Consider the following 72,089-nt stretch of genomic DNA (forward strand, 5'->3'; position numbering starts at 1 on the left):
CTGTCCAATCACAGTGGAGGAGGGGCAGGACAAATACAACACCGACCAACCGCCACATTCTGCTTGTACAACGTCAACAGATGATAACAACAAACATAATAACAGAACAAGAGCCAGAGCAAATACTTAAAAGTTGAGACGCTTTGCTTAAATAGCCATTCTGACTAGTAGCCAGACTGTTACTAGTATCTCAGTTTACTTAGGGTTTGTTTCTGTATTTTTACTATATAATGTCTATATAATGTAAAGCGTCTCAACAAAAAAAAAACACTGCGTTGCAAAAAAATGCTCTCAAGCGCTCACAGCAAGGCGTTTTCAGCAGAGCGCCTATAGCGTTTGGTGGACAAGCGGCCATTGGTACCAAAAAAAGCCATGATCTTGTTATTAACATTACATTCTGACTTTTTTAGACATATATAGCAAATGTCTAAAAGGCTACTGTACCTTTAAGACATCTATATACCTCTGTTATGATTGGCTAATCTCTGCATACAAGAATAATTCACACTGTCTCTTTAAAGGCACTTTAGAATCAGAATCTCTTGTGCTTTATCATGGGCACTTTATTAAAAGAGAGTGCATAGATTGAGGATGCTTGCATCAGAAAATTCTAAAATAATATTGCATATCCAGCATGCTTGAAATCTTTAGCACTCAGTATACTTCACTCGCCTTTCAATGAGACATTATGAGGAGAGGGGGAGACTGTTAACTAAAAGGCATTTGATTACAGTCTAAAATGAGCAGCTGTTGAAAACTCCTCCAGCAGAGCGAGCGACAGAAACACTTTCATATAACTCTGCACATCTTTCTTAAAGATTTTTATGCTTGTGCCATGCAGTGCAATGTGTAGAATCTATGAGGTGGGCCTTTTTTAAATTATATAATATGATTAAAGTGATTTTAAAAGGCATTCATTGTTGTATTGAGACAGCATGCATCATTAAATAATTTTGTAGGATTCGTAATCAGGCACTAAATGTTCTTTCAACCAATTCATCACTTTAGGATCCAAGAGGGATATGATTCTGTGGAGGAACATGCATTCAAATCCTCCTCAGAAGATTGTATTAACAAGTTAAGAAATGGAAATAACAAGGTGCGTTCAAATCAATTTGGCCGAAGCAAGATGGCGATGTACCTTTTCTACAAAAAAATACAGCAATATCTTTAACCCTACTTCTACAAGATGATGAATAAAGAATTCTCATCAGGCGAGTATTGCTTTGTTTTTATTATGAAGGTGCTGTAAACTGAATCTTTATATTCTATGGTAATTGTACATTACTATTGTATTTTGTTCATGCAACTTAGCTAGTTTTATTGTTAATGAAAAAAAATTCATTCACTTTATCAAGTTAACCGTCGCCATGTTTTCTCATTGACATGCTCCCAAATTGGAAACATGGGATTTGAAGACAATCCCAAGTTTCTCACTCAAATCACGACTTTGTGGTGCCATTCGTGTGTGTTCAACTCGAAATTACAATCTTTCCAACAATAGAATCTCATTTCACAGATAAACTATCTTTAACCCCTGCATCATCTTTGAAATACTGACTTCAAGTTATTTTTGACTAACTACTTTTTTAAAAGAGTTGCTCTACTGAACTTGAACTTTTTTAGCTTGTAGCTTGATAGGCTAGTTTCGAAGTAGCTTCCTCAAAATGGCTGGAAAAAGAAATAGGGCATGAATAAGAGGACTTTTTAGTTGGCCCTGAAGCAACTTTTATATCAACAACAGATCTGATGTCAGAATTACAACAGCATGACAACACCTTCAAAACAAATCACCATTTGGAAGGTTACATCCATTAGTCATTTAAAGGCATTCAGGATCCTGGTTTACTAGATGTTGCTCTGCTTCCATTTCACATGTCAAACAAGTCAAAATGATGTACTATCAAAGAACCAGCGTTATGTCAGCAAAAACCTCTGCCAAAACTCACGTTGGGAGAAAACAAGGTACGCATCATTGTTGGCCAAAAGAAGAAAAGTCCCCGTTACAGGATTTTATAATAGCTTTTTATTTTATTTTTGATAATAGCTCACAGACTGAATCTCTGCACTCCAGGTGTCATCCAGGTGCCACTTATCAAGGGTGATGGACTGTCTTTTGAGAGCTGATGTGTGAGCTGGCTTCAAGCCCGGTTAGAAGGCCCAGCTGTTTCAATTACTTTGACATGAATCTGCAACAACCAACCCAGGATCACATCCAATAAACACATGAAGGTAATATGATGCCATAAAGAATCGCATGCGCAGGGTAAGATTTGTGTAAGTGTACATAAGATTGCAAGTGTAAATAAAATTTGCATGTGCAAGAGAAGATTTGTAAAGGTGTAAATCACCTTTCAGGTGTAAGAAAAAAATAGTTGCTGCATTTAACGGTTATTCGTAAGTGTACTGCATGTATTGTGAAACTACAGCTTCTTGCTTACACAAAATAAATAGGATCTGTATTCTTCTGACTTCCATTTTTCCGCGCTTACACTTTTGGCAGCTCAGTGGTGTAACAGATACAATATATAACATTTCAATCCAATAATGTTAACACCAGCTCGAAATTCAGTGTTAACTCATATAGTCAGCCTAATGGTGCACAGCTTATTAAGCAATCATGATTTATTTATTTATTTAACATGTATGTGTGCATTAAAAGTACAATTTCGGCAACGAGAATAATGCTGAGCCAAATGAAGATAAAGATGTGTTTTGGCGACTGGCGTGTTTATTGAACCAATCAGATAAGAGTAAAACGAGAGAAGTACTAATACTGTGTTTGACCCCCTTTCGCCTTCAGAACTGCCTTAATTCTACGTGGCATTGATTCAACAAGGTGCTGAAAGCATTCTTTAGAAATGTTGGCCCATATTGATAGGATAGCATCTTGCAGTTGATGGAGATTTGTGGGATGCACATCCAGGGCACGAAGCTCCCGTTCCACCACATCCCAAAGATGCTCTACTGGGTTGAGATCTGGTGACTGTGGGGGCCATTTTAGTACAGTGAACTCATTGTCATGTTCAAGAAACCAATTTGAAATGATTCGAGCTTTGTGACATGGTGCATTATCCTGCTGGAAGTAGCCATCAGAGGATGGGTACATGGTGGTCATAAAGGGATGGACATGGTCAGAAACAATGCTCAGGTAGGCCGTGGCATTTAAACGATGCCCAATTGGCACTAAGGGGCCTAAAGTGTGCCAAGAAAACATCCCCCACACCATTTATACCACCACCACCAGCCTGCACAGTGGTAACAAGGCATGATGGATCCATGTTCTCATTCTGTTTACGCCAAATTCTGACTCTACCATCTGAATGTCTCAACAGAAATCGAGACTCATCAGACCAGGCAACATTTTTCCAGTCTTCAACTGTCCAATTTTGGTGAGCTCGTGCAAATTGTAGCCTCTTTTTCCTATTTGTAGTCGAGATGAGTGGTACCCGGTGGGGTCTTCTGCTGTTGTAGCCCATCCGCCTCAAGGTTGTGCGTGTTGTGGCTTCACAAATGCTTTGCTGCATACCTCGGTTGTAACGAGTGGTTATTTCAGTCAAAGTTGCTCTTCTATCAGCTTGAATCAGTCGGCCCATTCTCCTCTGACCTCTAGCATCAACAAGGCATTTTCGCCCACAGGACTGCCGCATACTGGATGTTTTTCCCATTTCACACCATTCTTTGTAAACCCTAGAAATGGTTGTGCGTGAAAATCCCAATAACTGAGTAGATTGTGAAATACACAGACCGGCCCGTCTGGCACCAACAACCATGCCACGCTCAAAATTGCTTAAATCCCCTTTCTTTCCCATTCTGACATTCAGTTTGGAGTTCAGGAGATTGTCTTGACCAGGAACACACCCCTAAATGCATTGAAGCAACTGCCATGTGATTGGTTGATTAGATAATTGCATTAATGAGAAATTGAACAGGTGTTCCTAATAATCCTTTAGGTGAATGTATATATATATATATATATATATATATATATATATATATATATATATATATATATATATATATATAAAATATTACTTGAGCTCCTACTCAATATGTTCGAATGATTTATGAATGATCATGTGACACTGAAGATTTGAGGAATGGCTGCTGAAATTTTAGCTTCGCCATCACAAGAAAAAATTACATTTGAAAAATATTAAAATGGAAACCAGTTGTTTTAAATTGCAATAATACTTCGCAATATCTGTTTTTACTCTGTTTCTGTTCAAATAAATGCAGTCTTGAGAGACTTCTTTCAAAAATGATCCCAAACTTTTGAACAGTATTGTACCTTTTTAGTTTTGAAATGATACATTGATAATTTATTTATTAATATTAAAGTGGCACTCATAGTCCTCCAAATTTAGCAAGGGTAAAAAAATCTTAAAAAAAAAAACTTTTAAAATGACTGACAGCACTTTAATGAATGGGCACATTTCAGAATGCAATTGAAAATTGTATTCCTTCTCAAAAATATTTCTCCACGAATGCATTTACCTCAAACAAGAGATTGAATGCACACAATAACTTATGCACCTGCTCCCCTCAGACAAATCTGCAGAATAGCCTTGAATAGTAAAAGGGCACCCGCTGCCTTAGCCGAACTGGAAAAGCGCGATCTAATAACACAGTCTAATCTCATTTCCATCTATATTGAATTGCATTTACGATATGCAGAGCTCAATGGGTGTTAGCCATTATACCAATGGATGAGCTGATCCATCCTGCAGAAAGTAACATGGGAAGAAGAGTGGCCTTCCCTAACAGTGTCATCTCGTTCTATGTGCGAAATGGATGGCGGTCAGGTGTTAAATTGGCCAAGAGCAGAGTACTTCCACCTCAGTTCGTCTGGAAAGTGGGCTGTGCACTTTTGGCCGAGTTAAAGGCACACTATGCAAGATGTGTACCTTAATATAACAGCTTCGAAATCATTTTGATGGTAAACGAACTTGTAGTAGGGCGAATCATTACGATAGCAAAGCAGGGGGGAGAGGGGGAGAGCAATGCAAGTTTAAGAGGTGGCGCCCCGACAAATCTCGCGAGAATCACGACTTGCTTTACGGCACGATGTCACATACATCAACAACATATGAAGCAGCCTCTATGGAAGACACTAGCACGCATTTCAGACGTGAATCATGGCAGAGTCGATGAAGAAAACGAAGAAAGCGCGGTCGGAAGAGTGCAGAGACGGCTCTGCGTGAGTGGTATTTACGACAGTAACGTTAAATACAAGTACTCCACAGCGACTCTAGGGGTCGCTGTTTGAGAAAAATGGAAACTGCATAGTGTGCCTTTTACATCTCACCACTACAATTTTCACCCTGCATCTCCTCTTGATATTGTGAACCGGAGAGTGAGATTTGGAACCACAGAATGGTGGATTTCTAATATTAAAAGAATAGTATGCCCCCAAAATGATTGTTTTGTCATCATTGACTCACCCTCATGTTATTCCAACCCAGTATCATCTTCTTTCTTCAGTGAAAAACAAAACGTTATTGGAAGACTACACTTTCCATACAAAGAAAGTGGGCTGTGATTTATTCTACCGAGCTCTAAAAATGGCAAAAGCACTATAAAAGTACCATAAAACACTGTAATATTTATCAATATATCAAGAACAGCCCAATATTCAAGTCGCAAAGTTTCAGTGAAAATGGTTCCCTCTGCAGTAGCTATCAAATTTCATTTATGGATGCATTTTTCAACCTTGCCATTTTGTGATTGGTCACGGAAGAGAGCATCAGTCAGTGACATAAAACCTGGTGCAATGTGTCAAAGAATGACATTAAATTAACGCAGGCTGTTGAATGGCTTCAAAAGACTTGTAATACAGTGTCTCTGGACTGATTTCTATTGCCTAATTGCCTAATGTCTGCACAATGTCTGTACTTTCTTCTGCACTGAAAGATTTTTTCACCAAGACAAAAACATTTTTGGTCCTTTTTTGGAGCATGGCAGAAAAAGAACAGCTTTGACATTTCACCAAATATTTCATTCTGTGTTTCACAAAATACTTTTTCGGGTGAACAATTCCTTATTTACCAACATTTGGAATATGACATTGTCCTCCACACATTCTTGAGATCAAACATCCCTTCCTGCTTACTGTAATTTCAGTCAAACTTGAGAGTACATTTTCAAGGTTAAACCGCCTCACACGGAGGTAAACAGCCCACTGAGACTTCAAAGGATATTACTGATTGTAGGTTTCCAAGGCTGAATCCAATTCAGCAACTGTATAATAAAGTTCCAAGCCAGGAGTGACAGAACGATGGAACTGTAAACTTTGTTCATAAATAAAATACATTTAAATAACTCAATAAATGTAGACAGACACATGCGACTGGCTGCACAGTCCCGCTCGGCACTCAAAATGAACTATTCAGTATCCAACAAATTCACATTTTTCGTTCAACGCCACTCAAAAGTAATCTCAAAGATTCATAGCTTCCCCATTGCCATGCCTAAATGAGTCAAGAGAGACCACTCTAGCATCTCTCCTTGAACAAACGCCCAAGAAAGTTCTTAATCAGGCTGAAGAGTAAGGAACAAGGGACCCATACTCATTACCTCAGACTGTGTAAACAGGGCATAGCAGCGGTTAATGAGAGCCTGTAAAACGGTGGCGATGGGGTGTCTAAATAAAGACATCTGAGCTGCTTTTGTAGCTCTCAGGCAGACACCTTGCATGACGCCAGTGAGCTCTGGACGTTTAATTGCTGAGTCATAGACACCTCCTGGAATAACTCATGACATCATTGGAGGGTGGAGTATGGGAGGGACATGCGTACGGATGGCATACAGGAAAGCTCAGAGCGGTGGGTGTAGTTTTTTGGCTTTTAGATTAGAAAAACAGTGGAACAAATGGTTGCAAATCATTCACCTCATCTGAAAGAATATCCACGTCATGGCCATCCAGCTCAACTGCCACTCGCAACGCCAAGGTCATGGGTTCGATTCCCTGGGAACACACATACTGAACTGTCAGTATAAACAGATTATATCTGCTTTTGCACTGCAAAACAAACACGCCAACAAAGAGACTGAAAGCAGAGATGATGAATAATACAGCACATTTGTCCCACCGCTCAGCTCTTGCTTTCAACATTAATCTTTTACGGTTGTGGCGAGGATTTCAAACAATAAACCAGCAGGTGTTTGAAGATGTCATGCTGATGGAAAAAAGTCATATAAATCTTATGAAATGCTAACAGATATAGTATACAATAAACATGAGGTCTTCGGTAATTGCATTGTTAGACTTGATTTATTTTCCCTGTTCTTACATGAAAATGGTATTAAATAAAAAGGGCCAGGTACAAAAGAACACAACAAACCCAACATGAAAACATTTGGCACATTTGTTAGATGTTAACAAGCACTAGAATGTATGTATAAATGTACTGTATATATTACCTAAGTGCTAAAGTATTTCTATACATGAAACACAGGTTTAAGTAGACATGATATGATTAATCAGTTGAATAAGAGTAGTATTTCATTTACAAGTAATTTCATATTAAAAAAATCATTCAAAACAAAGGAATGTTTCATAAAGTGGCAAAAATCACAAGTGCATTATGTCTATAGTGTTCATACAGAAAAATCACTATTATGCAATGTTATTAACCAAACCATTTAGATCCAAGCGCATGAAATACTCATCATTAAGCCAAGTCATTTGTTCAAGCAGGACCACAGTGGTCCTTTTCATGTACGGATCCATTAAACTGCTGGCTAGACCTAAAGGGTTCACATCTTTCAAGTGTCCTCAATACGCATCCTTTTGACGGCTTTCATTAAAAAGAAAAAGAAAGGGACGAAAAGAGCCCTACTATACTCATTAGTGTCCATTACCAAGATCCCTCCAGCACCCGAGTGCAATATCAGACTCATAACCTCAACCCGAGACCTAAAAATAATTAATAACTTTTACATTTTGCCATTCGCAAAAGAACCTCACCAAATTGGAGCTCTCTTCTCTTATCTTTTATAACCTGCTACTTAAAGTCTCAAACTGGGATACATGGAACGGGAGATATCAATGTAAACAAATACAAATCATAAAATAAATAACAATCGTATTATTTCAGTAGATTTGAACAAGTACATGTTAATTTACATGTTAACGGTTTTGTGTATTGTTTCTGTACCACAAGCGCCATCAAATATTCTGCGCCTATCTGCCAGTAGCAACACTAAAATATAGTCCCACCCCAAAATCATGCCATTGGTTGATGCAAGTTAGCTATGTAGGGCTGGTCGGGATGCTCAAACAAACAGAGCAATGTTTTTATATTATTCTGTGCTCTAAGAGCAATTTAGTGCAGAAAGGTCTGGAGGGCCACTAACACCAGTACATTTTTATTAGTCACCACATGAACAGGGATGGTGGAGATAGTTTCTACGACTACGGAGTCATGAAAATGACCCCTGCAACCTGAGTATAAGTGCCTTACACAAAGTTCATTACTCATAACTCGCTCCTTACAAAGGCAACCCTCTGAATATCAACCTTGAGCTTGAAAAAAAACTAAATAAAAGTGATAGTTGTAAAAAAATTTTTTTAAGTCCATCACCATTTACTAACCTGTTGTTTCAAACTTGTTAGATATTCTATTTTCTATTTCTATTGCAGAACTATTTTCTATACAATGAAAGTGGATAGTGACCAGAAAAATATGAGAAGAATAATTTAATTTCAATGCTTTGCGTTTGCTCACAAAAGTTTGCGTTTCCGCTAGAAACTTTGAGTTAACTTGAAAAACTGTTTGCGCTTCCCTGAAAAAAGTGAGCGAACACAAAGTGTTTCAGGGGGAACACAAAAGTTTCATGAGTGAACACAAAAGCATAGAAATATAATTATTTTTACCATATCATATTTTTTTCCATCACCAGGGAAATCACCACGCTCCTACTAGTGTCCCACAAGAAAAAAAGTCAAACAGATTTGGAAAGACATAAGGGTAAATAACTTATGTCAGAATCATTTCTGGGTGAACCATATCTTAAAATAAATTCAAAGCTTAATATGCCAATAAAGTGACAAATCCAATGGTAAATCTGTCTGGAGTAATAAACTCTTTTTCAAAATCTCATACACTTGATGTCTAAAAATAAAAATCACAGAATAAATATTTTAAAAATTACTAATAATCTTTAGCCTGGTTAAAACCAGACCATTCTCAGTAGTAACTGAGTTACGGTCTGGCAAAGCTTCATTAATAACTCATTTCCAAAGGGGCGTCACCAACGGACGTCGCTCAAATGCCTCTGGGCGCAATTGGATAGACCTAAAACGAATCAGAGCGATCGTCATCGTGTAAAGCCATATGCTGCGTCCCAATTCGCCTAAGTTACACTACGCCATAAAAGTATGTACTCTTTTTGTGAAGAAAAGGTATTTACTTTTGAATGTGTAGCAAAAAAGTAGGCATGCTTTGGGACATACTACTTCGTCATCTTTATCGGACGGATCTGTCGCGTGCATCCGGTCACGTAAACTGCCCTGTCAATCATCTTGTCACAGTTAAAATCCTCTATTAAATCTAATTTAATTTCCTACCGTTTCGGAGAGAAATGTAGTAGCACGTTCATCTGCCAGTGGGTCTTACATGTTGACTGTCCTCATGTGTTTGCAATTTGAATATAATAATGCATTTAAAAGTTGCGCTTCACCAACGGACATCGCTCAAATGCCTCTGGGAGCAATTGGATAGACCTAAAACCAATCAGAGCGATCGTCATCGTGTAAAGCCCGCCCCAACGTTTCTGATTGGTGCCGCGATTTCGACGGATTAGCAATGGGCTTGAATGAGCTCTTTGCCAGACTACTTGCAGAGCAAATCTAAATTTGCCGGAAGTTGTCTGGGTTTTCCCAGGCTAAATAATCTTGATTTCACACTAGAATTTAAAATCTAAAAAAAAAAAAAAAAAAAAAAAAAACTGCCATCATCTCCTATTTATTCTCTAGATGACAGGAACCATTTTGTTCAATTGAATCAGACAAGATCACGGCTTTAGAACTGTCACTGGCAACCAACTGCAGTGTCTCTCAGACTTTCCAATGAAGAGTTTCATTTCCTAATAGAGAGAGCCCTGGCCTTAGCTTGAAGACGTTTCAAAAGCCTGCCAGGTGTAATATGATAGAAAGCACTCAGACTGACAGTGGTCCACCTGCTGATGCACACAAATGAGAATCCCTGCGTACTGCTAAAACGAAAGGGTCACAAAAGCACGTCTCTAAGAGCAACTTCCATTTAATGTCACAGAATAATTTAAGGCGTTATAGAAGAGTAGGACGACACAATGAGGAATCTGTAATTAATCCAAAATTGATTCATAATGCTATAATTCAATTTGTAATGAATCTAATCTAGTGTTTGAGAGAGCTGCCACAAATCGCTCAGTAAAATCATACGGTACATTTTTCTTGTGTATCTCAAACTGGGGATTTCTAGAGGAACGTATGAATGTACAATATCCCTTAGATATATATATATTTTTTTATCTGATAAGCAATCAATTCCCTTCCAATCTGTGGGCATTAAAACGTTTTAAAGGAATAGTTCACCCAACAATGAAAACCCTGTCATTCCAAACTTCCTTTCTTCAGTGAAACACAAAATGAGAAACGTGCATTTCCGTATTATGAAATTGAGTGGATTTGTAAGGAGGGCGAGCAAATGTGCAATTTAATTGAAAAACACCCTTAGAAATGACGGGAAAATGGAAAACATTTCAAATTTCATTCTAAAACTATCACAAAAAAAACAACAACATACAAGTTAAATAGTTCAAAACGTTGAACTATGAAAACTATCCTGAGTCAATCTCGGTCCAAACCACCAAACCACCCCTGTCCAGAATATTATTAGTTCAGCATTTTTGCATTAGGTAAATTAACAGTGTGTTTGACACACTTGACAACGTCCAAGATCAGGAGAGCTTAAACGGCAGCCAACGCGGATTTGGTCATCATTAACGGCACATGTGAGGGTCCCGCACCCTCAACAGCCTCTTCACCAATCAAACCCTGTCTATGCAGATTCAGAATGGAGTCCGCGATGATGCGGGCGGTCTTCTTCTGGTAGCCTCCTGATGTCACCATAAGGATGGGTATTCCTCGTCGCCGGGCTGCCCTGAAGATGATCTCATCTCTCTTTACGATACCCTGAAAGAGGGGGAAAATATTTTGTCAAAGTGTTTAATATGTTTTCATGTGTAATCAGTCATTTTAGCAAATGATCAATTTGAAATTAATTAAAAATTAAAAGAACATTTATTATGTGAGGAGAATTTGAATTGGTCCAATTAGCTAAGCTAATATTTTATCTCTCTCTTCAGAGTTAGGTATAATAAGGTTGACTGGCCTATTTTCTACTTTCAGAGTGGCAACAAACCCTGCCCAGACAGATGGATTTTTATACTGTTGACAAGTTTTTAAGCAAAATATAAAATAAAATAAAAACAATAATGATGTTTTAGTTTACAACAAGAAAGAAATATACAAAAAATAATTTGGCAATAGTGTAAGAATTTTTTTTTGTGCATTAATATAAATTCCTTGAAAACAAGTCTTCGTAAGACTACAATAAGGTTCCATTCAGGGGCGGACTGGGACCAAAAAGGGGCCCTGGACTTTCTGGCCCACAGCAGCCCACCACATCCCACATCATAATACATTGGCTCATTAATGTGCATAATAATATTTTACACCACTTATAGCATAAAAATATAACACAATACAAAAATAAATGCTATTTAAACATTTATTTTAAGCAACACAACATATATTAGGTCATATTTGTAAAACAAAAGGAAACAGACAGAAAAACATTAAGACATACAACATTATTAATATAAAACTATCAAGACAGCAAATAAGCTAGTCAGGGGGTATCATCTTAGTGCAGTGTAAGATACGCTACTCAGCAGAGTAGGCTGCACCACTCAGCTGTACAACTCCTGAATCCAGATTGAAACTATTTTGCATTAACACGAATCCTCATAGCATACTATTAGGCTATCATGTGACATTAAACTGATGCTTTTTTTTTTTTTTTACGTGTAACTTTTCAGCTCCACCTTTTCTTTTCCATTCCTTCGGATGAGACGTAAAACCGAGGTCCTGACTCTCTGTGGTCATTAAAAATCCCAGGATGTCTTTCGAAAGAGTAGGGGTGTAACCCCGGCATCCTGGCCAAATTTGCCCAGTTGCCTCTGTCCATCATGGCCTCCTAATCATCCCCATATACTGATTGGCTTCATCACTGTCTCCTCTCCACCAGTAAGCTGATGTGTGGTGGGCGTTCTGGCGCAATATGGCTGCCGTCGCATCATCCAAGTGGATGCTGCACATTGGTGGTGGTTGAGGAGATTCCCCCCTTCCATGTAAAGCGCTTTGAGTGCCGAGAAAAGCGCTATATAAATGTAATGAATTATTATTATTATGAATTATTACATTTACATTTACATTTAGTCATTTAGCAGACGCCTTTCTCCAAAGCGACTTACAAATTAGGACAAAATTCAGCGAGTCATCATAAAGAGGCAAAAGCAACAACAACGCAAGAAGTGCTCAAAGTACGAAGTTCAGGTATTATTCAGAGTAGCATAAGCTTTTTTTTTTTTTTTTTTTTTTTTTTTTTCTATAAGGTTAAGTGCTCACGGAAGAGATTGGTTTTCAGCTGTCTTTTGAATGTTGTCAGGGATTCTGCATTCCGGATGAGGGTGGGGAGAGCGTTCCACCAGCATGGAACTGTGAATGAGAATGTTCTGGAAAGTGATTTTGTGGCTTTCTGTGATGGAACCACGAGACGTCGCTCGTTGACCGATCGTAGGTGTCTGGTAGGGATGTAGACTCGTAGGAGTGAGTGAAAGTAGGAGGGAGCTGAGCCTGTGATAGTTCTGTAAGCAAGCGTCAGTGCCTTGAACTTGATGCGAGCAGCGAGAGGTAGCCAGTGCAGAGAGATGAACAGAGGAGTGACGTGGGCCCTCTTGGGCTCGTTGAAGACAAGACGAGCTGCAGCATTCTGGATCATCTGTAGGGTTTTGGTTGCACATGCTGGAAGTCCAGCCAGAAGAGCATTGCAGTAGTCAAGCCTAGAGATGACCAGGGCCTGGACGATGAGTTGTGTTGCATGCTCAGTTAGGAGCATGCAACACAAGCTTTTCTTCCACCTTTTCATCCATGGATAATTATTTGTAATGATCTGCTCAGAGAAATTGGCTGTAACGGCTCAATCTCTCTCTCTCTCTAAGACGTGAAAGGGGGCGTATTTCAAGATACGCAATGGAGTAGACCAAACTAATTAACAGGGAGGGAGGGCAATACACTCACATGCACACAAAACACACTCCTTGTCGGCCGCGCCCGCGCGATCGACTCACTCATCCATTTGCGTAAAGATGTAATATTATGATTTCTGTTATTTAAAAAATATATATATTTGTGTACCGGGTGTACCGGCCCACATTGGCCAGCGGCCCACCGGGAAAAGTCCCGGTGCTCCAGATGGCCAGTCCGCCCTAGGTTCCATTCGTTAACATTACATTATTTAACATGACCTAACAGTGAAAAATATCTATTATTTCAACATTTACTAATACATTATTAAAATCAAAAGTTGTATCTGTTAATATTATTTAATGGACCTGAACTCACAATGAACAGTCGTATTTTTATTAGTAATTTTATAAATTAATGTTAAAAAAGATGAATAAATACAGTAACAATATTGTTTTGCTCGTTGTTAGTAAATGTTAGTAAATGCATTATAATGCACTAATGGGACCGGGTCATATTGTAAAGTGTTACCCAAGTCTTAATATCTTATACAATCTTTTGCTTTATATATATGATTGGATAATTTTACTGGAAAAAATTGTAACAGCTTTGATAAAAAAATTTAATAAAAATTTAAAAGAGTAAAAAAAAAAAAAGTTCACAAACATTTAATAAAGAAAATTTAATATTGTGCAAGTGCAGTCCAAAAAGTACAGAAATGTCCTAATATCATCTGATTTATTAGATATAACATGTCACAATGGCACAGGGTCACGATATCAAACACTGTCACCATTAATGCACTATATGATATATTATTTTAATAAAAGTCTTTTCTCGAATCTTCTCAAAATGAAGACATCCTTCAGTGCTACGGCATGTTCATACTGTAAAGCAAGCCTGAATAATTGATACAGGAGTTTATTGACCAGGCTAGAAAACCCTGCCGAAGAAGTGCGTCTTTTAAAGCAGTGCATCTAAGATCTGATATGGAGGACTGAAAGGAAGAATGAAGGACAGCTGTACCTGTGGGGATATAGCCAGACCTCCGAGAGCGTCTCCATCAAGGATGTCCGTGCCTGCATTATATATGATAATGTCAGGCCTTACTTCATTCAGTGCTCCTTCTGAATGGAGCTCCACCTTCTGTAGATACTCCATGTCTTCTGTGCCCCAGTCGAGCTCCACTTTTCGTTTAATCGCCCCTGAAGTCAGAACACGAAGACTAAATTAGGTTTTCATCACCTTAACAGCAGATAAAGACAAAGGGAGGTAAAGTGTGAGTGAGTAGATAACGGCAATTCAGAGAAGTTACACTTAAATGATGGACAAAGTAACTTATTAAAAGGGTTAGTTCACCCAAAAACGCTAATTCTGTCATGTGTGGTTCCAAAACATTCTTCAAAAAATGTCTAAGCTGCTCTTTTTGATACAATGAGACCAGGAGCTCCCTTACGGAACGAAAATATATTTCCCATAAATGAATGATCAATATATTAAATGGTTTAACTGTACATTTGAAAATATACAGAATAGTATATAGTGTTAATATATTACAATATATTGAATAATACATAAGGAATTGCCGCTTTTCATATATTGAATATATCATAATGTATGTAATTTTATATTCAGTAACACACTTCATAATATATAGATGTACATGTGATCAGATGTGTAATATATTGCAGATATATTTACTCATGCAAAATAAACACACATATATAGAGAAGTATATACTTTGTAATATAGCTTTACTGTAGCTCAGTGGTAAGAGCATTGCATTAACAACGCAACAACGCAAAGTTGTGGGTTCGATCCCAGGGGATTGCACATACCTATGTATAAATGTATAGGATAATGCAATGTAAGTCGCTTTGGATAAAAGCGTCTGCCAAATGCATAAATGTAAATGTAATATATTACTTATATTTATTAATCATTTACATTATAAATGTTTCTTATTTTCAAGCTAGTTATCATAAGCACCTGCATGCACTAAAGTACTTAACCAAGAGACTATCACTGCTGAGGAATGCACAGCCATTACTTTTAATTACAGCAATTATAGTCTTATTGTTCTCCGGCCAATCGTCAACCTAACCACAGGCTCTACTCTTCAGCACAATGGTGACCCCAAAAACTCAGACATACCAGAAAAACGTTTAAATTCCAAAATAATAGAACATTAAACACTAACAGATCTCCCCCTATATTAATATTGAGCAAAACACATTAAATAACACTTAATTTTAACATTTGCTCTCCTTTCAGAAGTCAGTCAGAAGCAAAGCATGCTGGGAACTAGAAATCTGTTGTAACTCATTCCGTAAATGTGTGTGTGTGTATATATATATATATATGTGTGTGAACATACATTCACATTTATATGGGAACATGTATTTGCAATATATGTACACAATAAAGGATAAAACTTTGTGAATATTACATGTAATGCTATTTTTGTCTTCATTTACAAATACTTTATATTCATTAATATATAGCCATATGCAATGCATATGCATTGTTTCAATGCATATATTGCAGTATATTGAAACATTTAAGCACTAGTTTCCCATATCTGGAAATGTATTATGTAATACATCGCATTATATTTTGCAGTATAGTCCCATATATTTTTGTTCCGTAAGGGCTGTCAAGGTAAAAAAAAAAAAGTAGGCCAAATGAGCTATATTCCAAGTCTTTTGAAGTCATATAATAGCTTTAGCTAATTGCTTGATATTCATGGTCACCATTTACTTTACCTGTATGCAAAAGAACAGGCTGGACAGTATGCACTAAATATTTACTGTTTCACAAAAGAAATTGTAACAAATTATTTAAAATATATAGGTATAAGTATATTTTCAAGTAAAGTCAAGTAAATGATGACAGACTTTTCATTATGGGGCAAACAAGTCCTTTAAGTTATGCCCATTTTCTGAAAATAATATTTCCCTCTAAAAAACTGTGGGGAAAAGCCACTAAGGATTTTCTTGCTTTATCACCAAAATGGTTATGTGTGTAACAGAAAAGTAGTAACTATTTCCTTTAAAAAGGTAAAAAACTAATGTAAGGTGTTCTTTCATTTATTTAAGCCTGGTTTAAAGGCAAATAGAGCACAATACTTTGCTTTCTCTGAGGCTTTTAAGACTAATTAGTCTCATGTGCCTTTACAGGCAGATGAGAGGACCACGGATACACAAAGTCAGAAAACGGAGGTACATTCTCTTTTGAACATACTGAGAAATCACGGAGGGAAAATGGCTTAGAAAGAAACTAATGGAAATTTTAAGGAAAACGAGGCCAAGAGAAACTTATCATGGGAAGCCAGGACATGCCTTCAATAGAGCGAGGGGAAGTTTAAGTCAGAACATTATATGTTTATAAAACCTTATGTTTAGCTGGTTACGGTATGTAAATGCTTTAATTAAATCTTCTCAGGTTTGACAAGTTGTCGCACAGTGTGCACTGGAGCTTAACAGAAGAGCAATGTTTCTGTCACTCCTAGTCAAATGTTTGACAGAGCGAGTTAGAACAGCGCAAATAACGGATGCGTTAATTGATCAAGATTTGAATGTGACCATATCGGTACCAGTTGAAGCGTGTTCCTTCAAACCACTGTGGGCTGTTTCTTTGATATCCAACATATCAATCAAAACATTTACTGAAGGAAATATCAGTGCAAGTGAGGCAGAAAAAGACAACGAATCACAATTCAGTATGCAAATATGACAATGAAATGATCAATTATCAGAATTTGAATGGTGAATACGGTCTCATTCAAAGACAAAAAGATGGATTTCAAATCTTAGGATACATTTTGTAAAATTAATAAAGTATATAGTAAACCAGGGATACATTTGCATTTTATATTTTCCATTAAAAATATTTTTTTGTACTGTAAGGTAAGAGTCAGTTTGGCATGTAGATGTGAGGAAACATTTTTATTATGAACAAGAAAAACAAAGATATATTGTAAACTGCACTGACATCCCTTTTAATTTGCCATGCCAGAATAAATAAGAGGGTTAAAGTAACAAGAGAAATGTGGATGATGAAGAGAACATTCAACCATAAGGCAGTGAGTAAACAGCTCACAGTACCATGAGGGTTGCAGGACACTGCCCCCTGTAGGAGAGCAAAAGTACTTTACCTTCTTCCCAGATTTCCTTTCATTTGACTCCATCTCAGTATTCCATTATTGTTGAGTGTGTGTGAATATCTATAGATATGCAAATAAAGAGCATGTCCAGGCTAAATCAGACAGAAAACCATGATCTAAAGCGCTTCATCTTCTCGTATCACTGTGGGACAGGATATCTTTACATAATCAGGATCACTTCAAATGCCCATTTACACACTCAAATGCACTTTAACTCACTCTTTGCATATCCATCTCCTGGATAGATGTGACGATTATAGACATCCATTATGTAAACGCGTCTGTCATCCAGGAAATCCCGCTCGTGGCCATTTCCCTGCAATATGCATCAAAGAGCAGATATAAGTTTGGATTACATTGATTCCTGCTGTTTGCACTAACAACTACAACTAAGACTATTAATGATCAAAGACTAACGCCACTGCTGGTTTCTAACTACAGTGTATTAAAATAAAGATTTGGTCTAGTGGTTTTTAAATCAATCTCTGATCTAGGAAATAATATGTGCTTTATGAATTTTCTGCACTGATTTTGGTAGAAAATCTGAAGAATTATACATTCCAATATGACTAAAATAAATAAATAAAAAATATAAACTAAAATTAAAATTAAAACTAATATATATATATAAAATAAAAGCTAATCCAATTTATTAAAAATAATAGTAATACATAAATAATAATAAAATAATAAAATAATATTAATCTTATATACAGTAATAATAATAATAAAAATAATAATAAATTATAATAATATATTAAAATAATAGTGTATCAATAACACTGAATAATGTCCTGTCACTTTGACTAATCAGTAAAAAAAAAAAAAAAAAAAAAGAAGGAAAAAAACATAAATATAAATAAATAAAAATACACTGATCAAAAATGCACAATCCAATAGCACCAAAATAGTTTTACACAAAGGATATGAATAGTTCTTGAAAAATATACATCCATAGCCTCATAAAAAGGCATTTTTATTGTACATGAAGCAGGTTGTCTCATGGGGCGGAATCAGAAGAATCATCCATTCCAATATGGTCAAATGTGTTGAAATGAGCTAAGCAGGACATAATAATAGCATCATCATAATAATAATAATAACAACAATAATAATAATAAGGCAGTAAAAGGTATATTTTCACTACAAAGCTCTTCAGGTAAAATTTATTTACTTAATTTTGCTTTAAGTAAATGCATATTTTTTTACTGTATCTGAAGAAAACAACACAAAATTAAATACACTTTATTTTACAGTGTCCTTGTTATATATGTTACATGTACTTACCATAGTAATAATAGTAAATTATGCATAATTACATGCAACTAACCCTCAAACAAATCACAATCCTACCCTAACCCTATAGTAAGTACATGTAGTTGCTTAATATTACTCAGTTCTTAAATATATAATTACACTGTAACAATGACACCTTCAAATAAAGAGTAACCCAATACAATAATGTTTACAGTATATTCCAGTGTATTTTACTCTGCCAAAAAATTCCTGTCCTATCTATGGTCTCAATCAACAAAAGTTAAAAAAATATATACATAGAAAAAATATGTATTGTGCAATTATTATATTTTACAACACTATTCACCCATTTTGTGTGAACTCTCAAAAAAAATCTCCAAACTGCTTGTCAAAACTACTATAATGCAGTCTATTACATGTGTCCAGTGTGAGCACAACTGCTTTTGTTTTTGACAGCGAGAGATGCGAAGATGAGCTTTTCCTCAGATGCTAAGTGTTGAGCTCTGTGTTCTGAAGTCAAAACATTTCCATCCCTCTTCATTCCATCCTCCTCATCTGTCATGTACAGTGTCTGGCTATTGTCACTTTTAATTTAAACTGCTGCAAGGCCCGCAACTCGTGTACGACTACAGTCTCTTATTCCAAAATAGCCCTGTCTCTCTGCTCAGACTGTTAGCCAATTACGAGACTATGAACCAGGCGTTAGGGACACATTCACATTCTCCTGTCTGCACCATCTGCGCACTCAAGCAGCAAAACCTTGCTGCTGGCAAAAAGATATCCATGTAGCAATTTCGAGTTGGGTCCTCTGAAATCTAAGAGGCAGCTTACATTAATAATATATACAGGAGTGATTACTCAACATGCAGCAGTTCCACTGATAGTCATGAGTAGAGGTGAACTGTTGTAGAATGGTAATATTATCTAATGCGTCAACACGATCATAAGAGCAGGGGATGGAAGATACAGTATTTCTGCATCAGAGACCAAGTCTGCAATCAACTCGGAACTGGAACGCCTAAAGGCTTGTTTGCTAATACAAGCACATGCTGGAACTGTCAGATGGACCATATCATTGTTTTCATGTAGATTTTCCCTCTTTAGTTTGCTAAAGGCGGTCAAAGAGGATGCTGTTTGAATATGTGATAACATTAAATTATCATAAACTCTAAAGTCTGAGAGATGCTAACAGATGCTGAGATTATTATCAAACAAATGATTAGAAATGTCATTTTGGCAACTAACTGATATAAAACAAGCTTAAGTTAAAGAACTAAACTTACTCAAACTAAAACTGAAAAATAAATTAAAGCTAATGCCCACTAGCCACTGTGGCTAGTGGCTTTCCAAAGTTTCAAGCCACTTAGCATTTTCACTGGCCATAATTTTGACATCAATACCATGGGGAAAAACGGCCATATAGATATTTTTTATATTATCTCATAATTTGGCAACAGGTACCAGTATATTAGGCTGATGTCACTTAAAGTCACTTTTTCTTTCTCAACTGTTTATGTTCACCTAAAACATAACTGACTGTGTGTACGTGAATACTCTCCAAGGCCGGCATTTTGACATTATTTTGTGTGTATTTGACTGTTTGAGCGCAATAAGCAACAAAACCTAACTCAATTAGTACTGAGAGACGGCTTTATGTGTGCGCAAAATCTGCGGGAATGAGTCAAATTATGCCCAATACGCACAACCCCATGCCGAAATTTAAGCCCTGTAACACAAACAATATTCATTCGGAGCAAATGAAACAAGCGAGTGAGTGGAGGCGGGTTAGTGTGTAAACTCACTGTCGGAGAGCGAGAAAGCGCAGCTGGTATCGTGTATCTATTCTGCAGAAAAAGAGTAATGGACGCGTTTCAGATATTTCACAATTGATATGTATCGAAAAAAACTATTTTTGACAACACTACATCGCGCTTAGTTTATTATTTCAGATGCCTTTTTAAAAGACTACAACTGAAAAATGTATATTATATATAAATTTCAACCCACCAAAGTGTCTATTAGGAGTGACTGCGTTTCACGGCACTGCTGAAATCCACCAGCATTTGGCAGGTGTAAATACAAGCCACGTTTAAATATATATAAAAAAAAATTTTTAACACAAAATAACATACAAATAAAAGCTAATTCAATATATTAAAAATAAAAGTAATAAATAATATTAATATTAATAAAAAGAATAAAATAATATTAATCTTATAAAATAATAATAATAATATAGTGTATTAATACAAAGTGCACAAATAATATAATAATATAGCGCATAATCCAATAGCACCTTTGAAAAAGGTTTTGTCCTCATTAAAAAGTTTTACACAAAGAATATGAATAGTACTTGAAAAATATATCAGTAGCCTATTAAAAGCAGTTGTTGTTTTTTTTTTTACATGAAACCGGTTGTCTCATGGCGGCGGCCAGTTTGAATCACAAGACCAGCTGAATATCCAATTGATCTCCATCACCCCCCTGTTATCGGACACATTTACTTGTCAAGCAAATTTATCATTGTTGACTGCAAACAGTCTTAAAGTCAGCATGAAACATAATTGTGATAGTCTTTTCTACCCTATTGCGATAAGTGAAGCGGCTTGTCGAATAGGGAAAAATGTAGGGTGGGACTTGATTTTGTCCATCAACAATTAATTGCATGGTTGTGGTTTGCTATTGCTGTGATCTCATGTGAGTGACAGGTTGTCCCACCCTCACACCTGTAAACACGACATAAGAGAAGAGATAACTGTAATCGCACATGAATTAAAAAAATTATGTGCATGAATAAATCATTTCTAATACTGAAATATTTCATTAAACAATAATTGTTGCTTTAAGTCATTTTGGGGTATTTAACATTCCAGGGATGCTATAACAACTACTTAAGTACTTTTATTTTTGTAGATTTCATCATAAGGGGACTAACAATTTGTCATCTCATTGTGCAGATAATCCTGGTTATTAGCACACACTTATGAATTCATATATGCAACTGATGTCGCCTTCAGAGACCAGCATCTGCCATTACATGTCATCATTTTAAGCCTTTAATTGGAGCTTCAACGCCCATTTCTCCCCTCTCGATATTTTCACAGCCTTTAAACCCAGCTGAGACAGCGCTTTCAGGCCCATTTATATGCCAACATGAAGATTCCCACCTTTGTTCTGCTAGTGGCCCTCCATGAATTATTCACCCAGCAATGGTATTGATCTGATCTTGTTGGCTTAGTCGATGAGCAAAAGACCATAATTACAATCAAGCCACACTTAAAAATGCTTATGGCAGTTTTATGTGCTACTGTAGCACCAAAATTATCAAGAACAACAGCTCCTGGGTCCATGAGAACTTAATTAATAGGCTGGGCTAATTAGCAGGGGAGGTGACTCATTAGGAAGGAGAGTGCAATAAACTGCAAATTAGAGGGAAACATGTTGATTTACACCAATTAAGGAAGGAAGGATATGACACGTTAAGACTAGTGGTTGATTGATATGAGTGGCTGGAATAATAAATATGTACTCTAAAAGTTTGAGGTCAGTCTGATTGCTGTTGTTTTTCAAAGAAATGAATACTTTTATCCGTCAGGGTCACATTGAGTTTCATTGCGTTTACTTTTTTGTCATGTGCCTGTGTTTCCTTTCATATTAGTTTTCATCCCCTAAGGGGCCGTTTACATGGCACCGTTTTCAACTAAAAACGGACAACTTTAATGGGTTTTGGCTGTTTATTTACATAACAGCTTTTGGGGGACCCCAAACTTTATGAAAACAGGTTTCAAAGTGAAAATGATAGTTATTGTCTCCATGTAAACTACAAAAACACGAATTTGGGAATACTGTGACGTCATGCATGCGCATGCGTATTACGTGTTCGGAATATAGGCATGGAGTTTTTCTTTAGAAAGTGACTTCACCTACTGGCCTGGCAGCATAATATAGCATTTTTTGCAGATCCATGCGAATGGGGGTCGTTTTGACAATGTTGTTCCGTTTTTAGTACATCACTGTCGTGTAAACGTACCCTTAGTTCCTGTTTGTTACCTTGGTTACTGTTTAGTCCCACCTGTGTCTCGTTTAGTTCTGTGTATTTATACTCCCCATGTTAGCGGTCAATTATTGTCTTTGGTTTACGTTTGTTATATTGATTCTCCTGACTATTCTCCTGGTTCATTAAAGACTGTTTATATTTATTCTCTGCATCATGTGTTGGATTCCGAAGCTACAGCTGTGACATAATATAGCAATGATTCATTAAACTGATCAAAAGTGCACTAAAGACATTCACAATGTTACAAAAGATGCCGACTTTAATAGCATGGAAAAATTGTCATAGCATTGTCTAAGGTGAACATACAATCTCACAAGAGCTTAATTGTTTTTGTGTTAATTCAGTTGTATGTCACCCTATAAATACACTTGTGACCAAGTAAATATAATGATATTAAGGATAAAACACAGACTGGCATATGGCCGATTTGCATTCTACACTTCCAGTTAAGGATCATAAAACCCGTAATAGTGAAAATGATTAAAGAACAGTCATATTTTATTAATAAGCTGGATAACTTACCATCTCAGCACTGCATTGGATATAACATATTCTACTGCTGCCAAGACCAACAGAGTGACTTCTTACAGTATTCATATCTGTGATCTCTAAAAGGGCCAAATCTTGCAAATTAAAATTTTAGATTGATATTGATTAATATGTGAACATTCTATAAGTGTCAGAACTGTAACAACTTACTATTTTTCTATTATTACTGAAAATATCCCCCTTTTGAATGTTTCTGAAAAAATGTTCTTATGCTCACCAAGGATGCATTTATTTGATCAAAAATACAGTAAAACCAGTAATATTCTGAAATATTATTACAATCTAATATAACTCTTTACTATTTTAATATGTTTGAAAATGTTGTTTATTCCTGTGACGAAAAAGCTGAAATTTCTTCAGTGTCTGGTGTCAAGAAACTTGTATCATTATCAATTTTGAAAACAGTTGGAAACCATGATACATTTTATCAGGATTTTTTTAAAAGGACAGTTACAGTCAACTATGACTGTGTAAAACTTTGGGGAAAGAAACCTTTAAGTGGACCACAGAGGAAAAAAATTATAAAACATGTATGGTGTGACTATTTAACGCTCTTATGAGATGGTAAAAGAATAACAGAAAAAGCTATCACCTCATTACACACTTTAAGAACATGTATGATATCATAACACACTTGACTCAAAAAACTACCATTATAGGGTAGTAATTGCCATGGCAATCATCATAATGACACACTCAACAGCCAACACTAACGGAGCCACGACAACAGAAGAAAGCAAATTTCAGCTGCAAATGAGTCAAAGCTGTTGCATACAAGTAATCGGAGTGCAGAACTATTGATTTCACCTCCAAAAGGGGGTATTATCTCGTCTACAGCGTCAATTCCATTGACTGACAGAGTGGAGTTGGAAAAGGACTGCTCACCTGATGGGCGTCTAGATCGATGATGGTGGCCCTGGCAACTCCCTCCACCCTCTCAAAGAGAAACTGCAGAGGGAAACACACAAGGGAGGAAGTTAGGTTGTGCCTGACAGAGGAACAAATTGCAAAGAGGTTTGTGGATCTCACGACATAGCAACAGTCTGAGAGTGGAATGAATGTGGGGGGAAAAAAGAAATCAATATATGAGTTTCAGTAAAAAGATGGTACATAGATTCCAAACATGATATCCCTACACACACGTCTATGCAGGAAAATGATACATGATTTTCAAAAGTAAAAAGATTTAACGACATGTTTATGCCTCTTATCTCTAGTCTGTTTATTTCTTAAATAGAGTAAAACTATTACTTTTTAAAATGACCAAACAGCAACTATACTGAACATGATAGCAAATCCACTACCAAAAGTGCTCAATTCCAACATAAAAAAAGTCATTTGGATATAATTGGCATCAGCTGATTTAGCTCCTTGTGTGATTTAAAAACAATCGGCCGACTTGGCCCGACTATATGCATTTAAACATATTTTCAAAATATTCACTTATTTTAAATATTTGATATCAGTTTTAAAATTAAATAATAAAGAATATATATTTTTAAGTTAACTCTGAAAATAACTATTCATTCAACTTCAAAATATTATTTATTGGCAATGCTCATTAGAAAAAAACTATTTCAGTCAGCAACTGGTCAAAGATTTAAACTGTTCAAGATATTGAGAAAGTTTCATATTATTCATAATTCATATGATTTACAACCGCTGTATATGACTAATAAATAGCAGATGATAGAGTCCCATTCTCTAGCAATCTCTAGTGTTTTGGTGCAAACATTTCACCTTGATTGCTAGTGTGATGTCAGCGTAGGCACAAAAACCTCCTCCTTTGTCACTAGAGCAGTGGTGGAAGCCTCCTCCTGCAAGATACGAGAAAAAGGTCAGCTCAGTGAATGGTGTAGAAAAATGGTGCCTGTTTTCCAGTGCCACCAGAAGATTTCCCTTTGAATGTTCCCTCAAAACACGGGTGATTGAGAGACTAGCTTTTAATTAGGATCATATTTATACATTCATGCAACAGATTTGATCTGTCCTTCCATGACCCGCCACATTTAGCCTCATTAAATGACTCTGCACTCCGGAAGCTCCTGTATGGGAACGGGCCGGTTGCTGATTAGCATTTATTGCTTATTCACACGACCCTGCTTACTGATTCACACCTTTCAATTACTGTGCAACACCCTTCGAGGAACAACGCGCGCATTTGAATGAACAGTCGTCCGTTGTATATTAATGTTTAGCAATGCAAAGGCAAAGAGCAGCTCGTTTTAGAAGAACGGCCTCTGGGAAATGGCTGAGCTAGCAGGAGCCACGCTTTCCCCCCTCCTTTCTTCAGAAATGAGGATGAGATTAGAATATTGAATGAATCAATACATAGCCATATTTGGGGAATTTTTGAATGAAGTTACCAATAGGACAACCCTGTTACGTCTTAATATAAAAATATGTTCCCTTTTACCTAATTTCTTTAAAGCAGGGGTTCTCAAATTCTACCAGTACAGGACCAATGGTACACAACATGACAATTAAAAAATAATATTAAATATTATTTTATGTAATTATAAAAAATGTAATTTAGGTTTGCATTTTTAATACATATAAAATATATGTAAAATAGGACATTGTCACTTAGATAGTCCTTAAGCTTGAACTCAAAGAGAGTTCAACCGAATGTCGACAAAATTAGAGGGAACTTGTTGTGACTAGGCAATATTAGGATGTTTGAGAATCACTACTTAAAAATGATCAATAATATGCCTGAGCTGGAATAAAATATGCAGGGAGCACAGCAAGATGCACTTATTCTCACTGCAATTGTTTTTCGAATGATGATTGGGAGCATTAGAAAGAGAACTCACCCACATTTATTGCCCATCCTCGATCCATTGCCAGCTTTCCAGCCTAGGTATGAGAGAGAGAGAGAGAGAGAGAGAGCTCATGGTTGGTCTCATTTTTCCAGCTAGCATTTTTTCCCCTTTCCAGTCATCAATAAATTAACAGAAAAACAGATTGTTCATGTGCCAGATAAATCAAAAGCAGAGTAACTTGGCACTAAAGCTGAGGGAGGATTCAACATTATCTGAACTTCTTTCATCTCTGATTACAAATCTTTTCAACTTCACACAGAAGTTCTGTGCATATATAGTCTACTAATGGCTTAAGAGGGGTTTAGTGCAGCTTTTTACAGAGCCTGCACATTTCTAATATTTAAAAACACTCATTTTAGACATTTATTTCAGTTGTTAATGGTTTCCTCGTATTCTATCCCTTATTCACTGATCTTAGTTTTGCTCTATTTCTGTTATTACCTCACATTCACAAAGGGAAAATCCAATCTATCGCACACATGTAATGGCAGTGGAATAACAGGAAATGGCTTTTCCATCACAGCAAGGGTTATCCATTTGCCTATCACTGATAAGACCATCATCCAAGAGTAGCACATTCCAATGAGGTTTGCAATAAAAAGAAAACTTGATGCTGCTTTGTTGAAATAATAATCAGCTTTTCGCTCATCTTCTAAAATGAGACCAAACCGCGTTTCCTTTTATCATTTCATCTTGTCACAAGTAATCTAATTGCCTCCATGAGCCTTTGGAAGCTTTGAGTACTTGGTATAGGACTCCGTATCTGCAGTGACATCAAGAGTGGTACTGCCTTTATTGTGTTTTTGTTTTTTTTGGAGGGCATTTTCCATAAATAGTTTTTTATTTTTATTCCCTATATATAGGCTACATAATGCCGTTCAAAAGTTTGGGGTCAGTAAGTTTTTTTTTAATTTTCAGAAATAAGTCTCTTATGCTCACCAAGGCTGAATTTATTTGGATTAAAAAAAAAAATACAGTAAAAACAGTACTATGAAATATTATTGCTGCTTGCTATTTTTGTGGAAACCAAGACTCATTTTTTGATTAAATGATTATTCTTTAATGATTGTTTAAAGGAACAGTATTTATTTGAAATAGATTTTTTGTATCAATTTCTAAAAGTATTCATTTCTTTCAAAAACTAAATTAAATATTACTGACCAAAAATATTTTCATGGTAAGAACAGAACATTTAAAATGCAATGACAATCAATACACAAACTCAAAGCACTGCAAGGAAAACTTTTTTAATTTGATATTTGACAGCAATTCTTAAAACTTTTCCTTGTGAGACTTTTTTAAAAACATCCATAAAGGACCTTTACAAAAACAAGCAATTCCATGAAAAATAGCAGTAACTATGCAGTATTATTTCTGATTGGTGTGGCTTGCTTATTACGAACACACTCTGAGATAATGACTAATGATAATTTAAGACAAGTTTAACTGCATCTAGAATTGATATACAACCAATGCACTCATGACACCTCTTAGTGCATTCAATGCTACTTTCAGTCACTCGTGAAGTAGAGAGCCAAACTAAGAAGAGAGCTTCACACATGCACGCACACGCACACGCATGCACACGCACACGCACACGCACGCTGCTCTTGAGCTCAATCCCCTGGCAGCAGACAGTGCATGGCTTTGCATAAGGAGAAGGTTATCAGTGAGCCTGGAGCCCTTAGCTGTTCCTAGGAGGCACATCTAAGCTCAACTCAGCTCTATCTTTCCTTTTTAACTTTCTCCTGCTCTCCCTCTCTTTGGGGTTTCTACTGATAGGAGATCCATCAGTAAAACTGCATCAAAAGTTTGAGTCTGCAATCATTTCAATCAATTCAAGGACCAGAGTGCATATAAATTTACTCATGATTAATATTTTATTCAAATCAACCAGTGCTCTCAACAAAACAGAAAATGCAACATGGAAAAAGCTACACGCCTCAATAAAAGATGGTTTTTTGGGCCAGTAGATCAGATTTAGTTCAGCTGCCTGGTATATACTATATAAATATTCTGTTTATACACACAAACACTACCGGACAAAAGTTTGGAATAATTTACAGTTTTTTTTCACCAAGACCACATTTAATTGATCAAAACACAGTAAAAACAGTAATATTGTGAAATATTATTCTAATTTTAAATAGCTTTTTCCTATTTTAATATATTTTAAAATGTAATTTATTGCTGAATTTTGCTGTAATATGATGAAATACAGCGCAAAACATTATTGATTTATTTATTCTATCACATTTTGATGCAAAGTCTATCACACCATTTGAATACTTTGACAAATCCACTTGTGTTTCATTTCACTCTCTAGATCCCTAAGCAGTGTATCAGTATGTAGTGAACACAAATTTGTGTACTAGCAATGCCTTTCATTCTTTCGTCATGCCTTCTAATTTACATGTTTATAAGTCGTTCATTCACACTGGCCCTGGGCCATCCTTATTTTTCATCCCTGATATGTGGGCACCATATCCTCTTCAGAATCAATGCTATTTTTAGTCGAACAACCTAAATGACATAACGACCGCTCAGTGTGAAAAGCATCAATTTATACAAACATCCACTGCCACATTCTGCATCTCTAAAATAATTTTCAACAGCTCGACTACACTATTTGTAACTGAAGTAGTGCTATTAAAGCAAAACAAAGTGAGCACATCTGATCTCATTCATAATCGTCACATTAAGACTGATAATAAACAAATCCACAACAATAGAGCAGAGATTAATGACACGAGTCTGCCCATTATGATAATTCCTCCCAAACGCCCACAATTACACAGTGGATGCTGTCTAACCTTGAACTTCTTTGCGCACTACCTAAAACGGGGACGGCCCGCACACACTCCCATGTTCCCCGAACCAGAACTACAGCTCCATCCAGCCTGTCGACTGCTGACTGAAATGGCAGTCAATTAGCAGGCCGTGAGAAGGGCTCAATGGGAGGTATAATTATGTTCTCGGGCTGAGAGGGACGTGTGGAGCACACTCATCGCGAGTTCGTCTGCCGCGCAGTGCAGTCTGTCAGAGCGCAGATGCACTGTGGAGAACACCTGGCATACCGCAATGTAGTTTACTGCAGTCTTTTACATTGCTGGAATAACAGGGAGGATGGAAATTTGCACTAGGGAAGGACGTCCTCAAGATGGTACTGCTGGTAGAAGATTGACAACGGCGTGCCTTAAAGGAATATCCCTGGTTCAGCTCAATCAACAGCATTGTTCATTTCCACTTGACCATCCTTTTCCTCTATAAAAGCAAAAATCAGGGTTACAGTGAGGCACTTACGATAAAAGTGATCGCGCCAATCTCTAAACAATAAAATACTGTTTTAATAGTACAGCCACAAGACATAACCAATTTTAGCGTGAAAAAATTGCTTGCCAAGCTATATTACATTTTACGACTCTATTGCCATGTCAACACAACACCCTAAAACAACTGTAAAAAGTATGATTTAAACAACTTTACAGCTCAAATAATACACAAGTTTAAACAGAACAATTCAAGTGCTTATTTAAAATGATACGCTTCACATTTCCTTATAAATTCTCAAAAAATGCCCTCATTTATATAACTGCCTCACTGTAACCTCTATTTTCACTTTTTTTGTGGATACAAATTTTGGGAATATAAATTAATTTTGGGGTCTCTACTGCTTTATTGCTCAATTTTTTATTCTATTCTAAATCAACAGTAAATCATTTTGTGAAGCAACTGTTTCAGTTGATTTGAACATTCAAAAAGACTTGCCCTGCCATTATCCTAGCATTGTGGCACTTTTTAAAGGCAAGCACTACTTACATTTTCCTGAGAAAAAAATAAAATAAATCAAGCATTACTATTATTATAGATGAATACTCAGATTTGTGTCTTGGTAGAGATACCAAATGGTCTTAGAAGTGGTAGAAATTCTCAGTTGTGTTCTCATTGTGTACTTATTGCTTAAATTTGAGCAAATAAAATATTTAAATACAACTACTTAAACATCAAACAACCTTTCCTACAGAGAAAACTGTCATGGGCTCAAGTGCACAAACATCCAAGCTGGTTATTAAGATCCAAAAACAGAAACTTCCTCTGAGAAATAAAACACTGAAAACTCATTAGGAATTAAAGTAGCACTTTCAGCCTTTATTTTCTTCTGCTTAACTTGCAAGCAAAAAAGCAGCCAGTAATGTGTCTGTTTCTATGATAGCTTCAAAAGAGGCTGTTAATGCGGTTGTGTTACCTGTGAGAAACTCCTCCGAGCATCTCTATCACAGATGTTCAGAGCCTTTCCTACCGGCTGTTCCTCCCCAGGTTTTTCAACTTATGCCAATGAGAGGCCCAAACTAGGCCCTCACAAACAACTTTCTGTCACCAAATGTTCCTATTTCCTAGTAAAACTTTGAACAATACTCCATGGAGCTGGAGCTTAAGCAAGATGATGACTCATTGTATTACATTCTCCAAGCAGTTACACCTGCAGTTGTACAAACCCTACTGAAAAATCCTAAAGCAGCATTTCTTTTCTTTGTGCTTCTCAATTGCAACAAACACAGCATTAGGACTAAGACCACGTTCGATCTTGTATAGAATCTTAAGACCTTCAGAATCTCATGAGATACCACTGGAAAAACCGAAGGATTTTCTTCTGACTTCTTATTCTATTTGTAGCGATGTGTAATCTATCATACCCCTATTTGTATTGCATTGTTAAAACGTCTTGCTGCTGGACAATAAAAGGAAATAACTTGGGCAGCTATAAAACTTTAAAACACTTAAAGATTTTTTTTTTTTATTCCGTTTGATGTCCTACAGGTGAATTTTATCATTTTGCTGATCATAATAGTCCCACAGATCTGTGTTGTATTGAACCAGAAAAAGTCTCACACATTGCTGTAACTTGAAAATCTTTATTTTATACCTTCAATAAAAATGTCTAGAAAAATAAATCTAATTTCGATCAAAAACATCTAATAAACATTTGCAAGCTACAACATTGTGCAGGACTTTTTACAAAAAGTAAGGGTGTACAAAAAGTTTCTGTTAAACTGTGTTCCAAATCATATATTTTTTGTTTTATATTACTGTATGTTGGGACGCTATAAGAATATTGCCATCAGAATTTTTTTATGAGAGAATGGAACACTGTACACCTTCCTTTTTTTGACAAGAGGTAAAGAAAACTAATAACCCAAAAAAAACAAAAAAACAAATTCAGTATTTGTCATGGATCTCACAGGAAAAGTGTGACTGTCTGACTGTATCAAACTGTTCAATAAGTCAGAATTCACTGTGCAAAGCTAAAAAGTTTAGTATGAACATAAATTCCTGAGTATGTTTTAATCTCGACACTCACATTTCTAGGTGAAATGGAGATTTGAAACCTACCATGATGGTTCCTCCTGTTTGCGTTCGCAAAGGTTTCAGAACTTTGCGCTGTACCAGGAAGTTGGGCAGGAACAGGAGAGGCGGGATCTCTGTGATGGTGGCAACTACCAGAGACCACTGAGGGTAGGAGAAATCACATGCACATTAGGTAAGCAATCCTGGTACCTGAGTCTAAATTATAATTACAATGACTTCTAAATTGTAATGAAAATAATGTCACAATTTCTTCTCGGATATTGTGACAAAAAAAACAGAAAGCAATTTCAAATAAGGTTTCAAATCTAGCTTCAGGGAGTGGAATATATATGATACAGGTGATAATTTAGTGGAAATGCAAACTGGTGGCAAAATGTTAAAGCAGGATATATAGACTGTACTAATGCATATTAAAAAGTGAAAAAGTGTGAAGCAAGTACAAAATATATTCGGTCAGAGTAGAACTCAGATACCTCTCTGGAGCCCTCCAAGATAGCGTTCTGCATGCATTAAGGGAAAGAGAGAATACATACACAAAGCCGATTTAAAGGGTGACCAAGTAGTTGGACGATAAGCCTTCATAAGTGAGCAGAGAGCAGCGGGATTCAGCTGCAGTAAGCGACCACTGAAGCAACACATGCAACAAATATAGTTTCAAATACGTCCATTCAGGGGCTGGAAGGCCTATTAACTAAAAAGGAAAGAAGGTTCCCCCACAAACGAAGAATTATTTACTCACGGTCGTGTGATTCTAAATCCAAATGCTGTTATTTTTCCATGAACACAAAATGAAAAATGTTGAAGACTTAAAATGCCATACAATATTACGCCATTGTTTCTTTCTAGGGATGGGTACAAATAATGATTTTCCAATTAATTGTGATCTTCATTTGAACAATCTCAATTCTATGCCAGTATCTTTTTCAGCGGCAAAACATCTGCACTGAATCCACAGCCCCAAGGCAAGGGTTACATTTTATCCAAGCTCGGTTGAAATTGATATAATAAAAAAAGGTAATGCACCGCAAAATAACAGCAAGGAATCTCTTTTTTTTTCAGTTGTCCTAGTGTTTGAGTTATATAATTGTATAATAATTTTACACATCATACTTAAAAGTTTACACACAAAGCCTAAAGTTTACTTCAGTTGGTTTTCACAGAGTAGTTTTTGGTTGAGTTGAATATTATACAGCTCACGGGTTTGGAACACCACCAGGATGAGTAAATAATTATAGAATTTTCATTTATGTGTGCACTGCTCCTTTAAATCATCCTCACTGCGCAGACTGCATGTTGGAGCAGCTGACTCATGGGAGCGTTTGAGATTCTTGGCAGACTGCAATCTTTGCAGAAGACTGCGAACTGATTGATTTGGACTGAAATAAAGGCCTGCACTGAGTAATCCAGCGCAATTTGCTATTGTACACTTCCTCTGTGCATCACTGGCTCATTTCTGGTGAGATGAAATAGGAAGTCTAGGTGTCTTTTTGATAAAGTAAGGCATGTCCACACAGTCACAATGGGACTATAATAGATTAAAATGGATTCTTCTTTTGGCACTGATCTCATAGAAGGTCTACAATAAGTACATTTGCAATTATTGCCAGCCAATTTGAGGTAAAGGATAAACCAATTAGAAAATCAGAATGCTGCTTTTATAATTGACTTTTTGTATTGCTTATAGTAACCTTTTGCCATCAGTATATGGAATTATGGGTGCCAGGAAAAGGTGAAAACACAGGTCAGGGCATGGACACAGCACTGCATCTCTACCTTGAGTCTGTTCAGGTAACGCGCAGTGTGAACCACAAGAAGATCCGCCTCGCTGGCCTCCCGGGCTGGAACGATGATCTCATCGGTGATGAACTGCTCTTCTGGAAACAAATCAATGTATCATACGAAAGCGAAATGAATGTGAACATGAATATCTGACACTTATAAAATAAAAATACACGCTGAGCCATGGAAGCTCAGCAAATCTCCTAGTAAGGGTAGACATTCTGTGTTGTTAAGTGAACTAATGAGGAAAAAGAGCTTGCGCTGCGGACTAGTTTATCTGAAGAGCTGCCAGAGTTACACTTTGCCCCTGACCTTGCAGCAGCAGCAGAGAATCCAACATCCTCTTGCTCCTGTTCCCGAGGGGAGTTCAGCTTCCCTCATTATCTCTGCCTCACTGATTGCTCCTCTCTCCATCCTTCTCTACATCCCTCCACCTACAGTATACCCCCCCTTCACCCTCCACCCTCCATTCCTGCACTGACTTGCAGCTCTCTTTGATTCCTCAATTAATTTGTCTCGTATTTCATAGATCACCTTACACACTGGTCAGAGTGCCTCTCTGGCAAACTGCACCTGCAGTGGTGCTGCACACCTTTCAAGAAGCGAATGACCTTGCCCCATTTGCCAGCGTCAAAGGGATGCAGCTTTTCCAGTCCCATGAAGGTGATGTTGTACTCAGGGGAATAGACAATAGGCAGGCATGTCGCAGGGACCTCTGTGTAAAGTTCAGTTTGGTGGGAACTGTGGAAAGACGAATATGTAATCTAAATAATCCTGCTCATGTGAGCGTCAGGGTTAATTATGCAATAATGACCATCTGAATGTACATATTGCATTACAAATGTGTAGTAGAAATTTACAGCACATTGTCAGATGTGTACTTTTTTTTTTAAACAATACCTACCCTTTCTTTCCTCCTGAATCTTCTTTTTTTGACAGCATGTCAAATTTCACCTTGAAATATAAAAAAACAACATTAGTGCAAATCACTTTATGTGTGGGATTCTCTTTCTGTAAAGATTCTGTATGCATGTTGATTTTTATTTTATAGTTGTCATTCATATAAAAATGTATGATTATGGCAAGAACAATATTGTAGTAACTAATATGCATACCTCGTATTTGATTTACTCTTTGTAGTATCAAGCCTAACCAAAGCTTCAATATCAAAAACTACACATCCCAGGAAGCTTTGCGTGTCTAGCGCATGCGCGCTACGAATTTGGAAGACGCAACTGTTCAGGAAATATTTTCGCTTTAGAATATCCTTCCCAAAGTCTCCAGATAAACAAAATGGAACTAACGCGACGTGTAAAATACTCGTTGCAAGCTGGACCCAACTTTACATAGGCATTTTCTTTTTGTCTTGCTTGAAAAAAATCGCTGTAAATGTGAAATCGGCACGACTCACCTGCTAGCCATTTTATATTTCTCTTATGTTTACGGTGAAATTATTCGTCGTCTATGCGTCTATTATGGACAGAACACATGATGCAACCATCCACTTAATAGATATTATTGTTGTTTCTCTCAAACATTTGCAGTCAAGAGGATTGTGCGCACGTTTAATATTGTTCCTCCCCTCCTGAAGTGCAGCTGCGCTTCTTACGCTCGCGTCCCTCACTACGTCATTATGACAACTACGTAGTTGAACTCTACACTTTCTAAAATTAGTTTTATACTAGTTAGAAATGAGATGAATACCGACAAAAATGAATTCATAATTCAACATTACTCTAAAAATAATAATAATTATTATTCAAATGTATTTGGCATAATATGAAACAATCATATAAGACAGTGTTTTTGCTTCTCTTTTTTTTTCAGAACCCAGATTTTACTTTACAAAGTCTGATAAATAAATGTATCTTGTATCAAATATCAATTATATTGCTATAATTTTAAATATAAAAACACTAATTTTAATATATTATACATAATAAAACATAACTAAATGACACTCTTTTCTACAAAATGAGCTTAAGCAACACAATTGCTATACATTTTGTCCTAACTTAATTTAATTGTGTTTAATCTGCTTAAATATGTGTCAAATTTAAGTTTACTTAATCCGTTTGTGTTGGATTACATGAATGATTTTTGTTGCATTAACTGAAACTGGGCGGTGCTTGTTAGTTCCCAGCATGCTTTGCATAAAGTTGAATTAAGAGAGAATAAATGTTAAAATTAATTTTATGTTTTTTTGAGAAAATGAGAAAAGGGGAAGACTTGATAGTGTGTAATTGTGTTTAATGTTCAATTACATTGGAATTATTAGAACCATTTAAATTACAGTGGGTTACCATTGTGGAGAAGAGTGGAGCATTTTGTTAGGCTGTGGACTGATTCACTTGCATTAAACTGCATTAGAAACATGGAAATGTTAGCATGTAAGATGCTAATATGTGCTACTGCTAGCAAATAGTCAGCTGTAATCTACCATTTTTTTTTGTGTGTCTTTAAAATATATGAAATCTTAATGGATGAATGAATATATAAACATGAATACCTGAATCATGTCAGGGAGCCTTTAATAATTTACTTTGAGACTACTTTAATGGGTCACTTAAAATTACTTCATTCCATGATGTTGAAGTTACACGAACAAATTATGCTTGTTTAGCGTAACCCAGTTATGTAGAACCTGTTTACATAAAAAAGTTAATTAAAGCCAACATATAATTGTTTTTTAGTGTAGAAATGACCTGCCAGAAAATGAATAGTCTAATTTTTAATCAATGCATTTGTATTGAGGCACGTAAGCATAATTCCAATAATTTATGGGAGATAAAACTTGTACTTCACCTCATTTATTTAGAGTAAACATGTCCCGCTGTCCCAAGAGTGTAGTTAAATATCTGGTAAACATGTCCCCTAGCCGCTGTCCCAAGAGTTAGGCTATAGTTACTATAAATATCTTGAGCGATAATGGCGTCATCATTCCTATGTCAGAGATGAAGTGAAGCTGCATCTTTTACTCACTGGCTGTTTTCTTTCAGCTCAGAACCCGTGAGTAAAAAACGTCACCCAGGCATTACGTAAGAGAGTACAATAGATAAAAGAGAACAGACGACAGTGTGTGTCCCTGCCCGCATTGCTAGCAGTTTTATCAGTATCCTAATTCCTTCACAAGCTGTGGTAATCTAAAGGCACCCACTGCTAGCATGTAATGTAATGGGTCTTTGCACTCCCCGCAAAGTACAGTCTCACTGTGGCTGCTCTTTGAAGCTGAGGAAGCCTATGGCATGGCCTGGGTAGCTTCTTTCTATAATGGAATATTTTTGCATAAATTGAGACTTCAGCCTTGTCTGTTTTTTTATTTATTTTATTATTATTATTATTATTTGAAGAAACGGAGAGTATAGAAATATCTCCCCCTCTGCAATGAAAACCGACCTGGTCCTTATAGGTGAATTTAATTAATACACCCCTGACCCCTTCATAATGCAGCCTGAAAACTGATTCATCTGCATTTCTCCCCCCATCAAATGGTTCTGTTGCTTATTTGAGACATCCTGTTTAGTCTCTCAAAGAGTTCGGTCTCTCTCTCTCTCTGCCTCACCTTAAAAAGAGTTTGATGAGTCATTCAAATGCACATTTTTCCCATTTCTTCTTTGTGCACAGATACAGAATTAAAGTCCTTGAGACTGAGTGACTTGTTTTAATAAATGAATGTTAAATAGTGTATTTAGCGCAAGTTGTTTTGGAGTTTTCATGCATATGTATCCACTAGTTTCTAGAAAACGGCTAATAAAGAAAGTAAATCACTGCACACAATTAACAGTTTAACATTTATTGTGGACAGAAAGCACATTCTTCTGCAATCAACAAAATTGACAACAGAAACAAAGTTGTTTGCTTTATTAAAGGAACATTTTATGCAACAAAACAAGAAAGTTCTGTCAGTTTTTTCTCACCGAATTGTTTCAGACCCATGCTGTTATTTTTTTCTTTGGAATACAAAAGGAGAATTTTGAATGACTCTTTGCACAGCTCTATTCCATACAACATTTCCATATGACTCCAGAAAGACACCTAAAGAACTATACAAATAGTTTATATTTTTCAGTCTTCTAAAATCATACAATAACTTAAAGTGAAAATTAGGCTGAAGTTCATAGAAAATATTGCCCTCCGCTGACACAAAACAATGGCGCATCAAATTGATTTTCTGTTCTTCTGAAAGACAAACCAATTTTATGATAATAGAAAGAATCAACAATGAGAAACATTTTTTTTATTCATTAATTTCTTGTTACTGTATCCATTTATTTTAACATTCCAGCAAAAAATTAATCAGCTCAAGCAAAGTCTGCTTCTAATAATTGATTATCTTTTGATTTCTAACTAGAGCGTTTGTCAGAGAAGGATGATTGTAAAACATCTGTTCCGCTCTGTTTTGTAATTTCTCAGATGGCTTGCTGGAGGCTTCACCTGGTCTATACCTGGTTGATCAGTTTCCATGACGACAGTCAAAGAGAGATGACAGCAACTGTCCATGTTATCATCTGCTTGGTTCTTACAGTGGTTGTTCCAGGCTTTGTGCCCCTTTGTTGACTTCCAAGATGTGGACAATCAGTTCAGTGGAGCCGCTGCTACATGTGCTCATGTTCTTTTCTGAGATACTGCTGCTGAATACCAATCTTCAATGACTCTAACGATGAAATATTGCAAAAAGTTGACCAAATAATAATAATAATAATAAACTTTATTTTCTATAGCGCCTTTCAAAGTAGCATCTCAAAGCGCTTCACAAGAATAAGATCCAATAAAACATACAATTATACAAACGATGCATTAATGAAAGTGAAAAAAATACCAAATAAAAGCATAATATCAAAAGAAAAATATAATCATTTCAAAATAATCAGATAAAAGCTTAAAAAAAATTGCTTTACGGGACGATTTAAATAAAAAGTAATACGTTTGTGGATGTGACTAATTTTAAAAGTCTTTAAAAAAGAAGTTGGGAATAACTCTCATACAGAGAGCTGGTGCAATTCATCTATGAGGCGACATCAACATCAAAGGTTTTCATCGGTGCATTGCATGGAATATGAATCCTTTGTTCTCCAGGTTCTGTCTGCAAGCTCTTTGTGACGGAGTTGTGTGATAAATGGCTCTGTTTAAAATGTAGGGTTTGAATTCGTCTTGGCTAGGAGGAAGATAAAGGAATGTCTTCCCGTAGCGGAATATGATGGCACTGGTGTGAGAATCATCCTGTAGCCTCAGACAGATAAGATCATTGTACTCCACAATCTGACAGCTCAAAGAGTCAAATATCAGCTCACAATATCTGATTGTCATTCTAGAAGGGCTTGTAAGGATAAAACTATAACATTTCAGCACAGCCAGTTGTAGTTCCTGAGAATGGTGTGAGTTAGTTTGACCTTAAATAGTTTTATCCCAGCAAAACGTAAAAAATAAACCGGTTTTGTTTGGTGGGTTAACGCAACCTGTTCTTTGTTTTAAGGCACTAAGAGACTTTGTTTGTGAAGGACATCCAGGGAATAATTAACCATTTTTTTGCTGCCATTTTGTAGAATACTCAAACGGGTACTACAAAAATAAACAGGGCCCATAATTATCTTCTGATGATGTCATATGAAGGTACTAATTATTTTAGACCATGTTATGCTATAGTAGCTTTATTTTCTGTACTTTATTATGCACTGAATTTGGCAATGCTAAATATATTATTTTGAAAAGTTTATGAAAGTCTCATTTGGGGATTCGTTTCATGTATGAATTGAGGATACTATGTCAAATATGCTAGTTTTAAATATGTTACCCGTATACATAATTAAAAGCTGAGATTTGCATTTTCATCACATTCTGGAGCAAGGAAGCTATCCTCAATAGGCTTGACCTCATCTTTAAGTAAAAGTACTGTCTCTCTGCCGAGCGAAGGAACACTTTGATTTATGTTGAGCAATAGTAAACCGGATCATGAGATTTTAGATATAAGCTCAGTTATCTGCAGTCAAATCCTCCCCAAGGTCAACAGTGACAGCATGATCCTTAAGTAAACATAGTAAAGAGTAGGTGGGATTTGCCATGCTTTCTTGCCATTTTTCCACCACAGACATTGAGGGGTCATGTCACCTTTATTTATACAGCACTTTTAACAATACAGATTGTTTCAAAGCATCTTTACAGTGACAACTGGATTGCAACAAAGATTGTTGTGGCTTTAAAGCAGCTCTAGAAGAAAGTCATTGTCCAGTTTAAGTAATTTCAGCATTGATTTCAATCTTAGTTATTCATTTAGGGGCCATTTACATGACAACGTTTTCAGCTGAAAACAGACAACTTTTTATGCGCTCTCTGGCCGTTCATTTACACGACGATGGTGTTTTGATGGCCTGAGAATGCAAACTTTGAAATAGGTTTCAAAGTGCAAGTGCAATAGGCTGAATTGGAACGTGCTAAGCCCTTGATCACTTAGAATGCACTATGGGGTTGATTTATTATTATTATTTTTTCCTTACGAAATTGTTTAATGCAGCAGTCTATATATGAAGAGTTCAGATGCAAAAGCCTCTAAATGCCATCTGAAATTTTCTTCTAGAATTATCATTTTTTATAAAGCTTGTATATTTAATTTAAGTAATTTCACTTAAATGACAATTAATAGGTAATTTGCATTGCCATTTAAGTGAAATTATTGAACTTAAATATACAAGCTTGATAAAAATTATCATTCTAGAAGAAAATTTCAGATGGCACTTAGAGGCTTTTGCATCTGAACTCTTCATAGGTGTGTTTGAGTTGTTTCATTAAAATTGTTTTTTTTATTATATATATATAATAGAGTTGTTTGTGGTGGGGTAAATTAAACGTATTATGCGTTGATGTCACAATCGTGTTGCATTGTGATATATGGAGCAGCCTGAAGTGTACATTAGAACCACTTCACGAAGTAAAACGCACTTTAAAATGGCGGCAGAGATTCCCCAGAGGGGAAGTGCTTAGGGAAGTTTGCAAGTGCGTGTCTAAAAGTGGACTGGAACGCAGCCAATTATGTGCTGTTTTTAAGTCAAATGACATTTAATTGTCCCTCCAAAACTCTCTTTCCCACTATCATCCTCAGACAGAATACACCTGTTGAAGTGCTCCAAAAAATGCTCTATTAACCTCATTTCTAAACATCTCTTCTCAAGGGGTAATGTTTTTTGCAGCATCTTTGATAAGTAAATTAGATCTTTTTAATTCACAAATCAACTTTGTATAACATGTTTTTACTGTAAATTGAGAAAATATTAGTGAAAATATTAGTGTTTCCATATGGTAACGCTGGAAAAATAGGTATGTTAATTGCCATATGGCAACACTGTACCACAGTGGAATTGCAGTAATGCATTTCCCCATTGGGATTTTTTATAGATAGTAGCCTAGCATCAACAATATGATTGCAGTTATTTATTTATTGCAGTTATAAGTGTTTATTGTAGTATAGTTGTATTTATGTATAAATAACAAATTGGTTCCTTTTCAGAAATTGAATACAGCAATATTCAGAGATTCAGTCTGTATCAGAGAGTGAGGATGAGTTAGCCAAATGATAGGGATCTACTTATTTTTGGTTTGCATAAGTTCCAAGTATATAAATCTATCAATTTCTAAAAGAAATGTGCAATTAAATAGAAAATTAGCCTGTATGTCAGCCGAACTTAGCCCCGCCCACAACATTTTTAGGTCGGGAAGTTAGGTCTGGACTTGATCCGTTGTGAAGCTATTATGCCCGAACCAGAGCTGTTCAGACCAATCAAATTGTCAGGACGGGCTTTATACGATGATGGACAGATGATCAACAGTAACGTAATCATCCACGTCACCAAAGAGCACTTGGGTTGAATTCGTTTACAACAAAGATGACTGCCGCTGGAGAATTGAGAATTCACACTTACAAATAAGTCAGATAGAATAAATGCATATTTGGCGAGCTGTCCGAGGAGAGGCAGAACAGAGATCAGGACATTTGTCCATCAGAAAGATGAATGAAGAACATACGTCACTTACTCCGTTGCTCTGATTGGTTGTAGGTATATCCAATTGAGTGCAGAGGCATTTTCCTTCCTGGTTTGGTTGAAACACGCCCCATAATCACAGCCCAATGGAGCAGTATCAGACTCATATTCTGACTAGAATCTGAGTATGATGACATCAGGCTAATAGAAAACAATCAGAATTTTATAGAAAAACTACTTTTTTTTACCATTTGCCATTGTGGTACAGCGTTGCCATAAAAGCAACGTTTCCCTACGTATATTAAAACACATATTGCAGTCAATGTCCTATTAGTCTTAAGATCGATTAAACTGGAAAGAATCAGTGTTCACAGCAAACATTCAGAAAAAAAACTGTTCACAGGAAAAAACTGCAAATGACAGGTCACCAGTTACCCAGGTGTTAAAGTCACTACAAACTAACCCAATTGGCTGTTAAAGCTCATTTAGCAAAGTAGAGTAAACAAAAACCAAAACATTCAAAGACATAATTTTATTTTGTAACACAGCATTTTGGCTTATGTTAACAGTTAAATAGAAAGGGCCTAATAGAACCAGACCCCTAAGCAGAGGGACTTGAAGGTGGTGTTGACAGAACTAGACCCCCTCGGCATCATCCTGGCTGAAGGTGGCATTGTCAGAACCGGACCCCTCGGCATCATCCTGGCTGAAGGTGGCATTGACAGAACCGGACCCCACTGCATCGTCCTGGCTGAAGGTGGCATTGACAGAACCGGACCCCTCTGCATCATCCTGGCTGAAGGTGGCATTGACAGAACCAGACCCCACTGCATCGTCCTGGCTGAAGGTGGCATTGACAGAACCGGACCCCTCTGCATCATCCTGGCTGAAGGTGGCATTGACAGAACCGGACCCCTCTGCATCGTCCTGGCTGAAGGTGGCATTGACAGAACCGGACCCGTCTGCGTCGTCCTGGCTGAAGGTGGCGTTGACAGAGCCGGACCCCTCAGCATCGTCCTGGCTGAAAGTGGCGTTGACAGAACTGGACCCCTCAGCATCATCCTGGCTGAAGGTGGCATTGACAGAACCGGACCCCACTGCATCGTCCTGGCTGAAGGTGGCATTGACAGAACCGGACCCCTCTGCATCGTCCTGGCTGAAGGTGGCATTGACAGAACCGGACCCCTCTGCATCGTCCTGGCTGAAGGTGGCATTGACAGAACCGGACCCCTCAGCGTCGTCCTGGCTGAAGGTGGCATTGACAGAACCGGACCCCTCTGCATCGTCCTGGCTGAAGGTGGCATTGACAGAACCGGACCCCTCAGCATCGTCCTGGCTGAAGGTGGCATTGACAGAACCGGACCCCTCAGCATCGTCCTGGCTGAAGGTGGCATTGACAGAACCGGACCCCTCAGCATCGTCCTGGCTGAAGGTGGCATTGACAGAACCGGACCCCTCAGCATCGTCCTGGCTGAAGGTGGCATTGACAGAACCAGCATAGGATCCACCAACCAGATTGTCTACAGAGAGATAGAGAAACATTTTTTATTATTTTGATTATAATCAATGTAAGTGGATTAGTATAAACTCATATTACTTCAGTACAAGAGCATGTTAGATTAAGAAACACAAAAAGGTCTAAGGACCCATGATGAACTGTGGAGCTGAATACTGAGAAACACATTGACTTTTAAAAAGAAACACTGACAACTAAACAAAAGAATAAACTCACCATGCCATACCAATTGATAAAGAACCACCAAAACAGTAAATTTAATCAAACCCATTCTATAAACCACTAAGAAAACCAAGTAACCATGCAAGCTAAAGTTTCAAAACAACCAGGACTTTTAAAGCCAAACAGAAAACCCTTTGTAGCACCTGGATGACCCTTTAACTCATTATTGGAGCAAATCTGCTAATTAATGAGATCAGTAATTAATTAATCACTTAGCATTCAAGCTGATGTTATATCCTACAGAACTAAAGTTTCAGGCCTGGTTTCAGAGACAGTAAATTTACCTTAGAAGAAAAAAAACAAAAACAAGTCTGGTGTGCATCTTGAAACAAAACAATGTCACTGACATATTTTAAGATATATAAGTGCAAGTTGCTTTCAGTGAAAACAGCTCAAACATGAAGTCATATTCCTGATACAAAATAACAAATAACTCATTTCGATCAGGCAGCTACATCAGGTATGTATGTAAATGAATAATTCTGTGTGAATTCTACTTAATACATACATTTAACAGTATAATTTGTTTACCTATTACACAAGTTGCTTTCAGTTAAAAAGCTTAAACATGAATTGTATACTGGGACAGGTAACTTGATATATTAGTGTAGAAGACATTTTTGGACTGTTTTTCACACACACACGGAACAAAATAACTTTTTTTGAATGAAGACATGAATTACATAGACTACTTATAGACCAATATCATTTAATGTGTTTTTTGGTGACTGACAGGTATTGTTTTTTGCAGCATATTTGATAAGTAAATTAGATCTTTTTATTCACAAATCAACTTTGTCTAACATGTTTTTACAGTAAATTGAGAAAATATCAGTGTTTCCAATATGGCAACTCTGGAAAAATAGTTATGTTGCCATATGGCAATGCTGTACCACAGTGGAACTGCAGTAATGTATTTCCCCATTCTTGGGATTTTTTATACATGTAGCATCAACAATATGATTGTAGTTATTTATTGCAGTTATAAGTGTTTATTGTAGTATGGTATGTATATATAAATAACAAATTAGTTTATTTTCAGAAAATGAATACAGCAATATTTTACGGAAAGGGCAATAGGAAGAGTGCAGAGTTAGCTCTTCCATGGGATGAGAGTGAGGATGAGTTAGCCAAATGATAGGGATCTACTTATTTTTGGTTTGCATAAGTTCCAAGTATATCAAGCTATCAACTTCTAAAAAGAAATGTGCAATTAAAAAGAAAAATCATGATTTTATAGAAAAACTACTTTGACCATTTGCCATTGTGGTACAGCGTTGCCATAATATAGCAACGTTTCCCTAAGTATATTAAAACACAAATATTGCAGTCAATGTCCTATTAGTCTTCAAATAAATCAAACTGGAAAGAATCAGCGTTCACAGCACAAGATTTGTTGGGAAAAACCGAACTTCAAATGACAGGTCACCAGTTACCCAGGTGTTAAAGTCACTACAAACTAACCCAATTGGCTGTTAAAGCTCATTTAGCGAAGTAGTTTTAACAAAAAACAAACCATTCAAAGACATAATTTTATTTTGTTACACAGAATCTTGGCTTATGTTAACAGTTAAATAGAAAGGGGCAAAATAGAACCAGACCCCTAAGCAGAGTGACTTGAAGGTGGTGTTGACAGAATTAGACCCCCACGGCATCGTCCTGGCTGAAGGTGGCATTGTCAGAACCGGACCCCTCAGCATCGTCCTGGCTGAAGGTGGCATTGACAGAACCAGACCCCTCTGTATCGTCCTGGCTGAAGGTGGCATTGACAGAACCAGACCCCTCAGCATCATCCTGGCTGAAGGTGGCATTGACAGAACCAGACCCCTCAGCATCGTCCTGGCTGAAGGTGGCGTTCACAGAACCAGACCCCTCTGCATAGTCCTGGCTGAAGGTGGCATTGACAGAACCAGACCCCTCAGCATCGTCCTGGCTGAAGGTGGCATTGACAGAACCAGACCCCTCAGCATCGTCCTGGCTGAAGGTGGCATTGACCGAACCAGACCCCTCAGCATCGTCCTGGCTGAAGGTGGCATTGACAGAACCAGACCCCTCAGCATCGTCCTGGCTGAAGGTGGCATTGACCGAACCAGACCCCTCAGCATCGTCCTGGCTGAAGGTGGCGTTCACAGGCCCGGACCCCTCAGCATCATCCTGGCTGAAGGTGGCGTTCACAGAACCAGACCCCTCTGCATAGTCCTGGCTGAAGGTGGCATTGACAGAACCAGACCCCTCAGCATCGTCCTGGCTGAAGGTGGCATTGACAGAACCAGACCCCTCAGCATCGTCCTGGCTGAAGGTGGCGTTCACAGATCCGGACCCCTCAGCATCATCCTGGCTGAAGGTGGCGTTCACAGAACCGGACCCCTCAGCATCGTCCTGGCTGAAGGTGGCATTGACAGAACCAGACCCCTCAGCATCGTCCTGGCTGAAGGTGGCATTGACAGAACCAGACCCCTCAGCATCGTCCTGGCTGAAGGTGGCATTGACAGAACCAGACCCCTCAGCATCGTCCTGGCTGAAGGTGGCATTGACCGAACCAGACCCCTCAGCATCGTCCTGGCTGAAGGTGGCGTTCACAGAACCAGACCCCTCAGCATCGTCCTGGCTGAAGGTGGCGTTCACAGATCCGGACCCCTCAGCATCATCCTGGCTGAAGGTGGCGTTCACAGAACCAGACCCCTCTGCATAGTCCTGGCTGAAGGTGGCGTTCACAGATCCGGACCCCTCAGCATAGTCCTGGCTGAAGGTGGCATTGACAGAACGAGCATAGGATCCAACAACCAGATTGTCTACAGAGAGATAGAGAAACAGTTATTATTTTGATGATAATCAATGTAAATGGATTAGTATAAACTCATATTACTTCAGTACAAGAGCATGTTAGATTAAGAAACACAAAAAGGTCTAAGGGACCCATGATCAACTGTGGAGCTGAATACTGAGAAACTTTGACTTAAAAAGAAACACTGACAACTAAACAACAACAAAAAAACTCACCATGCCATACCAATTGATGATAAAGAACCACCAAAACAATCAATTTAATCAAACCCATTCTATAAACCAAAAACTAAGAAAACCAAGCAACCATGCAAGCTAAAGTTTCAAACCAACCAGGACTTTTAAAGCCAAACAGAAAACCCTTTGTAGCACCTGGATGACCCTTTAACTCATTATTGGAGCAAATCTGCTAATTAATGAGATCAATAATTAATTAATCACTTAGCATTCAAGCTGATGTTATATCCTACAGAACTAAAGTTTCAGAGACAGTAAATGTACCTTAGAAGAAAAAAACAAAAACAAGTCTGGTGTGCATCTTGAAACAAAACAATGTCACTGACATATTTTAAGATATATAAGTGCAAGTTGCTTTCAGTGAAAACAGCTCAAACATGAAGTCATATTCCTGATACAAAATAACAAATAACTCATTTCGATCAGGCAGCTACATCAGGTATGTATGTAAATTAATAATTCTGTGCGAATTCTACTTAATACATACATTTAACAGTATAATTTGTATACCTATTACACAAGTTGCTTTCAGTTAAAAAAGCTTAAACATGAATTTTATACTGGGACAGGTAACTTGATATATTAGTGTAGAAGACATTTTTGGACTATTTTTCACACACACACACGGAATGAAAGAACTTTTTGGGAATGAAGACATGAATTACATAGACTACTTATGGACCATTATCATTTAATGTGTTTTTTTGGTGACTGACAGGTATTGTTTTTTGCAGCATATTTGATAAGTAAATTAGATCTTTTTATTCACAAATCAACTTTGTCTAACATGTTTTTACTGTAAATTGAGAAAATATCAGTGTTTCCATATGGCAACTCTGGAAAAATAGTTATGTTGCCATATGGCAATGCTGTACCACAGTGGAATTGCAGTAATGTATTTACCCATTGTGATTTACTATAGATAGTAGCATCAACAATATGATTGCAGTTATAAGTGTTTATTGTAGTATAGCTGTATTTATGTTTAAATAAAAAATTGGTTTCTTTTCAGAAAATGAATACAGCAATATTTTAAAGAAAGGGCAATAGGAAGAGTGCAGAGTTAGCTTTTCCATGGGATGAGAGTGAGGATGAGTTAGCCAAATGATAGGGATCTACTTATTTTTGGTTTGCACAAGTTCCAAGTATATCAATCAACTTCTAAAAAGAAATGTGCAATTAAATAGAAAATCATAGTTTTATAGAAAAACTACTTTAACCATTTGCGGTACAGCATTGCCATAATATAGCAACATTTAAAACACAAATATTCCAGTCAATGTCCTATTAGTCTTCAAATAAATCAAACTGGAAAGAATCAGCGTTCACAGCACAAGATTCGTTGGGAAAAACCAAACTTCAAATGACAGGTCACCAGTTACCCAGGTGTTAAAGTCACTACAAACTAACCCAATTGGCTGTTAAAGCTCATTTAGCAAAGTAGTTAACAAAAAACCCAAACCATTCAAAGACATAAAATTTTATTTTGTTACACAGAATCTTGGCTTATGTTAACAGTTAAATAGAAAGGGCCTAATAGAACCAGACCCCTAAGCAGAGGGACTTGAAGGTGATGTTGACAGAACTAGACCCCCTCGGCATCATCCTGGCTGAAGGTGGCATTGTCAGAACCGGACCCCTCGGCATCATCCTGGCTGAAGGTGGCATTGACAGAACCAGACCCCTCAGCATCATCCTGGCTAAAGGTGGCGTTGACAGAACCAGACCCCTCGGCATCATCCTGGCTAAAGGTGGCATTGACAGAACCGGACCCCTCTGCATCATCCTGGCTGAAGGTGGCATTGACAGAACCGGACCCCTCTGCGTCGTCCTGGCTGAAGGTGGCGTTGACAGAACCGGACCCCGCAGCATCGTCCTGGCTGAAGGTGGCATTGACAGAACCGGACCCCGCAGCATCGTCCTGGCTGAAGGTGGCATTGACAGAACCGGACCCCGCAGCATCGTCCTGGCTGAAGGTGGCATTGACAGAACCGGACCCCTCTGCATCGTCCTGGCTGAAGGTGGCATTGACAGAACCGGACCCCTCAGCGTCGTCCTGGCTGAAGGTGGCATTGACAGAACCAGACCCCTCAGCATCGTCCTGGCTGAAGGTGGCATTGACAAAACCGGACCCCTCCGCATCGTCCTGGCTGAAGGTGGCATTGACAGAACCAGACCCCTCAGCATCGTCCTGGCTGAAGGTGGCATTGACAGAACCAGACCCCTCAGCATCGTCCTGGCTGAAGGTGGCATTGACAGAACCAGACCCCTCAGCATCATCCTGGCTGAAGGTGCCATTGACAGATCCGGACCCCTCAGCATCGTCCTGGCTGAAGGTGCCATTGACAGAACCGGACCCCTCTGCATCGTCCTGGCTGAAGGTGGCATTGAAAGAACCAGACCCCTCAGCGTCATCCTGGCTGAAGGTGGCATTGACAGAACCAGAACCCTCAGCATCGTCCTGGCTGAAGGTGGCATTGACAGAACCGGACCCCTCAACATCGTCCTGGCTGAAGGTGGCATTGACAGAACCAGACCCCTCAGCATCGTCCTGGCTGAAGGTGGCATTGACAGAACCAGACCCCTCAGCATCGTCCTGGCTGAAGGTGGCATTGACAGAACCAGACCCCTCAGCATCATCCTGGCTGAAGGTGCCATTGACAGAACCAGACCCCTCAGCATCGTCCTGGCTGAATGTGGCGTTCACAGATCCGGACCCCTCAGCATCGTCCTGGCTGAAGGTGGCATTGACAGAACCGGACCCCTCAGCGTCATCCTGGCTGAAGGTGGCATTGACAGAACCGGACCCCTCAGCGTCATCCTGGCTGAAGGTGGCATTGACAGAACCAGACCCCTCAGCATCGTCCTGGCTGAAGGTGGCATTGACAGAACCAGACCCCTCAGCATCGTCCTGGCTGAAGGTGGCATTGACAGAACCAGACCCCTCAGCATCGTCCTGGCTGAAGGTGGCATTGACAGAACCAGACCCCTCAGCATCGTCCTGGCTGAAGGTGGCGTTCACAGATCCGGACCCCTCAGCATAGTCCTGGCTGAAGGTGGCATTGACAGAACGAGCATAGGATCCAACAACCAGATTGTCTACAGAGAGATAGAGAAACATTTATTATTATTTTGATGATAATCAATGTAAATGGATTAGTATAAACTCATATTACTTCAGTACAAGAGCATGTTAGATTAAGAAACACAAAAAGGTCTAAGGACCCATGATCAACTGTGGAGCTGAATACTGAGAAACTTTGACTTAAAAAGAAACACTGACAACTAAACAACAACAAAAAAACTCACCATGCCATACCAATTGATGATAAAGAACCACCAAAACAGTAAATTTAATCAAACCCATTCTATAAACCACAAACTAAGCCACTAAGAAAACCAAGCAACCATGCAAGCTAAAGTTTCAAACCAACCAGGACTTTTAAAGCCAAACAGAAAACCCTTTGTAGCACCTGGATGACCCTTTAACTCATTATTGGAGCAAATCTGCTAATTAATGAGATCAATAATTAATTAATCACTTAGCATTCAAGCTGATGTTATATCCTACAGAACTAAAGTTTCAGGCCTGGTTTCAGAGACAGTAAATTTACCTTAGAAGAAAAAAAACAAAAACAAGTCTGGTGTGCATCTTGAAACAAAACAATGTCACTGACATATTTTAAGATATATAAGTGCAAGTTGCTTTCAGTGAAAACAGCTCAAACATGAAGTCATATTCCTGATACAAAATAACAAATAACTCATTTCGATCAGGCAGCTACATCAGGTATGTATGTAAATGAATAATTCTGTGTGAATTCTACTTAATACATTTAACAGTATAATTTGTATACCTATTACACAAGTTGCTTTCAGTTAAAAAAGCTTAAACATGAATTTTATACTGGGACAGGTAACTTGATATATTAGTGTAGAAGACATTTTTGGACTATTTTTCACACACACACACACACACGGAACGAAACAACTTTTTTGGAATGAAGACATGAATTACATAGACTACTTATGGACCATTATCATTTAATGTGTTTTTTTGGTGACTGACAGGTATTGTTTTTTGCAGCATATTTGATAAGTAAATTAGATCTTTTTATTCACAAATCAACTTTGTCTAACATGTTTTTACTGTAAATTGAGAAAATATCAGTGTGTCCATATGGCAACTCTGGAAAAATAGTTATGTTGCCATATGGCAATGCTGTACCACAGTGGAATTGCAGTAATGTATTTACCCATTGTGAATTACTATAGTAGCATCAACAATATGATTGCAGTTATAAGCGTTTATTGTAGTATAGCTGTATTTATGTTTAAATAAAAAATTGGTTTCTTTTCAGAAAATGAATACAGCAATATTTTAACGAAAGGGCAATAGGAAGAGTGCAGAGTTAGCTTTTCCATGGGATGAGAGTGAGGATGAGTTAGCCAAATGATAGGGATCTACTTATTTTTGGTTTGCACAAGTTCCAAGTATATCAATCAACTTCTAAAAAGAAATGTGCAATTAAATAGAAAATCATAGTTTTATAGAAAAACTACTTTAACCATTTGCGGTACAGCATTGCCATAATATAGCAACATTTAAAACACAAATATTCCAGTCAATGTCCTATTAGTCTTCAAATAAATCAAACTGGAAAGAATCAGCGTTCACAGCACAAGATTCGTTGGGAAAAACCAAACTTCAAATGACAGGTCACCAGTTACCCAGGTGTTAAAGTCACTACAAACTAACCCAATTGGCTGTTAAAGCTCATTTAGCAAAGTAGTTAACAAAAAACCCAAACCATTCAAAGACATAAAATTTTATTTTGTTACACAGAATCTTGGCTTATGTTAACAGTTAAATAGAAAGGGCCTAATAGAACCAGACCCCTAAGCAGAGGGACTTGAAGGTGATGTTGACAGAACTAGACCCCCTCGGCATCATCCTGGCTGAAGGTGGCATTGTCAGAACCGGACCCCTCGGCATCATCCTGGCTGAAGGTGGCATTGACAGAACCAGACCCCTCTGCATAGTCCTGGCTGAAGGTGGCATTGACAGAACCAGACCCCTCAGCATCATCCTGGCTAAAGGTGGCGTTGACAGAACCAGACCCCTCGGCATCATCCTGGCTAAAGGTGGCATTGACAGAACCGGACCCCTCTGCATCATCCTGGCTGAAGGTGGCATTGACAGAACCGGACCCCTCTGCATCGTCCTGGCTGAAGGTGGCGTTGACAGAACCGGACCCCGCAGCATCGTCCTGGCTGAAGGTGGCATTGACAGAACCGGACCCCGCAGCATCGTCCTGGCTGAAGGTGGCATTGACAGAACCGGACCCCTCTGCATCGTCCTGGCTGAAGGTGGCATTGACAGAACCGGACCCCTCTGCATCGTCCTGGCTGAAGGTGGCATTGACAGAACCGGACCCCTCAGCGTCGTCCTGGCTGAAGGTGGCATTGACAGAACCAGACCCCTCAGCATCGTCCTGGCTGAAGGTGGCATTGACAAAACCGGACCCCTCCGCATCGTCCTGGCTGAAGGTGGCATTGACAGAACCAGACCCCTCAGCATCGTCCTGGCTGAAGGTGGCATTGACAGAACCAGACCCCTCAGCATCATCCTGGCTGAAGGTGCCATTGACAGATCCGGACCCCTCAGCATCGTCCTGGCTGAAGGTGCCATTGACAGAACCGGACCCCTCTGCATCGTCCTGGCTGAAGGTGGCATTGAAAGAACCAGACCCCTCAGCGTCATCCTGGCTGAAGGTGGCATTGACAGAACCAGACCCCTCAGCATCGTCCTGGCTGAAGGTGGCATTGACAGAACCGGACCCCTCAACATCGTCCTGGCTGAAGGTGGCATTGACAGAACTGGACCCCTCAGCATCGTCCTGGCTGAAGGTGGCATTGACAGAACCAGACCCCTCAGCATCGTCCTGGCTGAAGGTGGCATTGACAGAACCGGACCCCTCTGCGTCGTCCTGGCTGAAGGTGGCGTTGACAGAACCGGACCCCGCAGCATCGTCCTGGCTGAAGGTGGCATTGACAGAACCGGACCCCGCAGCATCGTCCTGGCTGAAGGTGGCATTGACAGAACCGGACCCCGCAGCATCGTCCTGGCTGAAGGTGGCATTGACAGAACCGGACCCCTCTGCATCGTCCTGGCTGAAGGTGGCATTGACAGAACCGGACCCCTCTGCATCGTCCTGGCTGAAGGTGGCATTGACAGAACCGGACCCCTCAGCGTCGTCCTGGCTGAAGGTGGCATTGACAGAACCAGACCCCTCAGCATCGTCCTGGCTGAAGGTGGCATTGACAAAACCGGACCCCTCCGCATCGTCCTGGCTGAAGGTGGCATTGACAGAACCAGACCCCTCAGCATCGTCCTGGCTGAAGGTGGCATTGACAGAACCAGACCCCTCAGCATCATCCTGGCTGAAGGTGCCATTGACAGATCCGGACCCCTCAGCATCGTCCTGGCTGAAGGTGCCATTGACAGAACCGGACCCCTCTACATCGTCCTGGCTGAAGGTGGCATTGAAAGAACCAGACCCCTCAGCGTCATCCTGGCTGAAGGTGGCATTGACAGAACCAGACCCCTCAGCATCGTCCTGGCTGAAGGTGGCATTGACAGAACCGGACCCCTCAACATCGTCCTGGCTGAAGGTGGCATTGACAGAACCAGACCCCTCAGCATCGTCCTGGCTGAAGGTGGCATTGACAGAACCAGACCCCTCAGCATCGTCCTGGCTGAAGGTGGCATTGACAGAACCAGACCCCTCAGCATCGTCCTGGCTGAAGGTGGCGTTCACAGATCCGGACCCCTCAGCATAGTCCTGGCTGAAGGTGGCATTGACAGAACGAGCATAGGATCCAACAACCAGATTGTCTACAGAGAGATAGAGAAACATTTATTATTATTTTGATGATAATCAATGTAAATGGATTAGTATAAACTCATATTACTTCAGTACAAGAGCATGTTAGATTAAGAAACACAAAAAGGTCTAAGGACCCATGATCAACTGTGGAGCTGAATACTGAGAAACTTTGACTTAAAAAGAAACACTGACAACTAAACAACAACAAAAAACTCACCATGCCATACCAATTGATGATAAAGAACCACCAAAACAGTCAATTTAATCAAACCCATTCTATAAACCACAAACTAAGCCACTAAGAAAACCAAGCAACCATGCAAGCTAAAGTTTCAAACCAACCAGGACTTTTAAAGCCAAACAGAAAACCCTTTGTAGCACCTGGATGACCCTTTAACTCATTATTGGAGCAAATCTGCTAATTAATGAGATCAATAATTAATTAATCACTTAGCATTCAAGCTGATGTTATATCCTACAGAACTAAAGTTTCAGGCCTGGTTTCAGAGACAGTAAATTTACCTTAGAAGAAAAAAAACAAAAACAAGTCTGGTGTGCATCTTGAAACAAAACAATGTCACTGACATATTTTAAGATATATAAGTGCAAGTTGCTTTCAGTGAAAACAGCTCAAACATGAAGTCATATTCCTGATACAAAATAACAAATAACTCATTTCGATCAGGCAGCTACATCAGGTATGTATGTAAATGAATAATTCTGTGTGAATTCTACTTAATACATACATTTAACAGTATAATTTGTATACCTATTACACAAGTTGCTTTCAGTTAAAAAAGCTTAAACATGAATTTTATACTGGGACAGGTAACTTGATATATTAGTGTAGAAGACATTTTTGGACTATTTTTCACACACACACACACACACGGAACGAAACAACTTTTTTGGAATGAAGACATGAATTACATAGACTACTTATGGACCATTATCATTTAATGTGTTTTTTTGGTGACTGACAGGTATTGTTTTTTGCAGCATATTTGATAAGTAAATTAGATCTTTTTATTCACAAATCAACTTTGTCTAACATGTTTTTACTGTAAATTGAGAAAATATCAGTGTGTCCATATGGCAACTCTGGAAAAATAGTTATGTTGCCATATGGCAATGCTGTACCACAGTGGAATTGCAGTAATGTATTTACCCATTGTGAATTACTATAGTAGCATCAACAATATGATTGCAGTTATAAGCGTTTATTGTAGTATAGCTGTATTTATGTTTAAATAAAAAATTGGTTTCTTTTCAGAAAATGAATACAGCAATATTTTAACGAAAGGGCAATAGGAAGAGTGCAGAGTTAGCTTTTCCATGGGATGAGAGTGAGGATGAGTTAGCCAAATGATAGGGATCTACTTATTTTTGGTTTGCACAAGTTCCAAGTATATCAATCAACTTCTAAAAAGAAATGTGCAATTAAATAGAAAATCATAGTTTTATAGAAAAACTACTTTAACCATTTGCGGTACAGCATTGCCATAATATAGCAACATTTAAAACACAAATATTCCAGTCAATGTCCTATTAGTCTTCAAATAAATCAAACTGGAAAGAATCAGCGTTCACAGCACAAGATTCGTTGGGAAAAACCAAACTTCAAATGACAGGTCACCAGTTACCCAGGTGTTAAAGTCACTACAAACTAACCCAATTGGCTGTTAAAGCTCATTTAGCAAAGTAGTTAACAAAAAACCCAAACCATTCAAAGACATAAAATTTTATTTTGTTACACAGAATCTTGGCTTATGTTAACAGTTAAATAGAAAGGGCCTAATAGAACCAGACCCCTAAGCAGAGGGACTTGAAGGTGATGTTGACAGAACTAGACCCCCTCGGCATCATCCTGGCTGAAGGTGGCATTGTCAGAACCGGACCCCTCGGCATCATCCTGGCTGAAGGTGGCATTGACAGAACCAGACCCCTCTGCATAGTCCTGGCTGAAGGTGGCATTGACAGAACCAGACCCCTCAGCATCATCCTGGCTAAAGGTGGCGTTGACAGAACCAGACCCCTCGGCATCATCCTGGCTAAAGGTGGCATTGACAGAACCGGACCCCTCTGCATCATCCTGGCTGAAGGTGGCATTGACAGAACCGGACCCCTCTGCATCGTCCTGGCTGAAGGTGGCGTTGACAGAACCGGACCCCGCAGCATCGTCCTGGCTGAAGGTGGCATTGACAGAACCGGACCCCGCAGCATCGTCCTGGCTGAAGGTGGCATTGACAGAACCGGACCCCTCTGCATCGTCCTGGCTGAAGGTGGCATTGACAGAACCGGACCCCTCTGCATCGTCCTGGCTGAAGGTGGCATTGACAGAACCGGACCCCTCAGCGTCGTCCTGGCTGAAGGTGGCATTGACAGAACCAGACCCCTCAGCATCGTCCTGGCTGAAGGTGGCATTGACAAAACCGGACCCCTCCGCATCGTCCTGGCTGAAGGTGGCATTGACAGAACCAGACCCCTCAGCATCGTCCTGGCTGAAGGTGGCATTGACAGAACCAGACCCCTCAGCATCATCCTGGCTGAAGGTGCCATTGACAGATCCGGACCCCTCAGCATCGTCCTGGCTGAAGGTGCCATTGACAGAACCGGACCCCTCTGCATCGTCCTGGCTGAAGGTGGCATTGAAAGAACCAGACCCCTCAGCGTCATCCTGGCTGAAGGTGGCATTGACAGAACCAGACCCCTCAGCATCGTCCTGGCTGAAGGTGGCATTGACAGAACCGGACCCCTCAACATCGTCCTGGCTGAAGGTGGCATTGACAGAACTGGACCCCTCAGCATCGTCCTGGCTGAAGGTGGCATTGACAGAACCAGACCCCTCAGCATCGTCCTGGCTGAAGGTGGCATTGACAGAACCGGACCCCTCTGCGTCGTCCTGGCTGAAGGTGGCGTTGACAGAACCGGACCCCGCAGCATCGTCCTGGCTGAAGGTGGCGTTGACAGAACCGGACCCCGCAGCATCGTCCTGGCTGAAGGTGGCATTGACAGAACCGGACCCCGCAGCATCGTCCTGGCTGAAGGTGGCATTGACAGAACCGGACCCCGCAGCATCGTCCTGGCTGAAGGTGGCATTGACAGAACCGGACCCCGCAGCATCGTCCTGGCTGAAGGTGGCATTGACAGAACCGGACCCCTCTGCATCGTCCTGGCTGAAGGTGGCATTGACAGAACCGGACCCCTCTGCATCGTCCTGGCTGAAGGTGGCATTGACAGAACCGGACCCCTCAGCGTCGTCCTGGCTGAAGGTGGCATTGACAGAACCAGACCCCTCAGCATCGTCCTGGCTGAAGGTGGCATTGACAAAACCGGACCCCTCCGCATCGTCCTGGCTGAAGGTGGCATTGACAGAACCAGACCCCTCAGCATCGTCCTGGCTGAAGGTGGCATTGACAGAACCAGACCCCTCAGCATCATCCTGGCTGAAGGTGCCATTGACAGATCCGGACCCCTCAGCATCGTCCTGGCTGAAGGTGCCATTGACAGAACCGGACCCCTCTACATCGTCCTGGCTGAAGGTGGCATTGAAAGAACCAGACCCCTCAGCGTCATCCTGGCTGAAGGTGGCATTGACAGAACCAGACCCCTCAGCATCGTCCTGGCTGAAGGTGGCATTGACAGAACCGGACCCCTCAACATCGTCCTGGCTGAAGGTGGCATTGACAGAACCAGACCCCTCAGCATCGTCCTGGCTGAAGGTGGCATTGACAGAACCAGACCCCTCAGCATCGTCCTGGCTGAAGGTGGCATTGACAGAACCAGACCCCTCAGCATCGTCCTGGCTGAAGGTGGCGTTCACAGATCCGGACCCCTCAGCATAGTCCTGGCTGAAGGTGGCATTGACAGAACGAGCATAGGATCCAACAACCAGATTGTCTACAGAGAGATAGAGAAACATTTATTATTATTTTGATGATAATCAATGTAAATGGATTAGTATAAACTCATATTACTTCAGTACAAGAGCATGTTAGATTAAGAAACACAAAAAGGTCTAAGGACCCATGATCAACTGTGGAGCTGAATACTGAGAAACTTTGACTTAAAAAGAAACACTGACAACTAAACAACAACAAAAAACTCACCATGCCATACCAATTGATGATAAAGAACCACCAAAACAGTCAATTTAATCAAACCCATTCTATAAACCACAAACTAAGCCACTAAGAAAACCAAGCAACCATGCAAGCTAAAGTTTCAAACCAACCAGGACTTTTAAAGCCAAACAGAAAACCCTTTGTAGCACCTGGATGACCCTTTAACTCATTATTGGAGCAAATCTGCTAATTAATGAGATCAATAATTAATTAATCACTTAGCATTCAAGCTGATGTTATATCCTACAGAACTAAAGTTTCAGGCCTGGTTTCAGAGACAGTAAATTTACCTTAGAAGAAAAAAAACAAAAACAAGTCTGGTGTGCATCTTGAAACAAAACAATGTCACTGACATATTTTAAGATATATAAGTGCAAGTTGCTTTCAGTGAAAACAGCTCAAACATGAAGTCATATTCCTGATACAAAATAACAAATAACTCATTTCGATCAGGCAGCTACATCAGGTATGTATGTAAATGAATAATTCTGTGTGAATTCTACTTAATACATACATTTAACAGTATAATTTGTATACCTATTACACAAGTTGCTTTCAGTTAAAAAAGCTTAAACATGAATTTTATACTGGGACAGGTAACTTGATATATTAGTGTAGAAGACATTTTTGGACTATTTTTCACACACACACACGGAACGAAACAACTTTTTTGGAATGAAGACATGAATTACATAGACTACTTATGGACCATTATCATTTAATGTGTTTTTTTGGTGACTGACAGGTATTGTTTTTTGCAGCATATTTGATAAGTAAATTAGATCTTTTTATTCACAAATCAACTTTGTCTAACATGTTTTTACTGTAAATTGAGAAAATATCAGTGTTTCCATATGGCAACTCTGGAAAAATTGTTATGTTGCCATATGGCAATGCTGTACCACAGTGGAATTGCAGTAATGTATTTACCCATTGTGAATTACTATAGTAGCATCAACAATATGATTGCAGTTATAAGTGTTTATTGTAGTATAGCTGTATTTATGTTTAAATAAAAAATTGGTTTCTTTTCAGAAAATGAATACAGCAATATTTTAAAGAAAGGGCAATAGGAAGAGTGCAGAGTTAGCTTTTCCATGGGATGAGAGTGAGGATGAGTTAGCCAAATGATAGGGATCTACTTATTTTTGGTTTGCACAAGTTCCAAGTATATCAATCAACTTCTAAAAAGAAATGTGCAATTAAATAGAAAATCATAGTTTTATAGAAAAACTACTTTAACCATTTGCGGTACAGCATTGCCATAATATAGCAACATTTAAAACACAAATATTCCAGTCAATGTCCTATTAGTCTTCAAATAAATCAAACTGGAAAGAATCAGCGTTCACAGCACAAGATTCGTTGGGAAAAACCAAACTTCAAATGACAGGTCACCAGTTACCCAGGTGTTAAAGTCACTACAAACTAACCCAATTGGCTGTTAAAGCTCATTTAGCAAAGTAGTTAACAAAAAAACCAAACCATTCAAAGACATAAAATTTTATTTTGTTACACAGAATCTTGGCTTATGTTAACAGTTAAATAGAAAGGGCCTAATAGAACCAGACCCCTAAGCAGAGGGACTTGAAGTTGATGTTGACAGAACTAGACCCCCTCGGCATCATCCTGGCTGAAGGTGGCATTGTCAGAACCGGACCCCTCGGCATCATCCTGGCTGAAGGTGGCATTGACAGAACCAGACCCCTCTGCATTGTCCTGGCTGAAGGTGGCATTGACAGAACCAGACCCCTCGGCATCATCCTGGCTAAAGGTGGCATTGACAGAACCGGACCCCTCTGCATCATCCTGGCTGAAGGTGGCATTGACAGAACCGGACCCCTCTGCGTCGTCCTGGCTGAAGGTGGCATTGACAGAACCGGACCCCGCAGCATCGTCCTGGCTGAAGGTGGCATTGACAGAACCGGACCCCGCAGCATCGTCCTGGCTGAAGGTGGCATTGACAGAACCGGACCCCTCTGCATCGTCCTGGCTGAAGGTGGCATTGACAGAACCGGACCCCTCTGCATCGTCCTGGCTGAAGGTGGCATTGAAAGAACCAGACCCCTCAGCGTCATCCTGGCTGAAGGTGGCATTGACAGAACCAGACCCCTCAGCATCGTCCTGGCTGAAGGTGGCATTGACAGAACCGGACCCCTCAACATCGTCCTGGCTGAAGGTGGCATTGACAGAACCGGACCCCTCAGCATCGTCCTGGCTGAAGGTGGCATTGACAGAACCAGACCCCTCAGCATCGTCCTGGCTGAAGGTGGCATTGACAGAACCAGACCCCTCAGCATCATCCTGGCTGAAGGTGCCATTGACAGAACCAGACCCCTCAGCATCGTCCTGGCTGAATGTGGCGTTCACAGATCCGGACCCCTCAGCATCGTCCTGGCTGAAGGTGGCATTGACAGAACCGGACCCCTCAGCGTCATCCTGGCTGAAGGTGGCATTGACAGAACCGGACCCCTCAGCGTCATCCTGGCTGAAGGTGGCATTGACAGAACCAGACCCCTCAGCATCGTCCTGGCTGAAGGTGGCATTGACAGAACCAGACCCCTCAGCATCGTCCTGGCTGAAGGTGGCATTGACAGAACCAGACCCCTCAGCATCGTCCTGGCTGAAGGTGGCATTGACAGAACCAGACCCCTCAGCATCGTCCTGGCTGAAGGTGGCATTGACAGAACCAGACCCCTCAGCATCGTCCTGGCTGAAGGTGGCGTTCACAGATCCGGACCCCTCAGCATAGTCCTGGCTGAAGGTGGCATTGACAGAACGAGCATAGGATCCAACAACCAGATTGTCTACAGAGAGATAGAGAAACATTTATTATTATTTTGATGATAATCAATGTAAATGGATTAGTATAAACTCATATTACTTCAGTACAAGAGCATGTTAGATTAAGAAACACAAAAAGGTCTAAGGACCCATGATCAACTGTGGAGCTGAATACTGAGAAACTTTGACTTAAAAAGAAACACTGACAACTAAACAACAACAAAAAACTCACCATGCCATACCAATTGATGATAAAGAACCACCAAAACAGTCAATTTAATCAAACCCATTCTATAAACCACAAACTAAGCCACTAAGAAAACCAAGCAACCATGCAAGCTAAAGTTTCAAACCAACCAGGACTTTTAAAGCCAAACAGAAAACCCTTTGTAGCACCTGGATGACCCTTTAACTCATTATTGGAGCAAATCTGCTAATTAATGAGATCAATAATTAATTAATCACTTAGCATTCAAGCTGATGTTATATCCTACAGAACTAAAGTTTCAGGCCTGGTTTCAGAGACAGTAAATTTACCTTAGAAGAAAAAAAACAAAAACAAGTCTGGTGTGCATCTTGAAACAAAACAATGTCACTGACATATTTTAAGATATATAAGTGCAAGTTGCTTTCAGTGAAAACAGCTCAAACATGAAGTCATATTCCTGATACAAAATAACAAATAACTCATTTCGATCAGGCAGCTACATCAGGTATGTATGTAAATGAATAATTCTGTGTGAATTCTACTTAATACATACATTTAACAGTATAATTTGTATACCTATTACACAAGTTGCTTTCAGTTAAAAAAGCTTAAAGGGATACTCCACTTTTTTTGGAAATAGGTTCATTTTACAACTCCCCCAGAGTTAAACAGTTGAGTTTTACCGTTTTCGAATCCATTCAGCCGAGTTTCTGATATTTAGAAGAATATCAGTAACCAGACAGTTTCTGGTCTCATTGACTTCCATAGTAGGAAAAATATATACTATGGAAGTCAATGAGACCAGAAACTGTCTGGTTACTGATATTCTTCTAAATATCAGAAACTCGGCTGAATGGATTCGAAAACGGTAAAACTCAACTGTTTAACTCTGGGGGAGTTGTAAAATGAGCCTATTTCCAAAAAAAGTGGAGTATCCCTTTAAACATGAATTTTATACTGGGACAGATAACTTGATATATTAGTGTAGAAGACATTTTTGGACTATTTTTCACACACACACACGGAACGAAACAACTTTTTGGGAATGAAGACATGAATTACATAGACTACTTATGGACCAATACCATTTAATGTGTTTTTTGGTGACTTACAGGTATTGTTTTTTGCAGCATATTTGATAAGTAAATTAGATCTTTTTATTCACAAATCAACTTTGTCTAACATGTTTTACTGTAAATTGAGAAAATATCAGTGTTTCCATATGGCAACTCTGGAAAAATAGTTATGTTGCCATATGGCAATGCTGTACCACAGTGGAATTGCAGTAATGTATTTACCCATTGTGATTTACTATAGATAGTAGCATCAACAATATGATTGCAGTTATAAGTGTTTATTGTAGTATAGCTGTATTTATGTTTAAATAACAAATTGGTTTCTTTTCAGAAAATGAATACAGCAATATTTTACAGAAAAGGCAATAGGAAGAGTGCAGAGTTAGCTTTTCCATGGGATGAGAGTGAGGATGAGTTAGCCAAATGATAGGGATCTACTTATTTTTGGTTTGCACAAGTTCCAAGTATATCAATCAACTTCTAAAAAGAAATGTGCAATTAAATAGAAAATCATAGTTTTATAGAAAAACTACTTTAACCATTTGCGGTACAGCATTGCCATAATATAGCAACATTTAAAACACAAATATTCCAGTCAATGTCCTATTAGTCTTCAAATAAATCAAACTGGAAAGAATCATCGTTCACAGCACAAGATTCGTTGGGAAAAACCAAACTTCAAATGACAGGTCACCAGTTACCCAGGTGTTAAAGTCACTACAAACTAACCCAATTGGCTGTTAAAGCTCATTTAGCAAAGTAGTTAACAAAAAAACCAAACCATTCAAAGACATAAAATTTTATTTTGTTACACAGAATCTTGGCTTATGTTAACAGTTAAATAGAAAGGGCCTAATAGAACCAGACCCCTAAGCAGAGGGACTTGAAGGTGATGTTGACAGAACTAGACCCCCTCGGCATCGTCCTGGCTGAAGGTGGCATTGACAGAACCGAACCCCTCGGCATCATCCTGGCTGAAGGTGGCATTGACAGAACCGGACCCCTCTGCATCGTCCTGGCTGAAGGTGGCATTGACAGAACCGGACCCCTCTGCATCGTCCTGGCTGAAGGTGGCATTGACAGAACCGGACCCCTCTGCATCGTCCTGGCTGAAGGTGGCATTGACAGAACCGGACCCCTCAGCGTCGTCCTGGCTGAAGGTGGCATTGACAGAACCGGACCCCTCTGCATCGTCCTGGCTGAAGGTGGCATTGACAGAACCGGACCCCTCTGCGTCGTCCTGGCTGAAGGTGGCATTGACAGAGCCGGACCCCTCTGCGTCGTCCTGGCTGAAGGTGGCATTGACAGAACCGGACCCCTCTGCGTCGTCCTGGCTGAAGGTGGCGTTGACAGAACCAGACCCCTCGGCATCATCCTGGCTGAAGGTGGCATTGACAGAACCGGACCCCTCTGCATCGTCCTGGCTGAAGGTGGCATTGACAGAACCGGACCCCTCTGCGTCGTCCTGGCTGAAGGTGGCATTGACAGAACCGGACCCCTCTGCGTCGTCCTGGCTGAAGGTGGCATTGACAGAACCGGACCCGTCTGCGTCGTCCTGGCTGAAGGTGGCGTTGACAGAGCCGGACCCCTCAGCGTCGTCCTGGCTGAAGGTGGCGTTGACAGAACCGAACCCCTCGGCGTCATCCTGGCTGAAGGTGGCGTTGACAGAGCCGGACCCCTCAGCGTCGTCCTGGCTGAAAGTGGCGTTGACAGAACCGGACCCCTCAGCATCATCCTGGCTGAAGGTGGCGTTGACAGAACCGGACCCCACTGCATCGTCCTGGCTGAAGGTGGCGTTGACAGAACCGGACCCCTCAGCATCGTCCTGGCTGAAGGTGGCATTGACAGAACCAGACCCCTCTGCATCGTCCTGGCTGAAGGTGGCATTGACAGAACCAGACCCTTCTGCATCGTCCTGGCTGAAGGTGGCATTGACAGAACCGGACCCCTCAGCGTCATCCTGGCTGAAGGTGGCATTGACAGAACCGGACCCCTCAGCGTCATCCTGGCTGAAGGTGGCATTGACAGAACCGGACCCCTCAGCGTCATCCTGGCTGAAGGTGGCGTTCACAGAACGACCATAGGATCCACCAACCAGATTGTCTACCGAGAGAGAGAGAGAGAGAGAGAGAGAGAGAGAGAGAGAGAGAGAGAGAGAGAGAGAGAGAGAGAGAGAGAGAGAGAGAGAGAGAGAGAGAGAGAGAGAGAGAGAGAGAGAGAGAGAGAGAGAGAGAGAGAGAGAGAGAGAGAGAGAGAGAGAGACAGAGACAGAGACAGAGACAGAGACAGAAACTTTTTTTATTATTTTGATTATAAATCAATGTCAGTGGATTAGTATAAACTCATATTACTTCAGTACAAGAGCATGTTAGATTAAGAAACACAAAAAGGTCTAAGGACCCATGATCAACTGTGGAGCTAAATACTGAGAAACACATTGACTTTTTAAAGAAACACTGACAACTAAACAAAAAATTTAACTCACCATGCCATACTAATTGATGATAAAGAACCACCAAAACAGTAATTTTAATCAAACCCATTCTATAAACCACAAACTGCCACTAAAAAAACAAGAAACCATGCAAGCTAAAGTTTCAAACCAACCAGGACTTTTAAAGCCAAACAGAAAACCCTTTGTAGCACCTGGATGACCCTTTAACTCATTACTGGAGCAAATCTGCTAATTAATGAGATCAATAATTAATTAATCATTTAGTATTCAAGCTGATGTTATATCCTACAGAACTAAAGTTTCAGGCCTGGGGCCTGTACCATGAAGGTAGCTGAACAAACTCGGGGTTACAGGATTAGTTTTGAGTTGACAAAACCAAACCGATGCAATCAGGCTTTATTGGTACCATGATGCAGCTCATCAACTTTCTCTGTCAACTCAGGCTTTGATCCTTAAGCTATGATTACTTCACGCGCGCGTGCACATAAAAGAGTGACGTCGACACTGAACAACCAATCGCGGGTAGAGCATGAGCGATATATTTTCCCGCGGAGGAGCAAGAGATAATCATTCAGAATTATTATGAATTTAAATATGTATTTCAAGCTCGAAACAATACGGTCTCTGCTGCCAAAGCAAGAGAAGACTGTTGGAGAAAGATTGCTGATTGTTAATGTGTAAGTTAAACAAATACGTTCTATATTTATGTAAAATTATGTATGTATGTGTAGCCTATATGTGCAATATAGCCTATAGCCTATTTTTATAATATATAAAAAAATGATACATGCACATTTTTTATATATTATAAAAATAGGCTATAAGCTATATTACACATATAGGCTACACATACATAATTTTACATAAATATAGAACGTATTTGTACTACTAAGAAAGCTAGGGAATCCTATCATAAGATTAACAGAATAATAATAAAGATTTAAATTATTCTTAACATGTATTATATTGTATAGTACATTTGTGCAATTTGCTTTTTGAAAAAAATAAAATAAAATGTGTTCATGTGATGTCACCCTATCAATATATCTTACCGGCAATTTTATAAAAGCCCTCTTTTATGGACATGGCCGATAAATGTCCGGGGAACACTATTAATGAAACTATTCATGTACTCCAGAGCCATAGAGAGAGAGAGTTGCGACACTCTTTGATGTCGCCGCTATGGCTGTCACGTGGTTCATGTAAGCCCCAATAGTTCCAAAACGTACGCTGGCTGTCATGTTCTTCTATGGGACAGACAGCAGCGATTGCATTATTGAACGGTAAATATAAAATAAAACACACACCCAAGTACTTTTTCAGCTGTTATTGCATTATGTTAATGTCAGTTTTGCATTTGGAGATAAGTTTTAGGCTATATTTTTGGAGGGAAAAGCTTAGTGTTCATGTTCGCATGGGTAGTAGCACTGGTAGCGCTTTAGCGGCTCTAACTTAACTTTTCCATATCATTCATCTGATGATGGACGTCTCATGATATTTATTTTAGCACAACTGGGCTGTATTAGGCTATTGATTCCCGTGATTTTGCTTATAAATTTTGATTCAGCCATTAGCCTACCTTCGTGATCACGCAAAGAGGTCTGCCGTGGCGGTCCGTTCAGAATTCGCTTAGAAGCTAGCTCACTTCTTCTGATGAAAGTGGCCACCCCCAGGACCACAACGTGAAACATGATCATGTTAAGACTAAGAATATTATTTTAAGATTAAGGCCATACACATTATCAAAACTATAACAGATTAAAAACGAATTTAAGCATGACTGATACAAATGAAGGTTTTCAAATAAAATATTTTTTATTAAACAATGACAGACAACAAAAATGTGTGCTTGTGTGTGTGAACAAGAAAAACAAAAACCAGGGACAGGTGATCCATGAAACAGACAGGACTGGTGATGGCCATAACAATCCTAAAGGTCCAGCATTGTTCTCACAAGCCGCTTCACTCAAGACAATAATAACATAATGAAAAGTTAGTAGCAGCTATATCCCAAAAAAATTAAATTAAATAAAAGTTGCTATAAAGGTGGTAGCGATTCATTACCGAACTCTTAGCTGACGAAGTTAGCTAGCAGGCAGTGCTTGAAAATTGGTTGAAACAACCAACATAAAATATAAATAATTACGCTGTGCATGTACAAATGAAGACCAGTATAAGCATCGCAAAGGGCCTCTGATACAATATAGACAGTTGACAATTCAAAAGAGGTCGATATTTCGGCAACTTAACTCAGGAACAATTCGACGCGCAGCAATGTAAGTGAATGGTGTCCAACGCCCAAATGACAGTGTTTGGAACTATTCCGATCTTCATATCCCGGAAGTAGGCGGTTAAAAGCGCCGCCATTATTTACAACGGAGGTCTATGGGAGTGTCGCAACTCTCTCTCTCTATGGCTCTGATGTACTCCTGCAGAGCGAGGACCACCTTACGAATGGTTCGACAAACCGTGTTTTCCCCGAGCTTCTGTGCGTCACCCATCATGCAAGAATGTACCACTTGCAACAAAAAAAACGCAACGCAATATTTGCGGTACAGTAAGTGCATGAATTCTACAAAAAAATTCTAAACACATTATAAGTGCTAGAAATGTATTGCTAAAACATATTACAAAGACTGAGAACTGTGAAGTACTAAATTGTGGAGTTAGACCGTTAAACAGTTTTTCACCATTGCTGTGAGCCGGATTTTTTGGGCGGGGCTAAAACGGGGGATTGATGACGCACTGCGACCCCCTGAGCTTGATTGGGCCCCTACTTGATGACGCACGGCGTCACTAAGCCTATCGCCGCTCAATCGCGAGTTACTGGGCTTGTTCGACTTCATGCAGCTCTGCGCAGAACGATCGGCGGCTGACTTGAAGCAGTGCATGCCTGTTAGAAATGTTGTCCGACTTGATACAGCGCTGACGCCACGTGACTGTGACGTATGGCATCAAAGTACCGCGAGAGCGTTTCGAGAGTAGCCGGAGAACTCAGCCAGCGCAGCTTCTCAAGAGCGGCTGCACTGGGCTGCAGGAGGGCTGATGACGACACAGCTGTTCCACGATTGGCCGGATTCACCGCATGACAACGATCACGTGTGTTTCGTGTTTATTCGAACACCTTTAGTTCCTCTAATGCTCTCAAATCAGTTTATTATAACAGTGAACACTCTTTTCATGTCGTTGTCATGTTATATTGTGTCATGTTTATCAAATTAAAACTGCTTAAAAAACGTAGACTCCACTTCATTGATAGTTGCTTATGTTGAACTTTATTCTTGTTCAAACAGACGCTGTATGAAGCAGTACATAAAGTATTGAATGAACATGTCTCATGAAATGAAACATCTGTGTATTATTTGGCAAATATTGCATTTATTTCACTGCAGCTGTGGTAAAGTATGCAAACACCACGTGAGCGGTCACTACGGGAACCAGAAAGTGTCCGACTTCACGTCTCCGTTTGCAGCTCCTCCCCGCCTGCACGCGGCTACTCTCGCCGATCGGTTACATCCAGCCGCAGCCGATGTCGAACACACCTACTATCAGACAGCCTATAGTTTGCTAGCTACTATGCAATATGCATGGCTCTGGCTATGCCTTCGTCATGTAAATGCGTACTTCCTGGATGCAATCACTTAGAAAACAGATCGGTGTCCTTATTTAAATTTCCGAAAAATGATCATATCAAGAAGAGGTGGATTAATCTTGTGAAGAGCTAACGTTACCTTGATGGAGAGCTGATGATCACCACCACACCCGCCTCTGTAGAGATCAGGATAGTTTACTTTCGTCGGAGACAACTGGAATTCACTGATAATCCGTTGTTACTGGTGAATGGGGCCGAACCGACTATCTCCCGCTGTCCGCCTCGGCCTTCATCCTCCCGTCGCGACGACATGCACGAGCTGTGCGCGAGTCATATTTCCCGCGAGTGGGCGTGGTTTCAGCGCAGCCAGCGGACACGCCCCCAGCGTTTGAGAGCTGAGACTACTGCTCATTTTTTCGAGATTTTGATAGCTTATTTTATTTACTTGCCGGCTTTTTTAATCATTAAAATTGGGCTGGGTGGCTAATAACACATTTTTCGGTGGTATGACAAACTCAGAACACATACTTAATTTTGACTTTACAGGGACTTTAAATTCTTTATGTGCGGCTCAAGAAGTTCGCAAAGATAAGACATATGGCGTTATTTTTATGTCAAAAGTTATGAGCGTGTAAGACATGCTCACGAGCACATTATGTTATTTCACACGCGCAAAAATGAACCTTCAGCTGGCATGATAAAAGTACTCGCGCACAAATTCAACAACCGAGAGGTGTACAGGCAGCTGCGAGCGAGCGCCTGGCATACTCTCATAGGTTAACTCTGCTTGTACAGTGAAATCCTGCTCGCGCGCAGCGGGCTTCTGCTCGCGGAGTGCTGTTTTGCTCGCGCAGTGGATTTCTGCTCGCTCAGCTGATTTCTGCTCGCTCGAGTCTACATGACTTTTGACAATTTGGGGGCGGAAACCAAGGAGGGCACTGACCCTCTTATGATTGGTCACTTTCATCATGGAAAATCTTGGGAAATCCTAACCCCGCCCACCTTCTGACGCAGCGCGCGTCACTCAGCTCGCTCTGCTACTCCAGCTATCTCTGTGTATATTTTAGACAACGAAATATGTGATAAAACACCATACTAACTATTTTCGTTTTCATTTAAAGAAATCTTAAACATGATAGCCACACAAATGTGGTTCAGGCAACGCGTATTGATTATATTCACTGCACATAACGTTTGCCTATTTATAAAAAAAACAAAATATAAAACACAAACCTGCCTCTTTTCGTTTTAAATATAATATAAAACCATTAAACATTTTAATATGGTCCAGGCAATATGTGCATTTGTACCAAACAACAGATTTTGCAGTAAACAACATTACAGTTTTTAAAAATTTTACATACAATTATTACAATTTAAAATGACAAAACTCAACCCAGTCTCTTTTTGTTAAATTTCAGTTTTTATCAATATTAGCCATTATAAAAGTATAAGTAAAAGGTATAAGAAGCTAAAGCCCTGCATTTCAGCCCGAGCCCGACGGGCCCCCGACTTTTTTACACCCCTAGGGCCGGGCTTCGGGCCAATTTTCACGTCATAGTTCACATGCGGGCCGGGCCTCGGGCCTTTTTTGGGTTATCCTTCTTTTTATATTTTTAGACATTAATTAAAAAAATATGAGAAGTTGACGTCGACGATAGAAAAACAAACATAGAAAGACATTTAATAACCTCATAATCGTAAAATTACACTGACATATGATTGATGACAGTCTCACGCACGCACGCACGCACACACACACAGAAGGTTTCCCGTCAGCGCAACCAACGATTCACCTCATGTGCAAATAATGGAGAATATTAAGAGAAAAATCGCAGAGTGATAGAAGAGAGGACTGGGTTAAAATCTTCCACTGTGGATGCTATTCTTTTTCTCCACGATGCTCTGTAAGAGACTGTTCTAACTTTTCGTTTGATTGGACTTTATTTCCGTTTAACTGTTGGAAACTACTGGAAAAAAGAATGGCCATGTTCTGTGGTGCATTTTTTAGGTAAGATAACCTGCAAGTTTGTTTTTGATTTATTTAATTTAATTTGTTTAGATTGGCTATTGCTCATTTCGTTTGCGAGCGCTGTTGCGAGCAACCTGAGCCTGCCTCAGTATTTAAAAAAAAAATTACTCACTGTGGTTTAATAAATAAACATTAAACTAACTGTCTGTGTGATATGCTTGAAGTGTTTTATATCTATGGATTTTATTGTAGCCAAGTAAAGTATTAGCGTTGATTTGAGAGGCTAAATTGATCAAACATGTTTTACTCGCTGTTGGCTCGGCTTGCTTGGTCGTCATTTATTTTATTTTTTTTAATGCTCCAAACATTTGTCTAAATTAACTTAATAAAGAAATGAAAAGAAAAGAAGCATAACGAACAAAACGGACATATTTTAATGGCTGCAAATAGGGCAGGCTGCCGCTGTAAAAAAAAAAAATAGGGCCGGGCTCGGGCCTAGATTTGAGGCCCGTGCAGGGCTCTATAAGAAGCTATACAAATAAAGCTATACATATAAGCTATTTATCTTTACCGTTGTATGGTTAGATTAGAACGCTGACTTTGTATGTTTGACTGAATTGTTTGCTTTATTTGTATAGCTTCTTATACCTTTTATAAGAAGCTATACAAATAAAGCAAACAATTCAGTCAAACATACAAAGTCAGCGCTTTTAAAAAAATATTATGGCTATTATTGATAAAAACTGAAATTTAACAAAAAGAGACTGGGTTGAGTTTTGTCATTTTAAATTGTAATAATTGTATGTAAAAATTTTAAAAACTGTAATGTTGTTTACTGCAAAATCTGTTGTTTGGTACAAATGCACATATTGCCTGGACCATATTAAAATGTTTAATGGTTTTATATTATATTTAAAACGAAAAGAGGCAGGTTTGTGTTTTATATTTTGTTTTTTTATAAATAGGCAAACGTTATGTGCAGTGAATATAATCAATACGCGTTGCCTGAACCACATTTGTGTGGCTATCATGTTTAAGATTTCTTTAAATGAAAACGAAAATAGTTAGTATGGTGTTTTATCACATATTTCGTTGTCTAAAATATACACAGAGATAGCTGGAGTAGCAGAGCGAGCTGAGTGACGCACGCTGCGTCAGAAGGTGGGCGGGGTTAGGATTTCCCAAGATTTTCCATGATGAAAGTGACCAATCATAAGAGGGTCAGTGCCCTCCTTGGTTTCCGCCCCCAAATTGTCAAAAGTCATGTAGACTCGAGCGAGCAGAAATCAGCTGAGCGAGCAGAAATCCACTGCGCGAGCAAAACAGCACTCCGCGAGCAGAAGCCCGCTGCGCGCGAGCAGGATTTCACTGTACAAGCAGAGTTAACCTATGAGAGTATGCCAGGCGCTCGCTCGCAGCTGCCTGTACACCTCTCGGTTGTTGAATTTGTGCGCGAGTACTTTTTTCATGCCAGCTGAAGGTTCATTTTTGCGCGTGTGAAATAACATAATGTGCTCGTGAGCATGTCTTACACGCTCATAACTTTTGACATAAAAATAACGCCATATAAGACATTCCTTCCGCGGAAAATCTGTATCTTTCATACAAGTAACTATCAGGAAAGGCAAGGGGATTTTGTCTGGCTAAAAACTCTCTCTACGAAGTGCTCGTCAAACAATTTGCGCTGAGATGTCACAGGATTTGGAAGAAAAGGTGAAGTCATTGTAACAGACACTGGGAATAAGTTACGTCACCTATGTTTCTTTGCTCTCAGCTGATTGGTCAAACTTCAGTCTGAGATCTTGAATCCAGAACATAACCTGCCCCGGAGCAGGTTAGCCGTGCAGCGTAAGATACCATGGCAACGAACACCGATTAAAGCCAAGCTACTTTCATAGTACCTAAAACCCAGGGTTGGCGGAAACTAAACTGAAACATAGCTGGCTAGCCACCTAAACTGGCTTCATGGTATAGGCCCCTGGTTTCAGAGACAGCAAATGTACCTTAAAAAAACAAAACAAGTCTGGTGTGCATCTTGAAACAAAACGATGTCACTGACATATTTTAAGATATATAAGTGCAAGTTGCTTTCAATTAAAACAGCTCAAACATGAAGTCATATTCCTGATACAAAATAACGAATAATAACTCATTTCGATCAGGCAGCTACATCAGGTATTTATATAAATGAATAATTCTGTGTGAATTCTACTTAACAATACATACATTTAACAGTATAATTATGACCGCTGCTAGCGTAGCTAGCGAAAGCGGTCATATAGGGATTGTCAAAGTTTTTTTTTTTTTTTTTTTTCGTCACCTTACTGAATTTTTCGTCAACGATACCAGGGACACCGAAGCACCGGGGAACATGAAATTTGGTGGGCATGTAGCCCCACTAGACTTCTACGGAAAAATTTCGTTTGGTCCCCGGGGGCCACTCCCCCCCCGCGCTGGGCCCCCCCAAAACCAAAAAAATTCAGTTTTTCCTAAATAACTACCTGAACCGTGGCACCGAGGATGAATACATTTTTATGGTATGTTGGTCTACTAGACTTTTACGGAAAAATTTCGTTTGGTCCCCGGGGGCCACTTCCCCCCCCCGCGCTGGGGCCCCCGTACATTTTTCGTCAACGATACCAGGGACACCGAAGCACCGGGGAACATGAAATTTGGTGGGCATGTAGCCCCACTACACTTCTACGGAAAAATTTCGTTTGGTCCCCGGGGGCCACTCCCCCCCCGCGCTGGGCCCCCCCAAACCCCCAAAAATTCAGTTTTTCCTAAATAACTACCTGAACCGTGGCACCGAGGATGAAGAAATTTTTATGGTATGTTGGTCTACTAGACTTTTACGCAAAATTTTCGTTTGGTCCCCGGGGGCCACTTCCCCCCCCTGCGCTGGGGCCCCCGTAAATTTTTCGTCAACGATACCAGGGACACCGAAACACCGGGGAACATGAAAT

General features: G+C 39.4%; 2 protein-coding genes across 3 annotated transcripts; one reads left to right on the forward strand and one right to left on the reverse strand.

The window, feature by feature from the left end:
- Positions 1-7,254: 7,254 nt before the first annotated feature.
- hdac11 (histone deacetylase 11) lies at positions 7,255-34,917 on the reverse strand. 2 transcript variants are annotated; one of them, XM_082155039.1, is made up of 11 exons: positions 34,705-34,917; positions 34,198-34,247; positions 33,886-34,034; positions 33,288-33,388; positions 31,539-31,655; positions 26,139-26,181; positions 25,063-25,139; positions 24,208-24,270; positions 17,679-17,775; positions 14,321-14,499; positions 7,255-11,179 (listed from the first exon to the last, which is right to left on the reverse strand). In XM_082155039.1, the coding sequence occupies exons 2-11, from the start codon at positions 34,233-34,235 to the stop codon at positions 10,955-10,957; spliced, it is 1,089 nt and encodes a 362-aa protein (XP_082011165.1). In that variant the 5' UTR covers positions 34,236-34,247; positions 34,705-34,917; the 3' UTR covers positions 7,255-10,954. The 2 variants fall into 2 exon arrangements, with proteins under 2 accessions (XP_082011165.1, XP_082011166.1); XM_082155040.1 differs by having other exon boundaries at positions 34,409-34,917.
- A 15,938-nt stretch (positions 34,918-50,855) lies between these two features.
- LOC309487571 (uncharacterized protein) lies at positions 50,856-55,507 on the forward strand (the record flags this gene model as incomplete). The annotated part of the gene is made up of 3 exons (XM_082155300.1): positions 50,856-51,257; positions 54,835-54,962; positions 55,478-55,507. The coding sequence occupies exons 1-3, from the start codon at positions 50,945-50,947 to the stop codon at positions 55,505-55,507; spliced, it is 471 nt and encodes a 156-aa protein (XP_082011426.1). The 5' UTR covers positions 50,856-50,944.
- Between the last annotated feature and the right edge of the window lie 16,582 nt (positions 55,508-72,089).

The sequence above is a fragment of the Leuciscus leuciscus genome (genome assembly GCF_965113295.1).
Source record: "Leuciscus leuciscus genome assembly, chromosome: 23".
NCBI lineage: Eukaryota > Metazoa > Chordata > Actinopteri > Cypriniformes > Leuciscidae > Leuciscus > Leuciscus leuciscus.

Bases quoted from the DNA above. Each gene is read 5' to 3' on its own strand.
- hdac11 (XM_082155039.1), bottom strand. From the start codon at position 34,235: ATGCTGTCAAAAAAAGAAGATTCAGGAGGAAAGAAAGG. The intron at 26,182-31,538 runs GTAGGTTTCAAA...TCTCATACCTAG, and splicing joins AAACAGGAGGAACCATCATG to GCTGGAAAGCTGGCAATGGA. The intron at 14,500-17,678 runs GTGAGTTAAAGT...TTCTGACTTCAG, and splicing joins AGGAGATGGATATGCAAAGA to GGGCGATTAAACGAAAAGTG.